The 60,166-nt window shown below is 44.2% G+C and overlaps 2 protein-coding genes across 2 annotated transcripts; both read right to left on the bottom strand.

The window, feature by feature from the left end:
• Window positions 1–495: 495 nt before the first annotated feature.
• b3galt8 (beta-1,3-galactosyltransferase 8) lies at window positions 496–1,693 on the bottom strand. The gene is made up of 2 exons (XM_079515813.1): window positions 1,474–1,693; window positions 496–1,127 (listed from the first exon to the last, which is right to left on the bottom strand). The coding sequence occupies exons 1-2, from the start codon at window positions 1,477–1,479 to the stop codon at window positions 504–506; spliced, it is 630 nt and encodes a 209-aa protein (XP_079371939.1). The 5' UTR covers window positions 1,480–1,693; the 3' UTR covers window positions 496–503.
• Window positions 1,694–2,930: 1,237 nt separating this feature from the next.
• Window positions 2,931–52,188, bottom strand: tncb (tenascin Cb). Its single transcript, XM_079516797.1, is given in 24 exon segments — window positions 2,931–4,577; window positions 4,915–5,078; window positions 5,734–5,895; window positions 6,607–6,703; window positions 6,843–6,994; window positions 7,459–7,591; window positions 7,847–7,977; window positions 8,305–8,448; window positions 9,119–9,238; window positions 10,231–10,374; window positions 10,819–10,941; window positions 12,244–12,516; window positions 16,268–16,543; window positions 22,219–22,482; window positions 22,932–23,021; window positions 24,439–24,624; window positions 26,131–26,400; window positions 33,017–33,170; window positions 33,828–33,943; window positions 34,510–34,773; window positions 35,892–35,948; window positions 35,951–37,174; window positions 37,518–38,128; window positions 52,029–52,188. Coding segments are annotated over 23 exon segments (5,157 nt in total). The 5' UTR covers window positions 38,020–38,128; window positions 52,029–52,188; the 3' UTR covers window positions 2,931–4,466.
• Window positions 52,189–60,166: the final 7,978 nt, after the last annotated feature.

A 60,166-nucleotide genomic window follows, 5' to 3' on the forward strand; every position in this document is an offset into this window, starting at 1 on the left:
GACATCCGCGGAAAACATACCTGTACGGTCTGCTTCCGTATGTCCGGGGCCAGCATATGATGTCATATCATATGCAGTCTAAGGGTCATTGGTACATATCTTCATCACGTCATGGGACATATGCTTCGTAGCATGACGGAAAACATACCTGCCCGGTCAGCTTCGTGCCAGCATATGACGTCATATCATATGCTGCTAAGGGACATACGCATCGTAGCACCTGACTGATAACATTACTTGCACGCTCTGCTTGCGCAAGTAAATACATGTCTGCATAGATACATTGGTAAACAACTTTGTGTATAAAATGAGGGCACTTGTAGTGGGAAAATTGATTCATTCAACTTTCTTTTCAGAAATGAGCAAATGGCATAGGCAGCAAAGGTAAAAGGCAGAAAACAGAACCAAACTGTTGATAAACTGTGGAAAAAGAAGATTAATTTTAGGCACCACCACAGATTGTTTGATCTCTTCTCGTTTGAGGAAACGGCTACTGGATTATTTCAGCAGCTGAGGTGACCTTGGGAGAAGTCGCTCCAAATGTCCAGCAACTCTGATGGCTTGAACCCGTTGACGATGACTCGTTTGGCGTATGTGCACCTGTCATACTCCAACCGCCTCACCTCAAACAGGTTCCTCAGTGTTAGGAAACTTTGCGCATATGCGGGAGTGACACCCAGCACGCGCAAACACAAGCCGACATAGACGTCCTCAAGGGCAATGACTCTGACGAACCGGGACGCCCAGGAGATCCTCGCTGCCAGGTCCACTGAGAACACGTACCCCGCCCCGGACACGTACGGTGGGAAACAGTCCTCGGCGTAAACATCCTCCGAGAGATACCACTTACTTTTCCTTCCCCGCCGCGGACGTCCATCCCGAATGACCGACCCAGTGATATAGCCCCGGCTGGGAGATCCGTCAAGAAGTTTGACGAGGTAGAAAATGTTGACGAAAATATCCGCATCCACCTTCATTGCATAGGAGCTGTCCTGGCAGTGCGTGGCGAGCCAGTGCATCATCATCATGGTCTTGACGGTCAAGTTTTGGTAGCTGTCCAGGAAGTCCATTTGGATCATGTCGCCGTGTTCCCTGCTCTCCTCTTCCAGCTCACGTTGGGTGTGTTCCTGGAAGTCCTCCTTGGGATTGGGAATGATGCCCATAAAGAACATAGTAAGCGTGTCCCGGCCGGGTAACAAACCGGTCGCCCCCCATGTTTTTCTAATGACAGCCCTTGACTCAACATCTGCCGGAGAAACTGGAATCATTAACACCAGGAAGGGGCTTCTGCCATTACAAACAGCAGGCTGGTTGAGAACATACTTGTACGTTGCGGGAGATATGACTCTAAAGGCTGCTGCAGAAACAGGTGTTGGCTTTATTAGCACATTGTGCGACTTATTGGATGTGATAACTAGCCAGATTTGCGCAGACAGCGCTAGTGCTGCCGAAACGGCAAGAAACTTCACCCACCTCCATGTTATCTTCATCGCAAACTTGAAAAGCAGAAGCAGTGTAGGCAGCAAGCAGTGTTTTGCGTTGCTTCTCGGGAATAAATCACCCCCCTGTTCATCTCTCGTTGGTTTCTTGATTATCCTGCAAACTTAAGTCCCACTGTCCCACACTAGAAGCCACGCCGCCAGCTGCCAGGCCTTGTTTACTTTATGCATTGATTGCATTCCGATGGGAAACGACCCCCGAGCAACTGCCTGGTGGGCGAGGTTACCGAACAACAACAACTAAACACTCCCCTTCCTGGCAGAGAGAGCGAGGAGCCACATTACTGACTCAGCCCACTGATAGTGGGGAATCAGCGGACCCTATATAAGATTATTCATGAAGTCCCTTTGGGTCCAAGAAACGAAGGCACTATCACTGATTATATTTATCCCGAGCTCAATTTCCGAAGTAGCTGGCTATTGATTGATTGATTGATTGAAGAATTTATTAACAGTTTGCAGAATTACAGTACATTTCAAGCACAAACTCAATACAAAGGCTGTTAACTGTGAGTGGACGACCCAATTAAGCATTACACTTGTTTCCAATAGGGTCCACCATGTTCAAATCATCAAAACATTTAGAGACGTACAAATAGACACTTCTATAGACAGAACAGGAATTCATCATAAAGGAAACTACAACCAGAACTACAATGTTCCAGTTGCTCACGGCTGTTCTCCTCATGGTGTGTTGTCTTTGAAGGTATCCCGTCAAACCAGCCAGACCGGTGTCATGGTGCGATAATTTTAGCTCATGTCCGAAGCATGTAACAGACAGACAGGCCTATCCAGTCACACTGCAAGGTGCAGATGTCTAAATCCATGGTGCATTATTCAAAGAGCTTTATATGCCAGAGTTCCATGGTGCATTATTCAAAGAGATTTATATGCCAGAGTTATGCCATGCATGGGTTTATAGGCCTACTACACACAACACACTTGTAGAGTATATTCTTGTTTAGTTTGTAGTACACTTTGTAGCCTATTTCACACCATTATGATTATACCTGGCTAAATTACTATTCTTTCATGGTGCCGCCATAAACGGCGCTGTCCAGCACAGCGGTGCTGATTACACTGACTGAGCTATTATGTGCCCAGCCTCTAAATTAAGACGTTTGTGTTTTCCAGCATGGCACTGTTTTGTTATTAATCGTGAAGCCACCCGTGACGTGAGGGGCGCTCTTATCAGCATACGTCATCATACATCACCTCATCCTGGCCAATCACAATTTGCCTTCACTTGTCACTTTTGTTTACACAGACCATCACAGCTGGACATAGCCCCTCAAAAAGAAAAGTGCAATATCAAGTAGCCTATATTAGGCAAATTATAGACTTCAGTCAGTATTATGGCCCCCACAAGTTTCCATCCACAACATAGATTCTATGTTGACACTGAAAAAAATAAAACACACTTTACTTTTAAACAAACTTTCTTTTATTGTAATACGTACAGAGAAACACCTGTTGTTCACCCAGTTATAAACAAAAAAATGGAAAACAAAAAATAAAATAAACTTAATTTACACAGGCATTCCTTAGGGGGTCAGTGGTTTAGTAACCTGCACTAGCAGGGATTGAGGGACAGACAGAAGGGGGGTGGGGTTACTAGATTTATAAATTTTCACTGTTTCCCCCCCTCAACATAGCATAGTGACCTTTTAAAATCAATTGTAAATGGTCCCTTTTTTGTTTGTTTTGAGCATCCATATCTTTTGTATTCAACAAACACATGACATTCTCTTGTTCCACAATATATGTACTGTATTCACATTTTGCAAAAACAAAAACAAAACATAATCACCCATTTTATTTATATACTGAATAATAGGTCCTGCCTCGGATTCATAAAAGAGAAACATGTCAGCTTAAAAATGTCTTCCTATGTTCTTTTAAGTTTAAAATTGCATGATATGGTACTGTAACTGCGGAGAAGTCCACGGAGGCGATTGCATTACGCCTTCAGGTCTCACACAATCAACAGTAAATGAACATCATCCACATGAATATGTGTTAATTTATGTTTTCTCTGATGTTTTTTATTTCATGCCTATGTATCACTTCAGATGGTGACTTGTATCGAATGATGGGTAAAGGGCCGAGGGACGGGTAAGGAGGAGGAGGATAAAGTGACATCAAGACAAATAAGTTGCACAAAGACAAACAAATGACATGTTAGAGAGGGACAACTCCTTGGAAAGCGAAGACATCTGATCTGACAGAGTGGTGCACTTGAGGTAAAATCCCTTTCAACCTTTATGATAAAACATCTGGATTAGGATGAATGGAAATTCTGTACAAATCACTGTCAGCATCTGACTCCTATGATAATACAGTTTAAACATTTTTATCAGTATTAGTGAAGATGCCCTGACACTAATCAAGACTTGTAAACAGCCTGTCCTCTCTGTAAACTCCAAAATGTGAAAGAAAATACTCTGGGTGTGTTGAATCTAGGGTGTCTTATTCTGTACACAACATAACGCCCCCTGGCTGCAATCAAGTGCTGCTCCATGGTAAGATGAGTCAGAAAGAAAGAAAATGCTTGGGTGTGATAGAGTTTGCTCTCTTTGGTGCATGAAAAGAATCTGCATGAGTTTTGATTTGAACTTCATTTAAGTCCATTTGTTTCTGTTATATATCACATCAATTTTGGCATTGACAGTATTACAACTGCACACAACCATATCATCCAGCAATGGATTGTGGGATTTGGAGTTGATTTAGAGTGGGACGTTGATCTGTGCATGTGCTTGTGTGTCTGTCTATGAATGGACGGGTAGGAGGGGCCATCTGTTTGAGTGAGTGGAGGCGGCAGGGGCTCCTGGCAGTGGCTTTGGTAGCTGCGGTGGGATGTGTGGACTGGAACTTCAGCTGGCACAGAGGACAGAAGAGGTGGGGGCATGGGTTGAGGGGAAGGGAGGAGGTGGTGGTGGTCCAGAGTAGCAGCAGTTGGTTGGTCTATGAGCGTTTCCTCCTTCCCTCCAAATTTCTGAAGTTGGACGGCCTCATTTTCATCTCAGCAAACTCAATGGAGTGCTCATGGCCCTTCCAGTGGAACCAGTTAACTCCCTGAGAGAGATCAACAGATGAACGTAATTAGTGTATGCCGGAGGAAAAATAGTTAGGTTGCTCAAAAAGTCTGTGAAAGGACGTGAATAATGAGGACCAAGAACAATTATGGCTATTCATACTTGGGCATCACTTTACTTAATAATAATTAAATTTGGATTGCTTGGTTTTGAATGAGCTCCACATGCTTTTCAGACAGAGTGACAATATATAAAGAGGAAATAAATAGCTTACATGCTTGGTGCAGCTACTACAGTACATCAGTTCCTATCTTTGGAAGGACTATCATAAAAACACTGCAGTAGAAATTAGTCTGGTCTTTTTAACTGTACTGTACCTTGCTGTGACTATTGTCCCCATATCTTCCCATGAGGTTGACACGGTGGCAGTTCTTATACCAGAAGGCACCCTTGTACGACAGGGCACAGTTGGTGACTGCAATGTCATTGTCATGATCATATGTTGAAAATGGACGACCGTGGTGGTAGGTCATAGAATCACCTGTAGGGGTACACATTACACAAAAGAGAAAATAAGTTAAACAATTGAGCTGCTGTATGATTTGTGGTATAAATAAATGTGCAATTTATGTAAAGAAGGATGACTGTATGGACAGTCTATGGTAATCCTGAAACACCTCTGTAAATTAAAAGCATGTTGAAGAAAGAGCTTTTTAGGGAAAGGTTACAAATAGCACTACATTCTGCACTATTTTTACTACTCAAATACTGGTTCTAAAATCATTGGCCTTCCCATACCCAAACACTCTGACATGATAAAGGCATCACAATAGCATTCACAATAGCAAATGACACTGATCACCCTCTCAATCATCTTTCAAAATAATGCCACCTGGACAGAGATTGGGAAAACGTGGCTTTAGTAGGAGTTTGGTTGTACTAATACAAACTGCCTTTTTGTGTCTTAGGAAGATAAATATGTGTATATTGAAACCAGTGTGTGATTGCAGGCACTTACGTCAGTGTTGCTAACATTATACATGGCTGTATGTAATGCATTGTACATCTGGAGGTTTTAATGAACATTCTGGATTTGACTGTGTGCCAACTGAACTGACATCATCTTTACATCCACAATCAAGCTGAGTAACACTTAGGCCTTTTATTGCTGTTGTGTAGAAGTCAGACAGACTCACCTGCAGTGCCACTGTACCCTCCTACATGGACCTTGTAGCGGGTCCGTGGTTCTGAGATGGAGAACTTGTCATACTGTGCATAGGCTGCGTCTCCCTTGTCTCTCAGGTCCACACGCAGCTCGTACTGACCTCCTGCTGTGATCTTATGGAGATTAGATAGACCTACGAGGAGAGTGGACAAGCCCACACAATGAAAACGCACTTACTAAATAATGAATATAGGTGCATTGATATCATAGGCATCAACATTATTACAAGACACTTCTCTTCTTTAATGTATCCATTACAGTTTGTATGTAGTATGAATATTGTACATCTAGTATTACATCTATATTATATTATTATTTTCACAAATCCAGGCATAACTCGGGCACCGTCCGACCGTTTGACTTCAAACTTGGTGTGAACAAACTTGGCGCCAGCCCAAGCCATTCCAATCTAAGTGGTAGTGTGTACATTTCTGACATTCAATTCTGTACGTCATCAACATACGTATTTATGACAATATCAGGGATATATTTTGCACCAGTTGTACAACTGGTATTGCATAATACCAGTGTCCACAAATGCTAAGTATGTTATTTAGATATCGTGTTGTTTAGACAGATGATAGGTTTGAGGTTTACCTGTTATCGTAACTAGTTACTTTGTACCACTGATTCCTTTAAACTCTTATTACTTGACAAGTTACCCTGTCATTGTTTGATTGGGTTCATGCCACTTACTCCGTTCTTGTAAGTTGATCTGGATAAGATTGAAAATGGCTAAATTGTTATATGTACTGTATGTAAATGTACTCACATACCTAGTTACCACTTACCACCTAAAATAACATTATTATTTTCATGTGGACTGGTGTCTGCTAGCACTCACCCAACCAGAATTCATCGTTCATGTCTCCGAAGCCAGCAGTGTAGTTCTTCCAGTTACGGAAGAACTCCAGTTTCCCACTCTGACGTCTGACAAACACCTACAGCGATAAACAACAATCAAGCAAACAAACAAAAATATAATGTATACAGTAGATACATTTACTGTAGGCTACTGTAGATCACAAACTCGCATATCAGATTCAGTATTATATTAGTATTATAGGTTGAGTGACTTACAATCCATCCACCTCCATCAGTGGTCATGTCACAGTAGACCTGCAGGGGCTGGCTATCATCTCCACCCACGTAGATGGTGTATAGGCCTGATGCAGTGTCTCCATTCAGCAGGGCTTGAGAGCAGTCTTTAGGGAATCTGTACAGCACCCCGGCTGCGCACACGCACGCGCACACGCACACGGACACGCACGCACGCACACACACACACACACACACACACACACACACACACACACACACACACACACACACACACACACACACACACACACACACACACACACACACACACACACACACACACACACACACACGTTTACATTTAAGGCACTGTAGCTCAGAGCTCTTATTCAGAGCCACACACCAGTTTACTGCAACGGGCCGTGTCCACCGGACATTTTGTCCTGGCTGAAGGCGGCAAGGTACTCGCCTAAAAATGTTTCCAAGCCCAAAATAAAAGTTCAGGGCCATGCCTTTAGACACAATTTAGGCATTTAGCAGATACTCTTAATCCAGAGCGATTTACAGTAATCAAATACAGACAAGGACTTGAACCTGCACCTTTCCTATGATTATATAGGACGATGACTCTAACCACCATGCATATTGTACTCACTGGTGGTGAAGACTGTAGTGACGAGCCTGCTCCTCTTGGGGCCAGCGATAGCCTGCAGTTTAACAGAGTACTCAGTGGAGGCACTCAGCTGGGCCATGTTGTAGGAGGTAGCAGTGGGGCTTAGAACCACTTCCTGTGGGAAGAAGCCAAACAGAGAACACAGCATGTTAGTTACTAACATGCTGGTAACCATCCATCCATTCTTTTTTTTTTTCAATTTACGTTTTATTGAATTTTAATCAAACATACATGAACGACTGACAATCATCCATCCATTCTACTGGGTGTAAAGTAGCTTGTAAAAAGTGAGCGTATGTAATGTATATTTTGAATTCTGGGATCTATTGAACACCATCTCTCTATTTAGGTATTGTAGGCATCTACCCACCCTGACTGTTCCGTCAGAGGACTCAAAGCTGAGGATGTAACCAGTGATGTCAGCACGAGGGGGCCTCCAGGTGAGCATGGCGCTCTCTGTCTGAATGTTACTGGCTGCCAGGTCCTGTGGGGCATCAACATCTGAGGGACACACAGAAGAGTTGCTGTTGGACATTCAGTTTAGATAAAACCACTGGTTCTCACGCCATCTAAATCCAAGTTTATTAGGCAAAATACTTCCACTATGCCCATGTTTTCAGACAACTGCTGGATTAGAAACTATAGCCAAAACTACATATTCAGGTCAAGCGGTGTTGAGTAAAAGACAGTTTTTAGCCAGACAGAGTAGAAATGTACAGTATTAAACACGTGTCCAACAAGTGGCCAGAACACGGATTATACTGATTACATTAGAGCTTATGAACAATATGAGAGATGTTTGTCATGTACATTAGATCACCCACTTACCGGTGGTAAAATCAGTAGTGGTGGCTGCACTCTTAGCGGTGTCCCTCACTGCATAGATCTTGACAGTGTAGTGTGTGGCCGGGGCTAGGGAAGTCATCTCGAACTCCACAATGTTCCCTGACACACGCTCCATCACTGGGGCCACTGGAGAGAACACGCACATACACACACACACACACACACACACACACACACACACACACACACACACACACACACACACACACACACACACACACACACACACACACACACACACACACACACACACACACACACACACACACACACACACACACACACACCTTTTATTATCTTTTGTTCTAAGGTTGAAGTAGGTACTCTCCACAGGGGATTACAAACGCATGGAACTTGCCGTTTTGTATTATTGTGTATATTTTTGTTCTAGTGTAGTGTTTCATGATTTTCATGGGTTTTTTATGATGATGTATCATATGAAAGATTCCTCACAATCCACAAGAAGTCATTGATCTGAAAAACACTGTTAAGTAAATGTGGAATAATTTTTGAGGCAAAGATCTGCTCCCTCAGGATAATCAAAACCAACAGCAGGTTTGCAACATGAAACTAAACCAAAGGATACTGACAATGGAACATGAAATATTTTAGCTTTTACTGCAGTAATCCCCCGCAATGTCAATCTGCCTGCTGTCCTTATTTTACCTTTAGGATTACACGTGTGAGACGTACTTCTGTGTATGCAAGGTAGATCAACTCACAATATGCTGTATCTACATGTGTTGCATGTGTGCATTTGCATGCAGTTGCTAGTGTGCATGCTTGTTCCACCTACCTGTGTCTGCGCTGTAGGTAATGACGTATCCATCTACTGTAGCAATGGCAGGCTGCCACAACAGTAAGGCCTCAGTGTCTGTGATGTTGACTGCAGTCAGACCACGAGGCTTGTCTAGAGCTGATCATACACACACACACACACACACACACACACACACACACACACACACACACACACACACACACACACACACACACACACACACACACACACACACACACACACACACACACACACACACACACTTGCTCTTAATCCAGAGCGATTTACAGTAAGCAAGGAAAACACAAGGTAATATATCAAATGCATATAAGTAGTAATCTAGGATCATAGGTAAACCAATCAGTCTAAACTGATATATATATTTGGCATAATATCAAACAAAATCTATAATCTGTACATTGAAACTATACACACTATAGAATGCCAGGTCTACAAATGACCTGGCATCTGTCTACATAACATGACATCTAAATTACAGTTTAGCCAGTGCATAATCCTGCAGTCCCTTGACTGGCAAGTGTTACTGTATGTGCACGCACAAATACTGCCGGTTTGAGTGGACACACACTATGCTGTTTTGTGGTGTTGCAATGAAATAGGACACCTACTAGTCCCTACCCTCAGGCATGTGCTAAATATCACAGCACATTCCTGCTTCAAAGGCTGAATCTGATTCAAAAGGCATATTACTACAGATATACAGTGTATTCAAACTAAACTAAATGTATGAAAAATAATGAAGAATAAAGGCCTGTACTCAAGTATACAGTGTAAAAACCTTTTCTTTGGATTGGATTATTAAATGCATTAATTAATTAATTGCGACCGCAGGCTGCATTTACTATGAAAACGTCCATTTCCCGTCAGTCAGTCAGTCAGTCAGTCAGTCAGTCAGTCAGTCACTTATCTCCATAGATGGTCTCGTGACATCACGTGACATCATCAGGGATGGAGATCCCTGACGTCATAGTAAATGCCCTTTAGTTGTCTACCCCCCTCCCTCCACTTTTCTATCTGAACAGATTTTAGTGTCTTGTTGCTGTTTATATCATGTTTTTGTCACTGTGAAAATAACAAAAATAAACAAAAATGACCAAACCCCTTACCTGTGGTGACATTATCAGAGCCGGGCTCACTCTCCCTCTGACCTTTGACAGCAATGACAGTGATCTGGTAGGTGACCCCAGGGGTCAAGTTGGGCAGCTCTGTCTGAGACTCAGAGCCATCCACCGCCACTGTCCTTGGTATTCCTGAATATCAAAGGAAAGACAAATCATCATGCCATCACATCTCGGCAAATGCATTGATGTAAGGACAGTCAGGTTGTCTTTAAAATTGCCTCATCATTAGCATCATCTAATTTCAGCAAGATGTAATGCAAATTGACTTCCATTCTTTGATGAAATTACCTCTCCCTGATGTTTCAGCAATGAAAAGGTAACTCAAAAATACACCAACCACCAGAGGGCAGCATTGCATTATACACGGTTGAGATGAAACTCAATCAAATGATAATTCAAATTTACACAACAGGTATTTAGTCAGCATTTAGCAATCGTAATTCACTGTCTTAAATGTAGTTGTTAGAATATTATTTTAGAAGGTGTGAGCCAATGTTAATTTGTTAATTTGTGTACGGTTATATTTGTACACTCTCAGAGTTAAGTGAAGTGAGGATTGTACAGTGTACTCACCGCCATGAGTGGGTACATAGATGACACGGTAGCTGTCCACACGTGCCCTGGGCACCGTCCAGTGAACAGTAGCAGACGTATCGGTGACATCAGAGAATCGAATGCCCTTAGGGGTTCCCAGGTCTGGAAAACAACATAGACACAGGAGGAGGAGAGACCAAAATAGAAATCTACAGTTAGTGATTGTGTGCCAGCTTCTGAAATGAGCAGACTGGAATGCAGAACGTACAATATAAGTCACTGGACATCAGTTAAATGCCCAGCCTCAATCCATTCTAGTGAGAATATTCCTGCCTTTGGAAAACACTTTTCTTCACATCATTAAGCAACGAGACAAGAACAGACACATGGATTTTGTTATTCTAGCCAGGAGAGATCCACCAGTGAAAGACACACATTTCAAGCAGAGGCAGACAGACAGACAGAGAGAGAGAGAGAGAGAGAGAGCAAGACGTGGCAGACGGACCCGAGGTGCACAAGGCTCATGGCGACCGTCCCTGAGTCACAGTCACAGCATCTTGCGTGACAGACCAAGGGAGATTAACTTGCCCCCGTTTCAAGGAAAACACAAGAGTAAAACATGCACCCAAGAGTAAAGCCATACCCCCAGGAAGCACAGGGGACAGAGACACAACCGTTCTACCAGACAAAGACAACTTTCCCCTTAGAGAGATAGAGAGAGAGATAGAGATAGAGAGAGAGAGAGAGAGAGAGAGAGAGAGAGAGAGAGAGAGAGAGAGACCAACACATGGACCTGAGCAGCCAAACATAACACTGTGGTAGGAACTAGACAACTGGACGGACACAAAACTGAATGGACGAGACAAAACTGTGAGTCGGGAAAATCTCCTGAGCAGTTCTCCACAAAATGGCAGGCAATCAAGTGAGGACAGAGTGTGTTTTACAGATACTGGGCCTGTTGGCGCAGCTCACTGATACCACTCAGGAGGAACCCTGACCGACAGGATACTGAGACAGATAAAACGACACGCACACAGTCACTGACACGAGGCAGACAAGGCTGGCCCTCATCAAGAATTCATGGATTTCCAGGGAGCCTCCCATTAAAAGGCAATAATAACCTTCATTTCTCGAGATAAGTGTTTTCATTAGACCAGATTGCTGCTTTAAGTGCCTTGGACAAATACCATTACACTTGGTTATATCAGGTTAGTAAACAAAAACAGCTGCAATGACGGAGATAGACGGTAGACATGTTAAAACATTGACATTTTCACCTCTTGTCATGCTGTTATCATGAGAGCAGAATCTGCCCAAAACAATAATGATATGAAGAAAAAAAGAATGCACTGACATGACACATTCAGTATTGGGCAATACAACAATTAAAAGCACCAGTTCATCATGGCAGTGATTTCACCAACGTTCGGGCCATGGCTGCCGGTGTGGTGTGACACCGTGTACCTGTTCTTGCCACCTCCATAACAGACTTGGAGCGTCGTCCCGAAACAAGTCCAAAGATCTCAATTTTGTACTCTGTGTCTTCAGCGAGATCGGTGATAATCGTGCTCCTTTCCTCACTGCCCAGGACCAGCTCTTGCGGCTGGCTGAGCCCGCCAGCTTGGCTGACCATTAGAACAAAGGTGTCAAAGATGTCCTCTTCGGCTGACCAGGCCAAACTAAAGCTCGCCGGGGTGATGTCGGAGACAAAGAGAGCCTCCACCTCCGGTTCAGCCTCTGAGCGACAAGAAGGTTCAAGGTTTAAAATAAAGTGTTAATAAAGAGTTACACCTCTCTGGAGCTCGAGAGCACTTTGACATTTGAGATGAAAAGATAGCACAGTAGACAAAGAAAGGACAGCGATAATTGCAAGCGTAATGGCATCAGTGTCCAGATGCCATTTGTTGGATGTACTGTCGCCAGTAGTCAAGCAAGAGAGAGAGAGAGAGAGAGAGAGAGAGAGAGAGAGTAGATGAGTTTTACCCCAGCATGATATGAGGACAGAATCAGATTGAAGTCAGACTGAAAAAGACGGATAGAGATTCAAGATTAGGAAGCATACATTTTGTTGTTGTTTTTTACCAGCAGACATTTGTCAGGTAAGTCTGGAGATAGTTAATCCTGCACATTGAATAATGCACATGTCAGAACCACTGTGGTGGAAAAAAGAAAGTGGTTTCTTTAAAGAAGTATGTAATGCTTATGCTCATTGCCAATTAACAGCATAGACTGATGCCATCTAAAACAGTTTAATTACAACAATGTACATCTCTGTCTGTTCAGAAGGGAGTGCATACGCATACGTGCGTGCGTGCGTGCGTAGTGATGTAAATATCTGGCAGCTAACTAGTTGTTGACAGTGTGCAAGTGCAATGGTGGCAAAAGGGAGGGAAGGGAAGGGATGCTACATGGCAGGAATTCTCGTATTACTTTAACTGCAAGAGTGTAAAAATGGGCCTGTAAGGGTTCACACTTCACAGTTAAAGTAATACTGAGGATTTTACTGTGTAAGGAGACAGCAGGAGGAGGTCACAGCTGCTGAGAGGGAAAGCAGGAGAGCTGTGGTGGAAGTGTCTGCTATGCTGTGGCCCTCCTGCTCTACAGATAATTAGCACAGAGAAACTTCCGGAAAGAACTGCAACGGCAGTAACTTTGATGAGTAGATGGACCCCGAGTACAGCTATATGAGCCAGCTCAGTATAGCACCATCTCCTTCTGCAAACCTCAGCACTCATTAAACCAACATACACCAAATGTGAGGGTTTCCAAGGTCCCTGAACTAGCCTGAACCCAGTCTTCATCTTTTTTTCTCTCTCTCTTCTGTTCTTTTTCATTTCTGAGGAGGAAACAGGCATAAGGCATTTGCTGTGAGAAGAACTGGGTGGAAATGAGAAGAGGGGGCAGACAAATCCTGCAGAGCTGTCACTCTTCATTAGCCGCCAGGAGGCTTTAGCTGGTCACTGAGAGAGGGAGGGCCACATCCATCAAGAAATCTAACATGTGCTAAAGCTACTGATGTCCCCCCCTCCACCCACACACATCATCACCACCACCATCCATCCCCCTCCTCCCCACTTCCCTCCGCCTACACCCCGTCCCTCCACACCCCCTAGACCTTAGGGAACACAGTCCTTGCTCACAAAGGGGAGCCTGTTAGTGGCGGAGGTACAAGGCGCCAGCTAACCTGCACCCCCTCCGCCAAGTCCCAGTTCCCGTCTTGCCCAACAAGCTCTTCAATAACTTTTACAGGAGCCTGCTTGTGTTACTGTAAATCACAACAGAGAAGAGCACGTTGGGGGCGGCTTTATGTGTCTCTTTGGGACTCCATCATTACTTTCACACTGCTGTCTTCCAGTTATCACAAGTTCTACTAAATTGCTCTATTGTCTTCCACCGTGGCATACTTCATTTTTGTCATCATAGCCGTGACTCGCACCAACCCCCAAATGCAATTCAAACAAATAATTACAGAGTGCTTGTTGTGTCGGCAATTTGCGTTGCTTCATGGACCGAGTGATGCCAATGTAAATGTTAAGATGGTTTTCACCCGCCATTAGCATGCAGACAATGGCGCCGGCTTGAGAGGATGCCATATCCAGCATGGACCCCAGCGGCCCTCTGGCACCCCAACACCAGAGCCCAGGGGCCATGGCAGCATGAGAATGAAGAGCCGTCTCGTCCATGGGGGAACAGGGGACGCATACAGAAGAGAGCCCTCACACAAAGTGACAAAAGCTCCTCGGGCCTTTTTCTTCCTCCTCTGTCAATCCTTCTATCTTTCATCCTCTGGACTAATCCCCATCATGCATTGGGGGAAATCCTTAACGATACACACACAAATCTGGAGTGTTAATTTGGGTGCAGAAATGGGCCTGTAAGGGTAATCTTTTTCACATTGGTACTGTACACCAGACAATTATTACAACCTTCCAAAAAATACATTATCTTACACCTCACGCAAAACTAAAGAAATGGCTTTCATCAAGGTGATGCTGAGGATGTCAGTCGTAAGAAAAAGAGGTGGTTTCTTTGCCATCTCTCTTGGGCAAGATCTGAGGGACCGTGGGTCATTCCCAGATGAAAGTTCACCTTAAATTACAGGTATTACTGTTTCTTAAATGGCTTGACACACACACGCTCAGACGCCGCAGCCCAAAACAGGTGGCACAGGAATCTCCAAAAACAACAGCAAAGACAAAATGTTGTAACAGACCCCTGATGGTGTGTATAGTATGTTAAATATATGTGGTGAAATCCCATGCTGTCACTAGGATGATCAAAGTGAGAGGTCTTTCTACTACTTGTGGCTCATCTCCAGTCCACTGCACTGAAAATAGTTTCAAATAAAGAGCCCCTTAGAATGTCTATTGAGCCACATTTTAAAGCGTGTTGTTTGCAGCCCATTCATTGGGCACATTGCAATTCTCAGCATGTTAATCTTCAATAATGACTGTGATCGGGCGGGGGTGGAGATGGGGACAGGGGGTGGGACTGGGATGGTAGTAAATCGATGCACCTGTTGGGTCCACAGTGGTTTCATTACAACATGTGGGCCTCTCTGCTTCCAAAATAGACCAGGTGCCGCTTCAGGTTGGACATGTACCAACAGGCAGACTGACAGCTTAAGGTGGATCAAAGCGGATCTGCGGCAGGGCTAATATAAACTGAATGGGTTTTGTGTGGGTGGTGTTAGCTTTTCTCACAATCCCGTGGAATCAAAGGAAGGGATATGCACACAGCAAAAATCATCAGTGTTAATTTAACTCTGAGTGTGTAAAAATGGTTCGAGATGGACCTGTAGGATCCAGTTGGGACCTGAGGATTTTACTGTGCACATGTGAAGGATGTATGGCTGATGAAAGAAAGTGTGTTGTATAGGAAGGATTTGCCTGGATGTAAGAGAAGGATAACTTCTACCACAGTGGCTGACAGTAGCTTGTCTTTGACTGATTGAGGAACGATTTGCTGCATAGACAGAAACAGAGGTGTTAGTTTGTAAGGTTACAACAGGTCCAGAGGCCTGTCTGGGTCTCTTATAAACAGATCTTTTTTTATCATGCTATTACATTTTTGACTATTAGGAGAGTAGCCTCCCTACATTTAAAACAACAACACAGGTTGTATCGATATACCTGTGATGAAGTCTTAAGTGGATTACTGATCCATTTTTAAGAGAGTTTCACCTGTCAATGCCATTGAAGTCAAATAGTTGAGAAGAAATGCAAGGTTTGGGGAGGGTGGGGATGGAAAGAAGTGGAATATTTAAAAGCAAAATATGTCAGTCTTAACAAGTCAGCGAATCTTTCCCTCTTAGAAATGATAAAATGACCAAATATCAGTTTTCTTGTCCCTCATTTGAGGTGGGGCCTTCCATGTTATACGTAAATACAATGACTCGTTAAGTTGGACATTTTCCGAAGTGTTGCAGAGGCCAGATAGAAGTTAAGAGTAGGCCCGACTGCCACTATTGTCAGCATCACTCCAATACCTGTGATGGTGTCGGCATAGACAGGCTCTAAGAGTGACCCTCTGTACACCGCATACAGGTTGGCCCGGTACCAGGTGGACGGGGACAGGCCCGTGACCGACAGGCTGCGAGCATCAGCGGCCACAGTGTGGTTCTGCCACTCTGCACCAGACTCCGCATCCATAACCTCCACCAGAAAGCCCTCAAACGCCCCCTCCTCAGCCTGCCAGAGCAGGATGAAGCTGTCCCACGATACGTCGCTGAGCGTGACATCGGTAACCACAGGCTTCTTCTCCTCTAGGTGACGACAAGGATGTTGACAACATGGCAGACAGTAAAATCCGAAGTGTTAATTTAACTTCAGGATAAATTAATAATAAATAATAAATAAATAAAAACTCCTGAGTAGACAGACTATATATATATATTTATTTTTTTAAATTTATTTTTTTATTTTTTACGCACAAACCTGAGACAGACCTGACGCATTGTGGAACAGTACACGTGTGGGACGGACACAGGTATTAGACTTTGCCCTGGTTTTTCAAAGGTAACATTGCAATTCAAGCATTCAAGCAGCACCTGCAAAACCCTGCTACGGGAACATGCCTTGCCACTCCCATAGACCTTTGTCTATGAAAGTCACAGCAACTTGCACCTGACCACATACTGTACCTGACCTGTATACTGTAGGCACGTCAACAAACCTTGCACGTGATGACATCAACATGACACTAAAGTGACTCAGACAAGCATAGGATATCATGGGACAACACAACTTGACACCACATGAAGGGATACAAAGGAGACATTAACCGTCGTGCTGACTGTGCATCAAGTATAGCATTATGTGGACAAGTACAGTAGTGCAGTTGTGAAGACAAGTATGAACACACAACAATGATCGGCATCGAGATTATCTCATCTCTGATGACACACACAACATACTGTAGAAAAAACAAACACACATATACAGTACTGTAGCAACCATCAAAGTCCCCCACTGTGAATGGTTTTCTATCCTCAACTAGAGTGTATGAGTCACCGCAGACAGTTATTTAACGCATGTGTCAAATTTGAAGTAGGTGGAGCGAACGTTTCTCGAGTTACGTGGATTACAGACGTACACACACACACAAACTCACACTCACACACACACACACACACACACACACACACACACACACACACACACACACACACACACACACACACACACACACACACAGAGTGCATTTATAGTTAAGATAGATAACAGAGAATAATTGGATTGGAACAATCTGTAAGAGCCTCCATTTCTGACACAGATGTACAATGAAAGACCCAGAAACAACCACAAGACTGAGCTGAGCATAAGAACAGCAACAACCCCTCACAATAAAAAACAATTACATAGAGATTAGACCAAGGTGATATTTCACCTTGGAAAAAAAAGAGATGAAAAGTGAATCGGTTGACATTGATCATTGCTCATTTGTATTTCAATCATTCCCCTTTACTGCTGAAAGAGAAGACCATCACTTTGTCTGGAGTGGAATTATTCCCTGATTAACACTACAAAAAGAGCTGAGGCAAAGAAGCTGCCTCATTATCGATGGCTGCCCACAGCCATTGCCTCCATTTCACCATAGAAGAAAGACTGATGCATATCTGACTAAAAGGAATTAGAAAGGGAGCAAGAGAACGGGGACGGAAGACAGAAGAAGACATGCTGATGCATCTTGCGCATATTAATGGCCGTTGAACGAGCCATTAATTCTTGAAGGTTCGGCGTAGCCCACCATGTAGCGGGAGTACACCGTTCACTTCAAAAACCTGATAAAGAAGCCATGCAGACAGCCGTACCACACCCCCATAATTGGAGTCTATTGTGTGTGTCAGCATTCAGAGAGAGAGAGAGAGAGAGAGAGAGAGAGAGAGAATACAGTATGTGAAGGCCATTATGAGTGTCAACATTCAGAGAGGAGAGAGCAGGTAAAGTGTCAAGGCTACCATTATCCTCTTTTCAGCCCCGCAGCGATGGAGTGGTGGGCAGAGAGGAGAGCAAATGGGATGGAAGACAATGTGACGACAAGGATGGAGTGAGATGAGATGAGATGAGATGGAAGGGCTTTGTCTGAAGCAGCTGATCGCTGCTCATCAGTGCTGCTCACATGGGAGATGGGAGAATGTATCTATAATGAGTATATTGGCATTCTTTCTGGCCACTATACAGAGCATCAGCTGAGAGCTACTGAGTCAGCTTTTTGTGCACTGTAGTGCTGATAAAAAAAAGTGAGACTTTTAACTTTGGTCAAAATGTGAATATGTCTCTTGAATATTACAACATTCAAAAATAGTTATTTTTTAAATACTTTTTTGGGGACTTTTGTTATTATTTATCTTCATTAGACATTTATAACTCTAGAGCGGTGCCCGATGGTCACTGGCCTACTTGGAACGATGCAATTTGGAAATGCATGCCCCACCCAGTTATGTATATGTCCCTTTTATGCCCATATATGGAGTTCTTTGTCAGGCGACACCGGCACTGCACTCCCTGTGGGGGCGTGGAACGTGTGTGTCACATTTGAAGTCGGTGGGGCAAACGGTTTTCGAGTTACGTGGATTACAGATGTACGTACATACACACACACAAACAGAGACTTGGTGCATTTATAGATATGAGGGCATGGATAACACCCCTCACACTAAAACCAAGTCATTTTGTTGTGGGATTTAAAACTAATCTTGTTGCTGACAAATGCAAAGAGATTTCCTGAATCCGATGAATAAATTAAAGGGGAGGCGTCCAAAGGCGTCCTGTGGCACTGAGTGAGTTAAATGGATGGATGGTTTCTACTGTATGTCTTTTTACATTCAAGATGGTTACTTTTCTACATCTTGAGCTTGTTATACTTTTTAGAGTTGTTCTTCACTGCAGCTTTACACAATACTGCCCAGCCTTCCAGCCAGAGGGTGGCGCCAGTGCCAGCAAAACCCGCAAAATAACCATAGAAAACGGGTCACTTCCGCCCACGTCGGAAGTGATGTAGTGTTGTTTCTGTAGGGTAAGCCTATAGGGAACGGACAGACCATCATCCCCATAGCAGCGCTGAAGATCAGCGCGGCTTGGATTAACTTTTATTTTAATAGGCTATATGTTATGCCATTCTGAGCATAAATAAGACGAATAACCCAGTGCGCTAGCACGTGTACCACGGATTATCATGTACACCGTTTCTACAATGAGAGGCCTATGGATGCTAGCCGCAGAAGCTAACAGAGGCAAAAAAAAAATCTCGTGTTTCTCGTGGATGGCCCAGGTGACCTTAATACTTTTCCACGAGAGATCTCGAAGATAGCACGGATTGGGTTAAATTACAGTAGGTCCTTCACTTCCCATTGCATGCATGCATGCATTGCATGGGGTATATAACATTATTTCTTTACTGTAATAAATGTCTGATGTGGAAAAATAATCAATTCAAATTTGAAATGTCAAGGTAATCCCTCAATATCCAATCAATATTCATATATACCGCATGCATCGTCACTTCTCCTGCCCATGTTAAGCATTGATGGACAGCTTGGTCTCACTTCTGGCCCCCTGCACATGCAGATGGACATGGAGATGGATATGTGTAATGGAAAGACCTGACATGGCAATCTGAGACATCTGCCCATTTGACCTCCACAGCAAAATCCAGAGTACAAATCTAGTCTCAGTAGTTTACCGTGTATAAAGATAATGCAACCCTAAACTCTTTCAAAGTTAGTGCCATGTGCTACATGTTGAGCTACACAGGAGCTCAAAACATGTAGGACAGTCCATTCATCATGCACTGTGTCAGTCATGCAGATTTTTCAGAACAAAATAACCCAGAAAACAATCAATTTGTTAAATGACATGTTTCATTTCACTTTGAATGAAAATGACAAATAATGATAAAATAAGCCTTTCTTGGCTATTCTGTTTAAGTTTGTAGGTCTTTTTGTGGCAACAATGACCTAAGGGGCGTAGAGAATGAATCACTTCTTCTGGTTGTGGGTTGCTGAACAACAATGATGCAATTGAGCATGTTTGTTCAATTATTTGTGTTATTCAAATGTGTTATTGAATCTTTGCTTGCACCATTATCATTCCAAATGTCCATTCTCATTCTTCTCTGAGCCTTCCGATTTGCACAAAAGGCTCCCCCTGCAAACCTCCCAGCCCCTGAGTCAGCCGATTAGCTTAAATTATGATAATCCTAGCCTTTGTCTTACGATTTCCCCGTATAAACAACAATTGTTTATCAGCAGATCTCTGCTCTGTGCCTGAAATTACTGCAGATTTTCTCCTGAGCGGTTTACTACAGCAGAGCCTTCAGAACAACTGAAGTTCTAATCCTTTTGACGAACGATGGTTGGAAATCCCAAGTAGTGTGCCACAGCCTGAGGGTAAGGGAAGGGGTGGGCTTACGGGTGAGGATGCAGAGGGGCAACCCTTCTCCCCTCAACCCTGTCCCCATCTCACCTCACCCCTCCCTCGGTTCTTCAATCATCCCTCTATCCCTCCTCGAACGTGTGCAGCATGCACTGTGTTTGCGCTACATGTCTGGAGACGATAAAGGATGCAGATTGGTGGGGCTGCGGATTAGAGGCTCAGTGATTTTTTTGAGACAATGTTTTAACAGGAGTCTCTGCATGTGGTCCTTTATCTGAAGGGCCCCACAGTTCATCGTGGTCAAATCGCACAAAGCCAGAGGGGGAACAGGCTCACGCCAACAATTATCACATGAATGAGCATTGTGCAGAGAGCACACATGTCCTCATGGACAACCCGCATACATGCACACACTATGTTCACTCAGTCTGTCTCTTTCATTCATGATGTTCCTCTCTCTCTCTCTCTCTCTTGCTCGCTCGCTCAATCTCCCTTTATTGCAGATCACGCATAGACAAAAGACAGTTATACAGAAACTCACCAACTTTCCCTCATGCTGCCGTTTTTTGCCCAGAGGCAAGCAGTTAATGGGCACCCACTGTATAACTGGAAGATTTACTTCGGAGATGTTTGGCTTGGAGGCACTCTGACCGCAGCTCGAAAAAAAAATCACAATCATCATATTTGTCTTTCCTTGTTTCAGTTAAAAGAAGAAAAAAAAGTAAAATAAACCCACATGCTTCAAATGAAAATCTTCAGGGGGGAGAGAACGTGGACAGAGAGACTGACAGAGAGAAGCGAACAATGAATTCAATTCATAGCCTTGGTTTGGCTGCCATACTGCAAGAAAATATGAACCTATAGGCCTAGTTAATGACGACTTGTCCCGAAGCCCTCCAACCAAATCTGAAAAGCTGATGGAAAACAGTAGGGTTACAACGCTCTTTCTGAAAAGACCCTGTGTCTTGCACATTTTACAGCACCCGTATGGAATATCAACAAATAACCATTATGAGGACAAAGTATATCCTGCCAAAAACTCCATTTAGTTGATACTACATGAAACATGCAGGCTTATCTTATTCTTATCTTTGCTGCATCGTTAATACAAGCACTGCTTTGAAGCAATGTGTTTCGCTTTGAAGAAAATAAAACATTGATTTTTTTTCTCCATTGACCTCTGTAAGCGAAGATGGAACGTTTAAATAGCACAGCAACATTTTGCGTCTAACATTACCACTTGAGGTTAACACAAATATTGCTTTGAAGCTCATAAGTGGAAAGGCATTTTTCCCACAACATTGCTGAGACGATGACTGAACCAGCCTGCTGAAAGTTTCATTTCTTAAATGCCTAATAATGTATGCTCCTTCATGCAGGCGTCCAAAATAGCAGATCGGAAAGCTCACAACACGTTGCATCCGCACACCATTGAGTTTATATATATTAGCTATTTTCGGTCCATGACGGATAAATCAGGCTTAACATGGTACCTGATCACCGGCATTGCTGTGTAATTTTAGTGACCAAGCCCCCCACCCCCCACCCCCACAACAACACTGACCTGTAGGTGCAGACATGGTGGCGGGGGCACTGGTTCTCTTCCCCCTCTCAGCAGTGATGGTGATGGTGTAAAGCATGCCCGGCAGCAGGCCCCTTAGGGTGTGATTCTCAGAACTACCCGGAACCACGGCCTCTGCTTTGCGGCCATCGGCGGACACATACACCAGCCTGTACATATCGATCTTTGCCAGCGGGCGCTTCCACTCCAACAGCATGGTGGTCTCTGTCACCTCTGCCACTGCCAGGTCCCTGGGAGCATCCAGGGCTGAGGAGAGGAGAGGAGTATACAACTCAATGGTCACTGCATTGCTGATATTGTATTAATAATCTTAATTGATAACAAAAATATAGAGTAAAACTATCAAGAATATACATTTAAAATGTTGTCCTACCCTGGCTACACATCCATTATGGAAGGTCTTGTCAAACTAAATTTACTTATATTCAGAGGGGAGTTTTTTCAGTGGTTCCAGTGAGTTGTGAAATGTTCTGAGAGGGTCACATACCAAGAGTGACTTTGATACATTTGTTATTTAACTTGGGGACAAAGAGTCACTTTGATACTTTGTTATTTAACTTGGGGACAAATTAAACATTTGTGTCACATTGTGAAACCAGTTGAGAGCCACTAACACAGAGGACTTCTCTGACTTGAATACAAAGTGTTCTTGTTTCATTGCTGCAGACGGGTTCAGTGAGTGATAGTGTTCTCACCCGTCACTGCATTGGTGGTGGCGGGAAGGCTCTCGCGTTCATCTTTCACTGCTGTTACACCCATTCCATATTCTGTACCTGGTCTCAGACCTGTGGAGGAAAATAAATAATACATTATATTAGGCCTATAGGGCTGGAAATCAATGCAACATTTGAAGTCAGAAGACATTACTCGGAATGACACGTCAGGGCGGAACACAAAACCAGCCAGCTGCTTTCAGCTAATAGCTAATGTCTCTGCACTCAAATGCCTTGATTACTCAAGGCCTTTTGCCTTTGCTAATTGCGCTCTATGTTCATCCTGTCTGCTGTTGAACACCAGTGTTGGATAGGATTTGCATTCATAGATCTATACTAGCACAGTGGTTCCCAACCTTTTGTGGATCAGGGCCCTCTTGAAAATGGGTGGGCCCCTTGCATTTGTAGAGTTAATTTTAATGATAAATCAATCGATTGTGTTACGGCTTGGATCAATGAAACTAACATAGTATTTCTTTAGTTCAGATTTTTCGGTATCACAACAAAAACAAAATCTTCAAGGTTTTAAAGGGAAAAAAGCTATGACATATTTGCACATAATGTTTAAATATTAACGTTACATTATCATAAAAATCGTTTTATTTGGGGGCTCACTTGCAATACCTGCACTGCCCAACAGTGGGCCCCGGCAGACAGGTTGAGATTCGCTGATCTGTATCGTTTGGCACAGACCAGAAACGACTCTTTGCATTGATACAACAGGCTTTTTGGTGGGGTCCTCTTAGCCTAAACAATTAAAGCCATTCTTAGCCTGAACGCCTCTAATTTGTTTATTAAGTCCCCCAGAGGTCACCACACAGCGAATCCTGTAGCATGAAATTACACCTAATGCCCAGGAAACTCATTATCAATAAAATCATGAGCGTGAAGGCAATTACAGATAATAACTGTGTGAAAGAACCGCTGAGGTGTGTACCGAGCAGGGGGGGGGGGGGGGGGTCAGCCGAATGGGAAAAAACATTGTATTTGCATGGGACAGGGCTCCCAAGGACAAAGAATAGGGGCCTAAACAAAGGCACTATTGCCTTTTTTCTTTAGGGAGGGATTAATCCTACCACATGACACATGGTATGAAAAGGAAAGAAACCCACAAAAAAGAACACGTCCATCTCAATGCTTAACTTAATAATAGTAGGAGCAGCACAGAGAGGTGAAATTGATCTCTGTGTTGTTGTTTGGCTAAGATCTGGGGGGATCTGGAAAGTACTAAGTAGTTATTATTTAGTCACAAACTCTTGTTAACACTTTACACTGGTTAAATATTTATAAAAAACACACACAGACAGGCTTTACCACTGTCAACCTGACCTGCAGTATTGATACTTTTACGCAAGTAAAAAATGTGAGTACTGTGTGTGTGTGTGTGTGTGTGTGTGCGTGCGTGCGTGCGTGCGTGCGTGCGTGCGTGCGTGCGTGCGTGCGTGCGTGCGTGCGTGCGTGCGTGCGTGCGTGCGTGCGCGTGCCTTACCAGAGATCTTGGCCTGGGTGGTGTCGCTACCCCCGGGGGGGAACAGCAGCTCTCCATGGTCGCCTCCAGACAGGGGTCCATACTTGATGCGATAGTTGTCCACCTGAGCCTGGCTGTTCCTCCACTCTAATGTGATGCTCTCAGCCGTTACGTCCACCGTCTGCAGGTCCCTGGGGGCATCCAGATCTACAACACACATATAAACCCGCGCAATAGGTTAAAACCTTGTGGCTGTGATATCGCCAGCAACGAGTAGCCCACAGTAAAATCTTAATTTGTAACTCAGAGAGCATACCGATGCAATGTAACTAAAAAGGACCCTTCTTGATCCATTTGTACACTCTTAAGATAAAACTGTGTGCCTTACCTTGCACGCTGTCTTAACCCTTATCCCTAAACCAATTAGCCATATTTTACTATTTTTAAAAACATTTTAAAATAGTTCAACTAACCGGTCTACATCGACACATTGTGAGATTGGCTAGTTTTTAAAAATAGTAAAATAAGGCTAATAAGTTTAGGCATAAGGGGTAAGATATGGCCCTGACTGTACATGTGTTGCAGTGAAGCACAGTATGGAAAAAGCTAGTGTGCTCAGTCAATCATCAGTCGATAAATAAAGGCAGACAGATGCGAACACACAAACACACACAGCGGGGGACCTTCCTCCATAAACACACAGCCGTCACTAAAGTATGTGTGGCCTAGACTCTAGAGATCCCTGGTCAACACACAGACCACACCTAAAGACACCACAGCGTGTGAGTTTGCTTTTACGTCAACAATAAAGAGTTAACAACTGTGGCAAACATTTTCATGTAAGACAAATGATGCAGCTGTTATTACATGAAAATAAACCTTGTTCCCCTCCTCCCTCTAGTAATCAGATCCACACCTTCATTACCCTCTCCTCAGCTCACTCAAGCGAACCGCTGTCTGTCTGGAATGTCACGTCATCAAACAATGAATAGTTCCCCAAGGCCCTCCAAACTCATCTTCATAGCAGCCATTATTGACACAAATAGCCATTTAATGTCACTTCGTTCACAGGTGTTGACAATGAAACTTGGAGTGAACCGACAGCTGAGTGGTGCGTGTACCACATTCAATGCCTGACAGTCCCCAGTTCGATTCTCGGTCAGCCGTTCCATTTGTTGCAACACTCCGTTGACCTGATTGGAACACAACCTTAATTGGTATCCTTGATAACTGTGAATCCAATGGAGGATTCTTTTCTCAGAAATCTCCAGATCATGGAGATTCTGTGCAGTTCCTGGAAGTTAGCAGTAAACAACACTAGCAGCGCAGAACAGACTGTTTGAACTTACGCTTACCCGAGTTAACAAGGTACTGTTGGCTGAAAATATGATAACATTAGCTGTTCACACTCAAATATTTAAAAAGTGCAGTTCTGTCTGTCTGTGTATTGCATTCAAAAGGCCCTCCAGATGACTTCCTGAACTGACTGAGTGATGTGATGATGGTGTATTTTGGATTTGTGTTGTCAACTTGTCACCACCCTCTCTTACACCACTCTGCTGAGAAGGAAGTAACATTAGACATCCATTTATGTCAATATGGCTGCCATGGAAAAGGCCCAGTGATGACACTGCTGATTTTAGTTTTAACACAATGTTATGTTAAAAGGTAGTTTTAACATAACATTCTAAATACATTTTCTGTTGGCCTCACCGGTGAGGAAGGTCTCATATACAGGGATGCTGGTCAGCTCTCCACGCGTGGCCATCAGGGCCACCTGGTACTCGGTGTCGGGGCTGAGACCTCCGAGGTGATGCTGGGTGTCCGTGGAGGGCAGCTCCACCAGGTTGCGGTCGGCCGGGTCCGCGCTGGGCCCGTAGGACACCTGCACCCCGTCGACCTGTGCCACAGGCTGGAACCAGTTCACCAGAGCTGTGGTGTCAGTCACGTCCCGTACCTCCACCTGGCTGGGAGCGTCGATCACTGGAGATTTGGGAGTACATGCAGTTAGCATAGTGTAGTGTTCTGTGCACAATATAGTTTTTTTCCCCAGGATGGCTTGTGAAGACTTTAGGCGAGACAGCCGGTGTTTGGCTGAGACGGGGAAAGGAAGTAGCCGGGGGGCCAGAAACCAAAAATTTGAGAGGGACATGTGATGTCATGCCGTACTTTTTATTTGTGTTTTTTCTATTCACTTGGTCATTAAGGTCCACAGAATGAGAGGCCTGCTCTGCCGGAAATATCGCGAAAAAAGGTTATGGCCATTTTTGTATGTGTTTTTGTATACCACAAGGCAAACTTTCATCATACTTTAAGTAGCATGTGACATGTCAAACTAGGGGGTTTTCATGATTCTGAATCCATTCCAAGCATTAGTTTTGCATGAAAAACACTCCTTGGCCTAAATTCGGCCATATCCACTTGCCCAAATGTGCCCAAATGTGCTGACCTCATCACATTTGTGATGAGGTCAAGGAGTGTTTTTCATGCAAAACTAATGCTTGGAATGGATTTCAGAATCATGAAAACCCCCTAGTTTGACATGTCACATTCTACTTAACCCATTGATGCCTGATGCAACGTATACGTTGTTCTACCCTTGATGCCGGCGCGCTCATTTCAACCAAACTACACCAGGTGATGTCACTATAATTGGTTCCCCCTTCCCCTTCTCTTGTTGCAGGTCTGGTAATTAATTAAATCACCTGCTGACTCATTCTCACTCAAGTGATAAGGGCAACATTTCTAAAAATGTAATGTGCCATTTGGGGTATGATGTTATTATAGTATAAATATCTCCCAGGGTTCATTCCCTGTGGGAATGGAGCCCTTCAGGATTGGGTTTATGAATAATCTGCACGAATATATTACAATTACTTAGTCAATTGGGAACACAGTGCTACTGAGCTGAAAAATGGCAAAGCCCTCATGGATTTCGGCAGGTTATTTCAACTATTTACAGATCAAATCCCTGTGCCATGAAGGGCTCTTGTGAAATTGATTTGTCACATGCAAGCAACTTTCGAAAAGTCAACCTTCTGCACCAGGCTGATAAAAGGACAAATCTGCATTCAAGCTTAACACAGATTTTTCTTCCAAGGAAGCTGCCACTGTGTGTGTCACTCTTGGGTAGTGATACCATTCTCCTGGGAGGATGGATTTCCCCGAGTGGTGATTATATGACTGCCTGGTTGGTTACAAGGCGTCTCCCCCACTCGAGGTGGATTGGAGGGCATAGAGGATGGGAGGTGAGAGGGGGTCTTAAGGGGTCTTACTTTGCACAGTATCTCAGCATGCAAATCCTACAGCATAACGGTCTGTGTGATGGCAGACTGAGTGAGATGGAGAATGATGAATCTCGCTACCCAAAGTTTGTACTATATCGGCGTTGTTGTTTTCAGGAAATGGAAGAAATAACTTTTTGCCTTTATTGATAGCTAGGGTACAGTGATTAGACAGGAAAGGGAGAGAGAGATGGGGGAAGACATGCGGCAAAGGCCGACGGGCTCGGGACTCGAACCCGCGTCAGGCTGGATTACCGGCCTAGGTGCCTGGACCTCTCAGCCGCGGCCCAGGCAATCCAATGTAGTTTTAGTAATAAGCTTGTGTGAAATACGACGTAACCAAAATGTTTTCTAAAGCGACATGTCGAGGTACAAACTATCCGGTCGCTGCCCACACAGAGTACAAAACTTTGATGCTAAAGCAACCTAAGGTATGGCACCCCATATCTTGCAAGTCTGATCGAACCCTACAAACCCTCCCGTGCGCTCAGATCAGCCAACGCAGGGAAGCTGGAAGTACCTTCACTAAAAACTCCGGGACAACACTCCACACGTCCCAAACTCTTCTCCCTTCTGGCTACAAAACTATGGAATGCAATACCCATTGCAATCAGAACTGCAGATTCACTCCAAATCTTCCGCCGTAGCCTGAAAACCCACCTCTTCGACCTTACAGGCGTATGCAAAGGCTCAACTTATCTAACTTATATTTTATGTAGACATAGCACTATATACTATATATGTATAGTTTCATTATATAGGTATTCCACTGTTAGGTTCTTAGTTTACCTGTATGTACAATTCATGATGACTATTTTTTATGTATATGATGTATTACCATGTTTTTGTTCTGTAAATCGCTCTGGATTAAGAGCGTCTGCTAAATGCCTAAATTGTAAAGCACTGTGAGCTTATGGTACGACGAAGTAGGGCATTAATTTAAGAAAAACAGTAAATTATTATAATAATGATATTGAGATATGTTTCTGCCAGACAGCAACAATATGTGTTGCTGTCTGTTTCATGTCACTAGAACCCTTTAGTGAATGCAAATACAGTACACACAAGTCACCAACACAGTATGACGCTTAGGTTGTTCAACAGTCCCTTAGAACCTAGTAAGACAGACTGTCTCACACAATTTACAAATGCTTCCACCATACAGTCTGTTCAATGCAAGCACTGAAAATGTGCAGATTGTAAATTGGATGTCCGCCTCCCCCATACTTCGGTTTCGTCTTTGCAGTTGTGTAAATAAGTCCTACTGTAAATCACATTCGTTGAAGCATATACGCCTACGGCTTGCTGTTTAGCAGAAATGGAAATTAAATATATAAATATATAATATAATATATTTTACAGGTTATTTTTTAAATATATGACAAACAGATGACAGCTTCCTGTGCGGGGCTTTAAGGAGGTGTAGTAACAGACTCTATGTAGCATTTGAAGATTGTGGAATAGTTGTCTGGCATGAGAGACTACTTAGACCCCAACCTATAAAAGGTTGTGTTACCGGCCTCCGGCATTACAATAATTTACCATCCATTTGTGCAGAGGAAGAGGGGTTTCATAAGCGAGGGTTGTGACAGGTCGATAATGGCTTTCCCTTGCATATTTCTGTTTATTCTGGCACATTGTAGGGTACTCTCAAACCATAAATAAGCTAGGAGAGAGGTTGACCAAGCAATGGATTGGGAGCCATCTCCTAAAGTTAGTGCTGAGCAGGGCAAAATTTCCCCACTACATATTGGAATCAAATTACTCAGATTTGTTGAAACTCTCGTAGGGGCGAAAGATAACACGGTTTCCAGTTCAGGTTTCGGTCATTGTGGACTGTTCTACATAGCCTTACAGTATTTCATAAAGAAAACACATGCCTCAGCAGCTCCAAGCAAGAGCAGTTTTGTAACCTGCCCCAGAGCAACCTAAAAATAGTCTGGCTGCTGGCAGCTGGTGGCCAGTGTTGCCAGCTGAAGTATAGTTTCAACCCCTCGTTTTCCCTTTCAAAAGTATTGATCCCCAGCCTGGAGTCGTCCTAACTGTTACACACGATTAGGCTGTGACAGATAGCCGGAGGTATGATTTAGCTCATAACCGTCCAGTAGGGTTAGGAATCTATTTTTGACAATTCTATTTTTTTTATGCCACCACTGCTCAATTACAACTAAGTAATGAAAAACAAAATGAACGTATCACTCAGTGTTGACATGTTGGGATCATTTCAATAGGCAGACAGAGGGGAACTGCACAGAACGTGTGTGTGTGTGTGTGTGTGTGTGTGTGTGTGTGTGTGTGTGTGTGTGTGTGTGTGTGTGTGTGTGTGTGTGTGTGTGTGTGTGTGTGTGTGTGTGTGTGTGCGTGCGTGCGTGCGTGCGTGCGTGCGTGCGTGCGTGCGTGCGTGCGTGCGTGCGTGCGTGCGTGCGTGCGTGCGTGCGTGCGTGCGTGCGTGCGTGAGAGCGTGCGAAATGTGAAGAGAGCGATAGAGAGAGAGAGAGAGAGAGAGAGATTAGGGCAGTGAGGTTCAGATTGGATTGCACTGAGAAGTATGCAAGTCCAATGAAGCTTTGCATGGTATGATGTCTGTTTTTCACATTTAACTTCTAAGCTACCATTTTGCTGCATGTATTTTCTGGAAATCACATCCTCTCAAGCTCCAGTGGTCAGAACAATGGTCAGAATGACGTTCAAGGGGTTTTGAGGCTTATGTGCCATGAATATGCAGATTAGAGTTGAGACTGATGGACCGCTATATGAATATGCAGATTAGAGTTGAGACTGATGGACCGCTATGTTAAGCTTACGTTTTGTGAGACTTGAAACTATGAAACGGTTTATTTCTAATGCTGATTGAATTATGAAAGCTTAATTCGCTTTTCCAGAATCTGTCATTCATACCCATGGAATTATAGTTCTATGTAGTTACAATTCAGCAAATCCTACAGCATCGGCAGTGGTGTAAATTAAGTAACTACATTTACATTGAATAGCAAAAGTGCTCCTGGGAGCACAGGTCTCTGACTCTCCGTCAGGTCAGGGTAGGTTATTGTGGGCCAGGAGTGTCATTATAGAGGTGAGTGGAATATGTAGAAGGTGAGGGTTTAATGCTGATGAAGTTACTGCCAATGAGGATGAAATTCTTTATCACATGACTATAGACTTTTTGAATTACCTCTCTCTCTCTATCACTATCTATCACTTTATAGGGCCAGTTTCACAAAGGAAATTTACGACCAGGTGTAAATGAAGTGCGTATATGAGTGTGTATATTCTGTACGCTCAATCTCACGTGTCTCACAGATCTTCAAGCTAACAGCGCGTCGGTAACATAGAGTTATAAACGGAACGGTCAGTACCAGATCGGGAAGCACTGCATAGCAACTTGTAGATCAGCTTATTTTGGTTCCTTCACTCCTGGGGTTTTTATGTATGTAATATGTTTTTTAGATATTTTAGTCATGATGCCATGTTCATGACCAAAAACCTGTCGTGAAAATGTGGTCTCACTTCCTTCCTGGACTACAAAGTCACACCTCCATGCAGCCTCCCCCTCTCCACAAGGAGGGGAAGTGCACTAAAGCATTATGGGCATTGTAGGAATTCAGCAATCCAGTCAAACCCTGGTCAAATACACAGACTTCATTATTTTTCTGGCCATAGGGTGCAAATTTCAAATTGTGCTACTGTTATCTACTACAAATACTATTAACATTGAGTGACTGCAGCAGGGCCGGTTCCAGGGGGGCCTGTTTCTTCCAGCGGTGAAATGTCCCTTTAATAAAGTTACTCTCACGTGAGAAAAAAGTTAATTATACAGTTCAACATCACGACCAAATGCTATTACAACTCTGCAAGGATATTATAAAAGCGGCATGAAGCCCTTTCTACTGATGAATTACGCACGGCACCTTTGCAGAGGTAAAAATAAAATCAGATAATTTTCATCAGAGCTTTATTAATTACTGGGGTGATTGATTCCCTCCACTGTCCCACTAGCCTACATCGGATTTGGAAATCAAATGGAATAATGGACATGGACACAGATTGCATCCATAGCGGACCAGAGTTTTGCCTTTTTATTGGTTACTGAGGGTTAATCCGTCTTTTGGACTAAGTTCTAAACGTCGGAAATGTCACGTCCTGTCCCAGGACGTACCATGCCTGGTCCGCCACCCTTATGTTCTCTCCTACCTGCCCTGTTGTGTTCCCCTCCCCCACCCTACCTGAGAGACAGTTTCCTCCTGGGAACACAGCTGTGGACTATTGTGCCTATTAGTGACTATGGGATTTAAGTGGTGTGTTTGTGGGACTCTGTGTCGGATTATAGTTTGGTTCTACGCCATCATTGCGCTGCTGTTCCGCCCGGAGTTCCTGTATGTTTTATGTTTTCGTTCCTGCCCTGTGTGGCGTATCCTGTGTTCTATATTCCTAAATTAAGTAAAGTGTTTTATACAGTCATCCTTGTGTGCGCTCTCCTGCTTGGTTCCACACACACATTCCGGGTCGGCAGCGTGACAGGAAAAGCTAGATTTCATCAGCCGTTTCCTCATCAAATGGTAAGACTTATTAGGCTATTCTGTGTGTGGCGTTCATGTGATCAATATACAGTAGCCTACATTATTATAAATTAATAGCACGACTCAATGGAGCAGGATTTGTACCCAGTGACATTTATGGTGCGATAGTTCTTTTAATCATTATGTGAAACTTTGCTGAGTCTGTCAACAGCACTGAGCGACCTAATAATTCAGCTCTGAATGCCTACAAAATACAAACCGGTGGAATTTGCATCATGTCGATTATGCAGCAGCATAAGTTACAAACAATACGTTGTTGGACTTTTTTTCTTTCTTTTATATATATATATATATATATATGTGTGTGTTGACAAACAAAAATACATATACGCAAGTGTGGATCCCTGTAAGCCATGGTCGGACTTGACATGAGAATGGACGTAGTTTACGGCCAAAGTCAAGGCCCAAAAAGGAAAGATGAATTCCACACGTAACGTAGAAATGGTCGGAAATGTCGGTACGCTCAAAATATGAGCATAAATTGCTTGCTGAATCTGTCCCATTATGTTTACTGACTCGGGTAATGGGATTCTATTAAAGTCAGAAATGTTGTTATATACTCTTTGATAAATACACAAAAGACAAGGCTAATCCAGTAACGGATTACCTAGATGGGTTGTTGAAGTCCTTAAACCTGCATGTTGTCTAAAGATCAAGTCTGGATTTGCAATGAACTTGAAGAAACTCAAGACAGCATAATTGCACCTCAAGAGTCACTTTAAATATGAAAGAACTCACTGGTGACAACGTTCTTGGCGGCTGCGGGCCCTCGGTTGTTGTTCTTCACTACCTCCAGTTTGACCTCGTACTCCTGGCCCGGTCCCAGTCCAGACTGCTCAAAGGTGGTCTCTGGACGTCCTAGCGAGTTCAGAATCTCCCCATTCTCCTCTTTCTACCAATACCAAAACAAGAAAGAAACAAAAACACACCACCAGTCATTGTGCACTACAAAGGCCAGTCCTAGCAGAGTATGCATGTGTGTGGTAACGAGACGGCCAAATCATACTTAATAGCCTTCGTGGTAGTGTTTGGACTTTCACGCTGACAGGGGAGGTCGCTTGTGCTTTTATGTCCCACTAGAGCCATTTCTCAAAGGGTTATACAAGAACTCAAAAAAAAAATGAAACAATTCACAAAACAATAATCATTTCGTACCATATGGCCAGTGCCACCGAGACTGTCAACAGAGACAGAACATTTAACTTTTAATGCTTTTCAGTTGCTGTGTTTTTGCATGCTGGCTGGGCTAAGCTATTTTCCACAGGATACCCCACCAATCCACGCATATGCAGTTATGCACATTAGGCAATTATGGAGGTTGGGTGGGGGAGGTGGGGTATGCAGTGGGCCGTGTAAGGTTTCTACTAAGGGAAAATGTGGTTGATGATAGTCTGGGTATTGGCTGTAAGTGAATTCAGCTACCTCTATCGAGTGGTTGATGATAGTCTGGGTATTGGCTGTAAGGGAATTCAGCTACCTCTATCGAGTTCGAGTAAAGAAAGGAGCCATTAGCAGCCTGCAAAGGAATCATGGGATAGACTGGACTCACCGTGTTTCTGAAGATGAGGTTCCAGCCATCAAAGGGAATGTCCAGTGGGTCCCACTGCACCTCCACTGAGGTCTCCCTCACTGACTTGAACTTCAGTCCCTCTGGTTCAGGAAGATCTGAGAGGGACATTGACACAATTAGTCTGGTTGTTTTCTTTAGGGCAAAACATGTATTGATGGGGAAAACAAAAAAGTAAACACAAACTTTATCCTAACACAAACATTAAATGCCATTAACAAAGAATGGACAATTTTGAGTGTTTGTGTAAACACGAAAATTGAAGACGAAGGTGAGGACGCAAATTCTGATTGGTCGGAAAGAGATGATACATGATGATGTATGATGATAAGAGAGCCCCTCACTTCACACGGGTGTGATTTTTTTATACTATCAAGTCTATCGGCAAGAAAAAAAGACTAACAATCCAGCTTTACCAGAAGGTTAATATCTCACAGAATCAAGACAGCACCACTGCCCAGTGCCCACCACTACCCCCAAACATGCAATGTTGTTGTAATAATAAACACAGAAGCACCCAGGAGGAAGTGGACTAAGAAAGGGAGGAGCCAAACTGAGTTCCTGTTTCTACACAAAGTATGTGTTACCGAAATGGGTTCCCAGATTGCCAGAAGGTAAACATTGGCATTACATGGCCAACATTCACACAAGAGTTGTGACTTACGTGTTGCCACTCTGGCACTAACAGGAACACTCTTCTTATTGTTGAGGACGGCATAGACACTTATCAGGTACTCAATGCCAGGCTCCAGCTCCCGAATAGTGGCTAACTTCTGGTTGCCAGGCACACGCATGTCCAGCTCCAGCCCTCCGAGGGCCGTGGGTACGTAGGTGATTAGGTACTCTGTCACTGTCATCTCATTGGCCCAGGACAGGTCCACGGTCTCTGCGGTGACCTCCACTACTGTCAGGTCCTTGGGTGGTGAGACTGTTGGAGAAGGTTGGACATTAGGGGATACAGTATGTACAGTATGGAAGAGAATGTCAAACTATAAAAAAGTTAATCTTAATGAGTCATTGTATATTAAAATAACTTGATAATAATATAATGATAATATGATAATGTACAGTTATGTGTGTGTGTGGCACCTTATTTTTATCACAGGAAAAGACTGGTACTTTTGGCAAATCATCATTCTTGCTCATACGATATTCCTATATTTTGTAGTCTTCAAGTACCCAATAGTTAGAAGTGTTTGTGTGTGAAATTCTTTGGCATCAGTGAGCCCAGAAATATCATGTGGTGTAGGCAAGAAGGGAATAGCTTGGCAGTAATGGACGGGAAGGATGGTTCTCCAGCAGCCTCTGGGATCATCTCAACTAGACAGATTTCAGATCAAATGAAATATGGCACCTATAATAAAGCGCATGAGCGAGTTCCTGTTGATATTATTTGGCATTACAGATATCATTATATGAAAAATGAAAAACATGGGCATCCGTCTTAATCTTAGCGATAAAAAAGCCTTGTTACAAAGACAAAAAAAATGAAAAGCTTGATTGTGTGCGTGCGTGCGCCCGTTCGTGTGTTTAGAATTTCAACTCAACTCAGAGCAGGGCAGATTTCCAAACAGTAGTTTCCGGAATGTATTTGAACATTAGCTAAGTGATTTAGCAGGGAAGTTGTTACATAATCTCAACCAAATGATCAATTCACTGTTGAATCAAAACCCATATGTCTTCTTTTTAAATCTGCATTAGACTGCAACATTATGCATTCATTGAAATGCTGCGCAGTCAAGTAAAAAGTGCTATCAACTGAACATGCTCCAGGATTGTGTTTGCCAGTGTACAGTACAAGTGATATAATATTACATATTGCCTTCACTTTACACAGTGGAGCAGAACAAAATTAGATCTCAAATTCCTTTTAGCAACACAATTGTACTCATTCATAGAACATTGATATATAATCTGTAATCCATGCCTACTGTAATTTGTTTTTATATTTAGTTTTTTTTTTGTTATCTTTGTAATTGTTCTTCAAACAGTAAGAATAACATTTCATGATTTTTATTTATTTATTTCCAGCTAATCACATTTTACCCTCTGAGCAATCCTCTCCGATGAAGCCCTCGTCACACACACACGCTCCATTCACATCTTACCCTCTGAGCACTCCTCTCCGATGAAGCCCTCGTCACACACACACGCTCCATTCTCGCAGCGGCCCTGGTTCAGGCAGTCGCCTGGGCAGGTCAGCAGGGAGCAATCTGTTCCACTGAACCCTTCGAAGCACACGCACTTCCCGTCCACACAGTAGCCCCTCTCCAGACAGTTGTTGGGACACGTCTTCTCGCTGCAGTCTTCTCCTGCGAACCCTTTTTCACACACGCACATTCCATTCACGCAGCGCCCACGGTCCAGACAGTCATTGGGACAGGTCAGTTCTCCGCAGTCCTTGCCCGTGAAGCCGATGAAGCACACACACTTGCCGTCGACGCATTCCCCGCGTCCCATGCAGTCTTTGGGGCAGGTCTTGACGCTGCAGTCCTGTCCGGCGTAGCCCTTGTCACAGATGCATCGCCCGTTGACACATCGTCCACGGTTTAGGCAGTTGTTGAGACAGGAGAGCTCTCCGCAGTCTTCGCCCTGGTAGCCCACTTCGCACACACACTGACCATTGACACACTGGCCCCTGTCGTTGCAGTTGTCGGGGCAAGACAGGATGGAGCAGTCCTCTCCCTCGTAGCCTGGATCACAGATGCACCTTCCGTTGAAGCAGTGGCCCCTCTCACGACAGTTGCTAGGACAGATTATCTTGGAGCAGTCTTCTCCGCTGTAGCCGGCGTGGCACACGCACTGCCCGTTCACACACATGCCGCGGTTGTTGCAGTTGCTAGGGCAGGTGAGCTCACCACAGTCCTCCCCGGTGAAACCCTCCTCGCAGTAGCAGGTTCCGTTGTCACAGCGGCCTCGGTCGTAACAGTCATTAGGACAGATGAGTTCGGTGCAGTCGAAGCCGGTCCAGGGCTCGTCACAAATGCACTCATCGTCCACACACCGACCACGGCCTAGGCAGTTGTTTGGACAGTTGGTCTGGGAGCAGTCCTCGCCGATGAAGCCCTCTTCACAGAGGCAGGTCCCCTCTATGCAGTGGCCGTAATCACCACAGTTTAGCATGCACATCTCAATACCACAGTCGTCTCCGTCGAAACCCTCGAAGCAAGCGCACTTTCCATCCACGCAGCGGCCCTGGTCCTGGCAGTCGTTGGAGCACTCAGGCTCTGTGCAGTTGGGGCCCTTCCAGCCAGGCTCACACACACAGCCGCAGGTGTCAGCACTCCAGTTCCCCCGGCCATTACAGTAGGGCTTGGTGGCCACTTCACCTGAGGCAAGGAATTATGCATTATTAAAACAAACACATTATGATCGCAAATCAGTCACTTACCAACTATAGAATAAAATTATTATATTTCAACATCATCGCTAAATTAATTAATTCATAGGTAACAATAACCAGAATAGAAATATTCCAGAATCTAAATAATATTCCTTATGCCAGATGATTGCTGGCTTAAAAATAAACATAATCATGGATGCCTTTGCTCAAAATGCAGCTTACACAATGAACACCAGGAAACAGTTCATACAGTAGGTCAGTCATAGGATCGTAGGGGAGTGCAGGAACAAAACTGTTCCCATGCACCTCCAGTCTGCTATAGTGCTAACCTGTGACTTGCGCTCCGCAGCATGCTGTCCCACTGCTACACTGCTCCCTCAGGCTGGACAGCTCTGACTCCAGCATCTCCAGACGGTTCAGGATGTCCTTGATGTCGGGCAAATGGCTGTTGTCACAGGCGCAGGCCTGCTTGGGGATGTTGATACGGTGGGTGAACACGATCTGATTCTCGCCATCCATCGTGTGCTCTAGGTGCTGCTCCGTGTTCTGCATATCCGAGAAGGGGCTCTTGTGCTTCAGCGCCGCGGGGCCGGGGGCATCTGGTGCGTCCAGGTCGACGGAGCAGAGCGAGCTGGAGGGGACATTTATGTTGTAGACGTGGTTGAACACTACAGGCTCGCCTGGGTGGGGCAACGTCAGGTTTTCCTGAGTCTTGGACGGCGCCAGTGTCTCCCTGCGGTGGCGGAGGATCCGTTTGACCAGGCCAGCGGAGGAGAGCTGGAACAGCAGGGCTGCAGTCATGCAGCCTAGGAGGAGAGCTTTAATCCCCATGGTGGGACCCTGATACTGGGGGGACTATAGTGAAGCAGCAGCTGGTAGGAGAAGGGAGTCTACTGTAGATAACTAACCCTCTGTGGGATGGAGTCCTTGTCCTTGAGCCCTGCAATGAAACAAAAAAGAAAGAGTGGAATAACAATGAGAACAGCACTTCTAATAATACATGGAGTGGCGTCCGATTTGTTTGCTCTTTATTGAAATAGTTTGGTGCATTTCTCAAGGACACCTTCATACACTGTTGCACGAATCAAACCTGTGGCTCTTGGTGCACGGGCCAATCTCCCTAATCACCAAACAGACCGTTTATCCCTTTATCCCTTTATGCCAGAATAGAGAATACAGAATTGTATTCTGTACTCGATGTATGACATCAGCAAATTCAACACAAATGAGTCCATGCTGAATAAAGATCACCCATTATTACTGCAGCTGACTTCTCTGGTTTGCCCTTGCCGTTCAGAACAGTCGCACACACACCTTCACACACACACACACACACACACACACACCTTCACACACACGCCAGGGACCTCTGCTGCATTGAAATGTCATAGTATCCCACTAAAAGCAATTAACCTTCCACTGTTGCCCCAAACAAAAGACCACCTCCAATATATAACCCTGTTGCTGCCTATACCTGCCTGCCTGCAACCCATTGTATCCCCCCTCCCTCTCTCTCTCTCAGACTGGAGGAGACAGACACTCCGTGGATGACATTGGAGGCCATTCTTTTGACCATTCCTCTCAGGACCGATAGTGACAATTACGGGCGGGGTGGGGGGGTAGGGGGCTCTGTGTGTGTGTGTGTGGGGGGGGGGTGTCAGGGGGTTCTGTGTGTGTGGGGGGGTAACCTTGAAGCTATGAAGCTTATTCTTCTTGACCAGGTTTTTTTTCCTCATGACAGGCGGCTACGAACAGCAGGCAACACCTGCATGGTGTGGGGTGTGTGTATACGCACGCACACGCTTGCATTCATCCGTCTGCATGACAACGCATGCGTGCACACTTTGCACAGACAGATGCACGCACGCGCACGCACACGCACACGCACACGCACACGCACACACATCTCTCTTCCACGCCAGACCACATCCCGAGCTGACAGATTAATACTGGTGAACAGTGTGACCATCTGCAGGGGTTCCTGTGAGCACAGTGAGTCCAATAACTTCCTCCCTGCTATTCACAAACTGGCAGATCAGCATTCTCGGACCACACTTCCAGCAAGCGGTGCATAGGAGGATTTATATGTAGCTCAAGTCTCCCCCATGCACACCTGAGGTTTTCTACTTGGCCATTTTCCTGTTCCATGAGGCATGCTGTTTCCTTTTAAAGTAATGGTCTGCAGGAAAATGTGCTGAAGCCGATCTTGTGGTATGGAATCCGCTGTAAAAGTTTTATGTTTTTCTTACCCTTTGATCTTACATGAGATATGCAGGTTAGTTAAAAGCATGGCCAACAACTTGTGGAAATTACAGTTTGACGTTTGATGTTCTGTGCCATGAGGGGAGTTGATTACCTTTGTTGTGCTCCTAAAATGTGTTAAAAAATAACTAATGATTCAAGACACATAAACACTTTTTGAAAATACCTTATTTTAGAATTACACTTTTTTTGCCGAATCATAAATCAGACTGAACATGCTGGAATAATGCAGATTTAATTCTCATTAGAGGAAGCTATAGCCTTCTAAAAAGGATGCATTTCCCACACATCCATCCATTTCGTTCTTGAAATTCATTTACAATGATACCACAATTAAATCAGGAAAGCTGATTATTTTACATTGACAAATAATGTTTTTACGTGCAACAGGTTACTGCATAGCATAATGTACATTCAGGCAGCAGATGACTTTAGATGGCAGACAATTATCATGGCATAAAGATGTTCATTTTGCAAAAGTATGACAAATGCTGAAAAGCAGCACTAGTTTGCGCTACCCTATGTTATACCACAGACATGCACATGCTGAAATGACTTTTTGCGCAAGACAGGCAGCAAGTGTATGAATCAAGTTTTAACATTTAGCAACAGACTTCCTTTCCTTCAAGAAGTCTGGATGGTATGTGCTTAGCTCGCCTAACTGAGCAGCAGTTTTTCCACACCATGTCAAACATGCTGACACTAATAAGGAGTTCCCAGCCATAGTGTAGTTTGGCAGAACTGGGAGGTAATAAGTACTGTCGGAAAGCCATCATGTCAGTCTGAATAATCACAGTGAAATGCAAATCCAAAGGAACAATCTCAAAACACAGCAGCTGTGTATTTCGACCCGGACTTAAACTCTTGGATTGTGGTAAGTTTAGCCACTTATAAACGCTCTATAGTTATTAAACTAATACTTAGACCAGAGTTGGCTTTGTTGATCCGTTCGATTCCCTCTAGTCTACACCAAATGTCTTGGAAATAGCCAATATATCAACTGACAACGTATCATGTTGCAACGCACTGCAAGCTTGTAGATTGTCTATTTTCTGCATTATGTTCTCCTCAGAATATGGACGATAGGGTACATGCAAAAAAGGACAGGTAGTATCTCTGCGAGGTGGAGGCACTCTGAGATAGCAGATGCGCGCGTTTAGGAAGCCTGACAGATGAGCTGTATTTTGGAGGCACCCCCCGTTGTCCCTGATTAGACAGGCAAGGATGAACGTACTGTAACAGTACTGATGTGGCTCGCTGATGGAAGCGCTAAGTGAGTAAGTGAGTGAGTGAGTGAGTAAGTGAGTGAGTGAGTGAGTGAGTGAGTGAGTGAGTGAGTGAGTGAGTGAGAGAGAGAGAGAGAGCTACACCTCCCCATCTCACTCTCTATCCCAGTTGAGTCAGTCACACTCACGCGCACACACACACAAACACTCACGCACACGCACACGCACACACACACACACACACACACACACACACACACACACACACACACACACACACACACACACACACACACACACACACACACACACACAGTGAGTCTCTCTGCTGTGTCTGAGCATCACAAACCAGGGATTAAATCAACAAAATAGCCAGAAAATTGCTTTGAGTTTGCTGTTAGGGTTTTAGTTCTGGGCTGATGGTTGGCTTTCTCACTTTAGAAGCTGGCTTCTCTCCACATGGCCCTCAGAGGGAGGCGAACCCCTGAGAGACCAAAACAGGCTTTGTGCAGAAAATCTGTGGCTCTGGCAAAACTCATGGCATTATTCAGAAATAGACGGAGAGAAGAAACCACACACCAATTCATAAAGAGATCGTTCAGTTTCAGTACTGGCCCCCATGGCTACAAATCGGCCCTGTTTAATATGCAGAGAGATACCGATAAGAATCAAGTTTGTGCCGTTTGGATCATTTTAGGCCCTGAGAGAACCAGACACCGGCACCACCCCACCCGTTTTTGTATTTAGACTTTCTTCAGTTCCCCCCATGGCCAGAGCTCTATGCTAATGCAGCCGGTTCCTGGCACTTGTGGAGACGGACTTGACACAATTTAACTGCTGCTGCTTTTGTAATTTTGTCACTTGTTTTTTCGCTCTGTTGTTAGCTTTTCAGACGGACGTTAAGCTTGTTAGCCGCCATGTGGTCCAATGTGAGCAGAATTTAGCCAAGGGAAACCTGCTGGCACGCGGACCTAGTGTGGTCAATCTAAATTAGCCCTTGTATTGAATGAGTACTAAGGAAACACTTGAAGTTTTACACTTTACACACTGGAGAGCTGGAAATGCTTCATAGGTCCCATCGGAGTCCATTTCAAAGGTGCTTTTCGCCTTTTTTGTAAACAGCCTAACTTTATGGTATGGTATCATTGCTCTAGTCTAGTAGGCTACACAAGGAAATGGCTATGCCAAGCTGGCTGCCTCTAATCCAACCAAGAGATTTCTATACACAGCATAACAAATGGGGAAACCAGTGCAAACCAGTGGGAAGCATGGATGAAAAACATTAAGCATCATAGACTCCATTTACTACATCTGACATAAAAACTAAATCACTTCACTTCAGAATCCATCGAACTCAGATGCAATTCCCATATATGTCTCTTTACATAAGTATCCATGTCATATCCTTCTGATATTCCCATTAGTGTAATGCAAAAACCACAGTGCCTTCAGTCTAGCTCCACCATCAATAACTTTTCCCCTTACAGTAGCAACAAGCATTCTCTGGCGTGTCCCTCACTGCATACTTTGTCTTATTTTTCACCACCATATTGCGGAAGTGCAGGGACCCTAATCCTGGAATAAATCAAAGTAATGCATTAATTTAACTCAAAGAAGAACCAAGAGGATCAGGACAAGAGAAAACCCAGGACAGTCCAGTCTGCATAAATAACTTCCTATAAACCACGGTAGGTTGACATCTCAACGTGCTATTCTGACTAACTAACCCCCAGCACGGTGGGGGACAATACATTCCTATAAACCACGGTAGGTTGACATCTCAAATACATTCCTATAAACCACGGTAGGTTGACATCTCAAATACATTCCTATAAACCACGGTAGGTTGACATCTCAAATACATTCCTATAAACCACGGTAGGTTGACATCTCAAATACATTCCTATAAACCACGGTAGGTTGACATCTCAAATACATTCCTATAAACCACGGTAGGTTGACATCTCAAATACATTCCTATAAACCACGGTAGGTTGACATCTCAAATACATTCCTATAAACCACGGTAGGTTGACATCTCAAATACATTCCTATAAACCACGGTAGGTTGACATCTCAAATACATTCCTATAAACCACGGTAGGTTGACATCTCAAATACATTCCTATAAACCACGGTAGGTTGACATCTCAAATACATTCCTATAAACCACGGTAGGTTGACATCTCAAATACATTCCTATAAACCACGGTAGGTTGACATCTCAAATACATTCCTATAAACCACGGTAGGTTGACATCTCAAAGTGCTATTCTGGGGGTTTGTGTCAAAGTTCTAGCTCTTAAATCTAGTGATTCTTAATGGCTTCACACTGAGACCTGCGTTGACCACATCATAGCTCACTATATTAAAAAATAATACCATAAACATCTCACACAACCAGTTTTACACGGTTGTGTAAAACTGGTTGGGACACAGTGTTTCCCTATTTCACACTTCTATGTTGGTGTTTCGGTGTAAGTATTCAAGCATTCAAAGATCAGTGGTTATCAGTTATCTATTTTACTATTTCCCAGTGGGTCGGGACCCATTTGTGGGTCACGGACCAATTGTTATGGGTCATGATTTGAGTAAAAATCGCATTTATTTGACCTACATTTAAAATATATTTCAAAACATACACATTTTATTTTATTTTATTCCATGAATACAAAAAAAAAGTAGTGAAAATAGCCTATAAGCTCATAGCGTGGCACGAAGCGACACGTTGTGTGAGCTTATATATCTGCTACTTTCACACATCTCATTTCTCTTCTGGGTCTCCAGCTAAAATGTTTGGGAACCACTGGTTTATATACAGTTGGGTGCCACCGATATTGTCCCTTATCATTTGACCCATTTAGGCCTGACCTCAAAATTTTAAAAAATCCTTCTAAATCCTCCAGTTTTCTGAAATAAATATTTTCACGATTTTTCAAAAATAGCAGACCTACAAGCTCATAGCGCGCCACTCGGTGGCGCGCTATGAGCTTGTAGATCTGCTATTTTTCAATAGCTAAATTATAACATAATGTTTAAAACACCAAAAGGGGTTCCCGCCCAAAATGGGTTAACTGTCCTTTTGCGCAGATCACGCAAACCTCAGCAAAAAGAAAAGGACAATATCGATGGCCTCCAACTGTATATAGTTGACTGTCTCAATCATTTGCTGTTTCAAAGGAAATAATAAAAAAACAAACTCACAACTGTTTGCTGGATGATTACTTTCCCAGCCGTTCATCCTTCCCGTCTCTCCTACCCCATCTTTCAGACTGAAGTATTTTCGTATTATTTTTTTTAACTTTTAAATTGGTTTTAGTGAAGTGCATATAGTGATTGATGAGGGGCTGTGTGTCTGTGGAAGATTGCAGACATCTGACGCAGAAGTCAGGATTTGCTTTCAAACCTGGCCCAGACCTGCCATGCTGTGAAAATGTGATCGTCAGCATAGAATACCTAGGCCTATACTAAGACTCCACCATATGGTGGGCTCAGGATAAGTCAGAGCAGAAGACAACTGCTTGCCAGGCGTTCAGCAACGCTGATCGCTGAAGACATACACAGCATGAGAAGGACAATGTAAACCTGCTACTACTATATCCATGAAGCAGGTATTATCAATTTAGCAACATGTGTTACATGACAAATGAAGATATGGAAGTGCAGCATGAGATATTCAGTAAGATCTACTGACATAGTCGACATAGGATAATAGGGACAGTGTCAAAAGAGACATGAAGCAAACATGAGGATATCTCTGCAAATAAACAAACTGAATAATGAAGCAGCATGCCCCACTTGATGTGTAAAAGTTGTAAATATTCAATGACTACAACTACAACCCCGGTCCCTCGGCTCGATGTTAAACAGGTCTGATAGGATGCATGCACTTTTCTTTTCATTTCATAGGAATTTATCAAGCATGCCTAGTTTTGTAGGTCATCCATGACAAAAAAAAATCTGCTTGCCTCCTTTGGCACAGAGTCTAAATCTGGGTCGCTGGTGAGAGACTGAATGAAGGGGTATTGTCTGGGGCTCTTTTCACCTTGAGGTGCACAATATTAATGTCACGCTGCTGCTTACAGTCTCCCCAGAACTGTGCCAAGGGGTAACCAGAAAATGGGCCTCAATCAGAGTCACTCACTACTATGCCCAACATTATAGATAGATAGATAGATAGATAGATAGATAGATAGATAGATAGATAGATAGATAGATACGACAGACAGACAGACAGACAGACAGACAGACAGACAAGACAGACAGACATTACAATTACATTTTAAAGTTGAATCTTCATACCTCATGGCACCACAATAACACCAATAACTTGGTATTAAATGTAGTTAATGTGCCTATTAAGGTGAAAGAAGCATTCAACACATGCTGTGTCCTGGAGCAGGTGAGTATTGATCTGGTCCTGCATCTTCTCCAAGGTCATAATAAGAGAGATAGCAAAGTTGCTGAGGACAGCACTACGGCGGCTGCAAGTTATAATCATCAAACATAGAAATGGATTTCCAGGAAGGGACATAACGTGAATCGACTGCTCGACACACGATCAATGATACAGTTGTTGCTGGTTCTCTGCATGGGTTTATTTCCCTTCCAAATTTATCACCTCATTCTGACAGTCTTTCTCTAGCTGCCTTTTATGACCAATGCACCCATTGCTGGGATAGTCCATCTGAACATGACAATGATATAAAGAAGGAGATCAGTTATAGCCACAGAGATTTGACCTTGGCAAATAAAAAGCTAAAGCGATCAATATCATCCCTTGTTTTATGGCAGGAAAATCTCTTTGAACGAGTCAGAATAGGCTATTGCAGGAATGGTGGTAAAATATGGTCGTGAACTAGCTGTGCCTTGACATTGGGACACAGCCCATTGCCCCAGGACAAGCCCCCCTCTCAGTACCCCCACTGTAAGACCTGCTCCCATTTATTTTGTATGGCCTGGACACACTTCAAAGGCCAGTTAACTGAGTAAGGTCAGTGCACCCTGTCTGAACCCCACACAAATCAGCACGTGTGACACACACACACACACACACACACACACACACACACACACACACACACACACACACACACACACACACACACACACACACACACACACACACACACACACACACACACACACACACACACACACACACACACACACACACACACCTATCTCTATTCGAATGTGTCCATTTTGTAAAGTTCCTGGGAGCAGAAATTGGACCAGACTTAGACCTGGGCTTCCATTTGACTATTAACAAATTGTTCCAGATCTCATCTACCATAGAGGTAGCAAACTGATGATAAAATCCTTGAGGACATCAGAGACTCATGAAATCAGAGACTCATCTCCTTTGTGGTAATCATAAGATTTTTAAATAACTAGGCATGTGTGTTCATCCTAATATAATGTACGGTATAACCCAGTAAAAAATACTGGGTTAAGGAGTAATAATATAATACCACTTCAGGCAACTCACTTAAAATGTGGGGCAAGCCAAACTTTTCCAATTCCAAGGCAGATTAAAGGTGCTAGCATTCAATAAATTAAGCGTATCAGTGTTTTCATTATAACCCACTCTTGAAAGGACGCACATGTGGTGGTGCAGGAGTAAAGTACGACAGCGTAAACAGAGTCAATAGGGGTTTGAATCCACCGCGTGGTGCATCCAGCTTGGCTCAGCATGAACACATTTGGCATGTTCGGGGGAGGGATATGCCAGGCAGGGAGGGCCATCTTTGTTGCTCTACAGGCTGTGGTGGCACCTGTCAGCGGGGGGTGTCGAAAGGGAGGAGTAGAACAGAGGTGCTACGTCCTCCCGGTGGGGGATCCTTACTGGCAGGTGAGCCAGTAGGTACAATAGTAGTGGCAACACAGAAATGTGTGGGGAGGGTTAATTGGCGTAATCACTAAATTGGGATAATAAATGGGGATACAAATACAATTGGGAAAAAAGAAAAGAAAAACACTCTTGGCACTGTGATAATCCCTTATCCACAGACACGCGCGCGCACGCACACGCACAAACACGCACCCCTCACCATCAGAATTGAAATTGAAATGAAATTAGAGGAATATTGTAGTTTTGACAGTTGAAAAGACCGGTTTCATCAAACCATAAACCGCTCTATTCCGTGGCCCGTCTACCGCGACCCCGGGGGCTCTGATGATACAGATAGCAGGGGAGTGGTAGGGGTTAGCGTGTTGGTGTCTGATAAGGGGCACCGGCGAGAGGGGGGAGGTGGAAGAGGTCTGTGACACCAGCAGAAACAGCTTTATGACGGATGGCTCCAAGACATCATTTTGCCAACACTGAGTGCTATCCCACTATAGCACCTCGGGCAGAATGATTGGAGCCTGGCGGCAACATATCGGACGGATATCAGTTGAACCCCCTTCCACCCCCCAAGCAAAAAAATCTCTTTATCCTTTCTCGAAAAAACCCCCAAAACACTCCAAGGAAAATGAATGAGGCAGGCTGTTGTCGGACATGGTGGGGGGAATCGTGGAGCACAGTTAAAGTTCAATTTAATTTTTATTGCATTGCGATTTGAGTCATGCCTGGGCCATGAAACCCATCAATATTCTTTATGGCTCTGCCTCTGTCATGCCTGTGTCTCACACTGCTGTTCTTGCTCTGTCCAGATGGAGGGCACGGACGCTAGTCATTGTTCATGAGGGTTTTCATCGTGCTTAGTTGCAGGTGACTCACTGTTTATTACATCCTAACTTCTGGTGTGGTGTCGGAGGCTGGTTGTTCTCCTCCTCTGCTGTCTTTACAACAGACTGAACAACTGCTGACTTCTCCAGTCATAAATATCCACATGAACTCAGATCTACAAGCGCACATGCTACACACACCATGCTATGAGCTTGTAGATCAGCAATTTTCGGTGGAGATAGTAGAGGGGGCATAGTACAGAGTGCTGGGGTCAATGGAGTATACAGGGTTTAAGTAGTTAACTATTTTGCTCTCCACTCTTCTCAGTCTTCTGTGTTCCTCTCTTCAGCATTTTTTTGCAATTAGTAGGCTATACACTGTCTGTCTGGCAGTGATGTAAAGTTACTCAGAGATTGAGGTCAAGTTCGGAGAGACGGCTAAACTTACATAGAAACTAACACCTTGCCTCTCAGGTAATCAGCTGCAAGGTGAGAGCTCTGCGGGTTTAAAAGAGCCTTGGGCTGGATCATTTTTCACAATTGTTGCCAGAAGTGACCTTTTGTTCATGTAATTGCTACCCATTCCTAAAGTGGCATTAACAGTAGACACAACATGGTCATAATTTCTCAGAATCACAGATGACCAGATGCTGAAACAATACATCAGTGTGTGTGTGTGTGTGTGTGTGTGTGCGTGCGTGCGTGCGTGCGTGCGTGCGTGCGTGCGTGCGTGCGTGCGTGCGTGCGTGCGCACTTTATTTAAGATTCACTCATACAAGGTACAAGCAGTGAAATGTTGATGTGGCATGCTCAGCAGACTGTGCTCACAATACAACTCTTAAAATATAACAATGTAATAATGGTGATGAAACTGGATCTAATAAAACAAATAAGATACAATAAAGTTGACTAGAGTACAGCTAATGAAAGACAGGTACGGGTAAAAACTCTTCAGCAGCAATATGGGGATTTATGAGTGTGCAATAAAAGGTATGTTTTGGTGGCTTTATGGCTACATGACTGTCCATTTCCTTTAGTGGGGTAGTCAGGAACAAGCTTGATTTTGTTGTTGTTTTTGTAGCAGTGCAAACTATCAATTCACACCAGAGAAAGCCCCTTTTGTCTAGGGAACGCCTCAGAAGTGTGTGTTGTAGAGAGCTGCATGCTAAGCCATCCCTGACTGGAGTGATAAATTCACACACAGGAAGCTATGTCTTTCTCTGTCCGTGGTACTAGTTTCTTTTCCTGAAATTGCGCTGACTGCAGCTAAAAATCTATTTACTGTATTATTGGCTACTGCGTTAGTGAGGTAAAGAAGTGGCAGCCGAGTTCAGCGAGGAAATCTGGACATTTGAGAGGTAATCTCTGGAGTTTTAGAAGGGGTTATTCAAGTCTTGTCTCAGACTTTTCCAAAGGCCAGTGAAAGAGACCATTTAGAGTATTTGTGCCTATTTCCCGCATATTTTGCTATAGATTTATAGCTCAGTCTATCCTATCATACCAGGAAGTTAAAATATTTTTCTCTCTATTGCTACTCCAGAAATGGAGGCGAGAGACGCGAGTGTATTGGCTGTTATGAGAACATCTGTTTGTCCTTGTCTGCATTGAAAGCCTAAAGCGTGTTGGAAGTCCAAATTGAGAGTACCATCCATTCAGACACTTGTAGGACCCCGGCGCACCCCGCTGACCCCGGCCCCTGAGGTCGGCACTTTACTACAACATCTCCCGTTTTAGCATTTTGCCGCAATTTGAATTGCGTCTGCCTCTCTCAATGACGGTACCCCCTCCCCCTATGTTGTTCAAGCAACATTATGGCTCATGCATTCCAATGCGCAGGGTCACTGGTAGAAGCGAAGGCAGTGTCGGAGCCAGTGTCTGCCACATGTGCTCTTCTCTTGGCCGCCACCATCAGAGGGGCTGGACTGACACAATGAGATTCCGGAACCCACACGCAGCCCAAGAGTTGCACCCCCCACCTCTCTCCCCTAAGCATTAGCATCATACAGGACATTATAACCCATCTGGAGACTGTGAATCACTTTGAATCATTGGATTTGGCTGAGAAAGATGGGGATGTCTTTGTTTCGTGCCAAGGATGAGTCTGATGGGGACTTTCTGGAAGCCTTGTCTTTGCTCAAAAGAGAACAAAATAGACGAAAATGTCAGTATCAATTGACAATCCCAGCCCCTGACAAACAAAGTGACAAAAACACATCTCATAGTTGCGGCAGTATGGCATATTTGTTTAGTTTTGTTAAGGAGACAATTTCACAAGCTGGATCGTCTGTGACTTTCAAAATAACTTGTGCCAAAGTGCTACAAATGCAGAACTCTCATCTATCATCAGCAGCACTGCTTTGTATATGTTATGGGTTGCTTCTCTTCAGGTACTGAGAAATCCCTTTGTTGGACCATCTGCCTCCCAGGCGGTCATGTCCACCAGGCAGAAAGAGTTCAGGTGAAATGGTCCACAAATATATCCATAAATTATAACACACCACTGGCAGAAGAAAAACGTATATGTATGCAATAAAAGGTCCAGAGCAAGACACTTCAGCAGCAGCCAAAAGCAATGTTAACATAAAGAGACAAAGATGAGAGGACAAGAGACAAGAGCAGTGTGTGTGTGTGTGTGTGTGTGTGTGTGTGTGTGTGTGTGTGTGTGTGTGTGTGTGTGTGTGTGTGTGTGTGTGTGTGTGTGTGTGTGTGTGTGTGTGTGTGTGTGTGTGTGTGCTTGAATAGGTTGAAAAGGAGATGACATTCATTTCATGTCCAGCCAAAATTCAATCACCTCCTGGTCTTCCTGAGCCTCGCCCGGCACGGGTCACCATGAATACCCACAATTATTGTTTCCTCTCGATCACCAGCCGAGGAGCTAAGTGGGGTTAAATACAGTCACCCTCTCGTGGAGCATTGTAGGACATGTGGGGCATTGGGGGATAGCAGCTGTCCAAACAAAGGCGTGCTTCTCACTCATCCTCACGCTAATGTGTTACTGTCAGTGAGTGCATGGCTACCATGCACAGAATCATATACAAAACATTTACACGCGCCGAGCCTCCGGCAGCCACCTATTAGTTGAAAGTGTGCCAACTATTAGGAGTACAGCTGTCATGAAAGTGGAAACCTAGCGTGGTGTCACATTTCAAAGAGCAAACGTTCATGTGCCACACTAAGTTCACGAGAGAATTCATCAATAAAACAATAATGCCTCCCAAGAGAAGTAATTGAATCAGATAGAATCAGTCACACATTCTAAAATATGGATGGCTCGTTTCGCTGGGATCCCGTCTCATCCTGATGCGCAATCACCATCCAATAGATGTTGCCCTGGTATCCTATGGGTCTCCTCCCCTTCACCCCAACTCACAGCTCCACGCACACACCCACTTCTTCATCTCTTTTTTCCCCTCTCAATCAATCCAAGCTTCAGTTTGTCCTTCTGTCACTTGGTCTTTCACTTTCACTCGCTGGCTGTGTTTCTATCGACCTCACCATATTTCTATCACTATCTATTTAGTCGTTTCTCTCTGACTATCAGGGATGTAATCTCTCCATCCAATGAGGGCTCCATTGAGTCATCCAGTAAAATCCTTACTTTGCTCCGAGCAACTCTGATGCTGAGGAACTTACTATGGAGACCAAATGCGATGGTTCTACCAGATAATGAATACATGTGTCAGTAAGGCTGGCCGACCAGCAAGCCAGCCAGCCACTTAGTCAGCCATGCAGTCAGTCTTCCAACCACTCAGACAGCCTATCGGCTAGTCAGCCAGTCAGGCAGCAAGTCAAATATCCAGCCAACAAGCCAGTCAGTCAGTTGACTGACTGACTGACTGACTAACTGACTGTCTGTCTGTCTGACTGACTAGAGACCAGCAGCATCTAATGCAGAGCAGCTGTCTGTCTCCCAGGCTACAGTAGCCTGATGTCTGCTGGCACATAAAGCAAAGTGGGAGCTGGACGTACTCCGGGAAACAGCATGCGCACACACACACACACACACACACACACACACACACACACACACACACACACACACACACACAAACACGCACAAGCACATGTGCACACGCACACATACACACGTACACTAATGTTTGCCCTCTCTTCTCCTACTCATCATGCACAGAGGGACCAATGCATAGAGAGAATTATTCAGAAGGAATATGTGTGACTATAGATCCCTAAGGAGTCAAAGATGCTCTTCCCCTCTGCTCCAGCAATACAGTAATGAGCAAACAGCCGACGGAAGCAGAAAACTTTCACAGTAAAACATAATGGGAGCCCAGGTGCATGCAATAAAGACTAGAATTAAGTGAGCTTCAGAAGCTTGTGCCTGTAAAACATACAGGCGCAGACAGCAGACTCAGCATTGAAGAGTGGAATTAATCTCATTACTAGTCTACTATACTACTACTACTACTGCTATTACTACTACAACTAACAGTCTACTATCTATACTGTGCGTGAAACAAAACAAATCTAAAGAACAAAATTATTATTCTATAAAGATATATAAAAAAATATAATAAAACAAATACACAAAAATATGAAATCCTTCCTATAGTGCTGTGTAAAAGTTGTCCAAATCACAATCATCTCAGTACCCAATGCATCAGCCTTTCAGGGATGGCATCATTGAGTAGCGTCCGCACACAGGTAAAGAGAGACACTTACCTTGCTCAGTATTCACAGCTGCTCCAGTGATGAAATCTACTTTGCTACCAAGATGAATAAATGTTGGAGGGAGGGGGGAAAAAAAATCTCTTTTTTATTTTATCAGCCAGCCTCAGCCTAAAAAAATTGTTCTGGAGATTGTGTATCTGTATCTCTCAGAGCACTGACAGCTCTGTCATCTTTCCCTACTGTTCTCCCAGCGTTTATGCCAGTCCACCTAGGGAGAGAGAGAGAGAGAGAGATAGAGAGAGAGGGAGAGAGAGATAGGGAGAGGGAGAGAGAGAGATAGGGAAAGAGAGAGAGAGAGAGAGAGAGGACTGGCTGATGCTCATGCACCCAGTAAGGAGACGGGGAGAGGAAGAGAGAGAGAGAGAGAGAGACAGACAGACAGGGAGAGAGAGCAGTCGGGAGAGAGTCAGAGGGACTGACTGACTGACTCACTGAGTGAGGGAGTGTGTGAAAGGAGGGGAGGGAGAATTCCCTTTCTCTTAAACAGTAGTCCTCTCTGCGGTCAGACTACACTCCCCCACCAACCCGTCTCTTAAATACCCCCCCTCAATTCCTCCCTCCCCACTGACTGGAAGCTAAGGAGCTGAAATGGGATGCCTCAAGGCTGGCTCTCAGTGAAAGAGGGGAGACAGAGTGGGAAGGGGAGAGAGAGAGAGGGGGGGGGGGGGGGGGGGGGGGGAGGCAGGGAGACCGACAGACAGACAGAGAAAAAGAGGGAGAGTGGATGAATGACTGACTGTCTGATGGAAAGAAAGAGGAGGAAGGTGGGGAGAGGGGGGCATTAACCACAAAGTGGAACAGCCAATGGGGGGTATTACTTTGAGTGAATATGGGAGCTGCATTAACATGGCGTTACAGAACCTAAGCAGTTTAAAAGCGGAAAGGAACGGAGCCTTAATGGTGTCTGCCTTCCACAGTCGCTCCCCGTTCACTTGAGGGACAAGGACAGAGATCACCACCCAATTACTGGTTGGGATTGTGATGACATGATCCTGCCCAGTGATGGTTTAGCTGTTGTTGTTGCTAACAGCCTGAAACCTGATGCTGTGCATCAAGCAGACCTCAGCCCTCTCCATGGAGCAATCTTCCTGTCAGTATACACAGCTCTTGATTGGAGCATGTTTAGAGATCAGCTCCTTGGCCCTGTGAGACTCTCTCCACACTGTCTCCTAGCTCCCAGGTAGAGCGGAACGCAGTGAAGAAGACAACGCCGACGGATGTTGCAATTACCAGCCATTCTGTGCCGCAGCATTTCAAGTAAACAGGCCAGGAGAGCTGCACCTAAAATAAACACAGGAAGAGATCCAAGATCTCAGGAGAGAAATCCATGACTGCCGCCTGGCTTCCATCCCTCCATGCTTTTGTTCTCAGGGGGAAAGGCTTGCATGGATTTCAAAGGCCAAAGAAAGATGAACATCGGAAATGTTCCAGGAGTGAGCCATGCACAGTGGATGCAGCCGCAATCATTAGCAAATCAGAATGTGACCCAGTCGAGCTGGTCATTGGACTGCAAAGGCAATGTTTCAGATGATGCTGCTGATATTCCCATGGGTGATGTTCAAGCAGCCATTGACAAATAAATGCCCTCCTTCTCCATCAGCCCCGCCTGATGGATCATAAAATAGAACATGACATGCCTTGCAGGATAATTAGACCGAATCATTATACAAAGATTACAGTATGTACACTTTCAACATTGCACTCTTATTTATGGCATGTGATTATAGGCGAAACAACACGCAAACTCATAACACGCAGTACAGTAGCACCGGCTACTTTCACTGTGCGCACTGCGACACTGTCGTATGACAATGTATAAAATGGGGCTAAAGTGGGTAATCCATCGTCTGCATTAGAGAGTACAGTGGAGAGACTCCTAGGGGTCACTGGGGGACTCCTGAATATTATTATCAAACTTTGAGGCATTATAAAGGTGGCATGAAGTAAACAATTCAATCTGCAGTTTACAAAAAAACTAGGTACAGTCTTTGCGGTGGACAAATGATGCCTGCAGCTATGGAAGAAAATGCAACTCAGATCCAAAGCCCCAGAGCCACACACATGCTGATAAGCATCAGCAAGTGTGTGGCGAGCAGTGCTCCTACCGAACCTCGCCTTTTCTCTGCAGGGAAAATGATCCTTGCCTTGTTCCAGAGTGCCAGTGGCCAGTCAGGCAGAAAAGATCTCCTCTAATCCTGTATAAAGCACAATGGCACATATGTAGCATAGCTATCGGGTGATAAAAAGCATATTCAATGACTCAAGGGCCCCTAAATTCATTTCCATTCCTGCTTCCCCATGGGATGGAGGGTTGGGGGGGAAGAGGGTTGGAGGAAATCTGTAGTCTACTCAATGAAAAAGATCCTTTTTAATGACTTCTGGCTGTAATGATATCATTTAAGAGATGATACTCGAAGGCACTTGCTATGTATAGAAACCAGTTTTAAATGAGCATGCCTATCTGCGAATGCAAAGAGGGGGGGTGAAGGCAGAGTCCCCGCCTTGGTGGGAACACGCACTGCGCATCTCCATCTGTTCCTCTTCTCACCTTCCTGTTGCTCTGTCTCTGTCTCTCTCTCTTTATCTTTCTCTCTCTCTCTTTCCCCTTCACAACATCACAGGGAAATTGCTGTGGGAGTTCACTCCCCTCCCTGTTTGTGAAAGCATACCTGTTCACTGACTTTTCAGAGTCGAGCCGGCAAGCTGGGTTGATTTCCCAGCTGACGCCAGTACACGCATCCTTCCCCCTGTCATCCAATTTCCGCTGTTCAAAAACTCAGGCTGCTTTGCCTGCTCGCTTCGGGGAGAAGCGGTTCCGTTTTTCCATTAACGCACAACCGTGTTCTGCTTTATCGACTGTCATTTAACATGCGCGCGCCTCGATAAAGGCTAAAGAACAGCATGTCAAGTTACAGAGCGCAACTATTGATAGCATGTTGCATAAGGTTGGAAAAACACCCCTGGGGACTGCAAGAGAGCCCACATTTAAGAATGCATTACATATACTGTACACAACCCTGATTTAACTAACAATTTTTCAGCCGCAAATTGCCATTAAATCAATTATGAAACACCATATAGTAATCTAATGGGGGTCGGTGGCATTCTCACTTATTATAACTCGCCAGGGGGAAATTTAATCGGGTGGAGGTTGTGGCGATGAGAGAGGGAAACGGAGGTAAAGGTTGCCTGCAGCACATTTAATAAGGTCTCCTTGCCACGCTATAATTGGTGGCACCCAACTTGAAGAAAAAAAAGATGGGAGGTGAGACTCTGTGGGAAGTGAGATACGTCCTGCCAATGACAGTGAGACCTAATTATACCACAGAACCCCTGCAGCCGTGCTGGATGTCAAGTTGGGCGGCAATAAGGCAGCTGACTGCGGAGAGGACGCATCACCACACAGTAAAATGGTGGTCCATTTAACTCAGAGCTAATTGAACACCACAGATTCATATACCGAACCACTGCTGCCTTCCCACCAGGTATACAGTAGGTCTACCTACCGTGTATTTGTGTGTGTGTGTGTGTGTGTGTGTGTGTGTGTGTGTGTGTGTGTGTGTGTGTGTGTGTGTGTGTGTGTGTGTGTGTGTGTGTGTACGTGCTTGTGCGTTTGTGAGCTCACAGGTGACCTGGAAAGACCTGTTTACCTCATTAAAAATGAATTGCAAGGTAATAAGGGCCCATGGATCCCCTTCTCTCCCTCTATCTCTCTGGCTTGCACCCCCCTATGTCTGTCCTTCATCCATTATGCAACAGTGGAGGCGGGACAATGCGGGTTAAATTCTCAGGGGACGGGTCACTTGGACCGAGATCCAGGCTGTCTCCCCCACACCCCTAATCTACAGTCGCCAAAGACCTCAGGCCGTTCTACTGCAGTGAGACAATAGCACAGGTGATTTGTAAGTGGAGAGAGAGTATACGCAGGGTTAGAGAGAGGGCAAGCCGGATTTACAGTTACTATACTTGCAAAAAAAAGCTCGATCTATAAGCTCAGTACGAGTTGCACGCCGCAACGCACCAACAAAGTATATCAAGGCCTTAACTGTCCATGAGCAATAAGCCTGTGGCTACTGCAGGTTAAACAAGAGAGAAAAGGCATCCTATTAGCAGTGATCCATAATTCATAAACAGGGAATAGGCTCCACAAGAGATGAGGTGGGTTGGGATGAAGAGAGCTGGGGAACAAAGCCTTTTGCCTTGCGCTCCACGGCTGTCTGCATAGACTATTAGGATATTTGGGTGTGAAATTTAGTCAGTAATCCAAGATGATTAACAATAGGGCAGTGGCGGCCTTGAGGTCAGACAAGAGGGTTTGAGACTGAGCAGTTGTCTGTTTGTATAAGAATGATATGCAACTGTAGACAGACCTGAAACTCCATTTATTTCGAAGTGATTTCTGTTCTGAAATGCTTTACATCAAGTCATCTTTAAAAGGATTTGGCAAAGGGTTGTATTGTCTTAGCATAGGACCTGAATGACCTGCTGCTACCATTAAGATTTAACCAAGTCAAGTCATTGCATGCGTTATTCTCACCTGAAGAAAAGTCATTACAAATGACACGAGAAAGTCAAGCGAGAGAGAGAGGGGGGGGTGGGGGGGGGGGGGGGGGGGGATATCTTGGACCACACACAGACACAAGTGCTGCCTCCATCTGTATAAAAAGCCAGTAACTGTCCCCAAGCACTGTCCAGGGCTTAGTCCCTGACCTCTGACCCCCATTACCATTGTCCAGGCAGCGTTTGTGTTGCTACAGTTGGTACCCGGTTCACCATGTCCATCTCATGCATTATAGAAGGACTGCTTCCAACCATCTCAGAGCTGACTGTGTGAATGTATCTCTGATTGAATTCAACAGTGAAAGTAAGGAAATATCCCCAAAATTCAAAGGACCCCCAACCCCTAGTATGTGCCATTCAACACCGCTTCTTCACTGTTGCTGCTGTAAAGTTGATACACTGTTCAGTGTTCACCGTTACCACTGCTACTAAGTTCCCACCACCAGAGAGTGTGAGACCACACACACACACACACACACTACATGTGAAGACACTTGTATTGACAAATGTGCCGACAACACAGCTGTTGTTGGTCTGAGGATGATGAGACGCCGTAGAGTAGATGAGTTTGTTGGTGGTGTAAAAGTAATTTCCTTCAGTGAATGCCAAGAAAACTAAAGAAGTTTTCTTGGCATTCACTGAGTGTGCACGCACGCGCACACACGCACGCACACACACACACACACACACACACACACACACACACACACACACACACACACACACACACACACACACACACACACACACACACACACACACACACACACACACACACACACACACACACACACACACACACACACACACACACACACACACACACACACACACACACACACACACACACACACACACACACACTCTCTCTCTCTCTTGGTTGTCATGTCACTCAACACTGATGACATTTATAAGAGAGCACAGACTGTGGACAAAAGTTTATTGGTAATTTTCTACGAGTGTCTTAACTTTTTGTTTCATACACTTGAGTCCAAAGAACAATCATTTTTTGCATCAAGATAACTGGGGTTCAACTTACCAATGATGCAACGCACCAGCTCTACAATCAATACACCTCATGCCATGAGGACAGTATTTGACATGTCCCAAATGACAAAATGGTATTTGTCTGTGTTGTTTGTTCCTGAATCCTGATGGCTGACTGTTGTAAGGCACCAAAATAATTTACAAACAGATTAATTCAGAATCTATCTATTCAACTGTTAAATTAGTAAAATTACCACTGACGATGTCACTGTGCTCATAGCCAGGTAAAACAGCATGTCATCAAAGCATTGATATGACATGTTGATTGCAAAGTCTCATGTTAAGGGAAAAAAAACACCACCCCCTCATCCATCCAAGCTTTATATTGGTATTGTAACCATTACACAGTGAGCGGCACCATCTTCTGTAAACAGACACATGTCTAAAAGAACATGTGAAGTCATGAAAGCCATTTCCTCCATACCAGCTGTCCAGAAAATACTCAATTCAATTCAAGTTACTGTATATCAGTGGACATGGAAAGTAACTATCCCCTAAAGCCAGAAAAACAAAACAAAAAAACATTCGTATCAATACAGTATACACATCTCAAAATAAGAAGCCTGATGCCACATGAGATGGTGTTTTCTCAGCCTATTTGTTCATGTTTTTAACAGTGGTACACATGATTGTTTTTTGTTTGTTTTGAATCCTTTCTCCCTTACTAGGAGTACTAAGAGATTGTTGAGAGGACGGTTAGAATGGTGCATGTCTTTACCCGGGTTAGGATGGTTCATGTCCTTGACCTTGATCAGCCTCACTTGACTGTTGCCTTCATGTCTGTAGGTCAGAAAGATGAACCTTGTCATTATATACTGTAGATGGCCCTTTGCTGAACCCATCTATGGTTGCTCCTCCAAACAGTACACTCTCTGACTCGCATACTCTAATCATGGTCTAATCCAGTGCTTCTCAAACATTTTCTTGTCAAGGACCCCCAGATTGATAGGTATAGGCTGCGGACCCCCATCTGAAATGTTTTGTGCCACCCCTGAAGAGAAGATGTATGTAAAACAAATGAATGAATGAGGTGAACATCCCTATTTTTTGTTGATTCATCATATTCATGTTTTAATTCAAATCAGTATCGAATTGGAGCTTTAAATAAAGCAATTTGTCTATGCAACGAATGTGTCTCCATTTGGAAACAAAAAGTACATGCTATTAAATCTAGCACAACATTACAGCTTGTCCTACTACAGTTCCCTGAGTGCAGAACATGGAATGTGTCTGATGGTAGTAACTTAGCGTTGGGGACCTCCAAGGAAGATCTGACCTCTGAGACCTGCCCATTTTTACCAAGCTTCACCCAAGAGTCACACAAAGGCACCGATGACACAAACCTGTCCATTCTTCTAGGATTAGAGAGGCCTACATAACTTGTCCAATACAGTATGTTCAAGGAATACAATAAGGATATGCCTGTCTCATCCTTCTCCTTACTGCATAATGGGTTTAAGCACAGAACAGAACAAGAACTGCTCACACTGTGTGCCTGATCATTACACTGGTAAGAACATTTTCGGCAGTTTTTTTCTTGTCAGTTTTCCTTTGTTTATGTACAGAGCATTCTGCATTCAAAGTCTCTTCTCACTAGGCTGTGATCCATATATCCAAGTATAATATTAGCTCACTTTTTTTTTTAAGTGAAGCAATTTGAAGATCGTCAAAAATGCACTAAGGGGGAAATAAGGATGGGATTCCATCTGACAACATGGATCCCATATTGATATTTCACCATCAAAAGTAAAACAGAACATTGCCTATTGTCTTGCTTTTTAGTCTTTCTTTTTTAGACTTTTCTTCTGCATACATACACGGGGGGAGGGGGGCTTACAGACAATGCAAATCTTCTCTTATGTGAGAAAGAGATGTATTCTGTCACAATCGAAGCATTCTGCTTCTTCAGACAGACGTTGGCAGATACCTTGGATGGGGAATGGGGGAAGACATCTTATAGAGACAGAGCCTATAGTCAAAGCTAGACCACAAACTCCATCACGACACGGCCCCATTCAACCCCTAGTATCCCTTTATGGCTGCTTTACCACAGTCTGTCTGGGCAAAGGGTTCAGGCCTGTCTTTCCCTCCATTGTCTGCGATCCAGGGGACATGAATGCGAAGTTGGGGCACAAACAAAGGGCAGATCGTGGGTCTATGGGGGGGACAAATGAGCTTAGTTTGGGTAATGGGAGGCAAAGGAAAAGAGAGGTCCGAGGAGCATGGAGGCTCACTCTGAGCCTGGAATGAGAAGGAGGGAGAGGAGACCTTTGGGACCAACAGCTGAGCTCCATCTTCCCACATTCCTACCTATCCATCACTGCAACAGAAACAACTGAAACAACAGGAGGGTCTATCCATGCTGCACATGGAGAAAGGGGCTGCTAAAGAGCAGAAGTGTGTTATGTGGTTTCAAAGAGAGAAGGTCTTTAGCTAGTACATTCTTGTGTTTATTTAATTTTAAAGTATATTGCTGGCATTTCTGGTCACTTTGGACAGGAAATTGAGAGTGGATGTCTTAC

Source organism: Electrona antarctica (genome assembly GCF_951216825.1).
Source record: "Electrona antarctica genome assembly, chromosome: 12".
Lineage (NCBI taxonomy): Eukaryota > Metazoa > Chordata > Actinopteri > Myctophiformes > Myctophidae > Electrona > Electrona antarctica.